We start from the raw sequence: 72,089 nt of genomic DNA on the forward strand, positions 1-72,089 counted from the left end.
TGTATTACACGTATAGAAACTGTATCATTATTGTATAGAATATGTGTCCCTAAAGTATATGTATAGAAAATAGATCATTGTTGTCTAATTGTGTATAACAAATGTATAATCAACGTATAATTTCTGTTTAATAAATGTATACTTACTAATTATACACATATTATACATGTTTTGGGATATTTCTTGAAGGCTCAATTAACGTATACTTTCTAATTATACACATAGTATACATGTTTTGGGATATTTTTTGAAGGCTCAAAATGATTTTTTTTTTCATTGATCTTTAGCGACTAGAGTCGCCACAAATAGTCATGTTCTTTTTGTAGCGAATGACGACTTTTCGATCTTAAGTGGCGACTAAAGTCAACCACAAATAGTCCAGTTCTTTTTGTTGCGAATCTTTTAGTGACGACTTTTCGATTTTTTGTAGCGACAAGAGTCGGCACAAAACGTCTAATTTTTTTTTATTTTTTTTTTTTTTGTAGTGAATAGGCCGGGGCGGCTAACGTTTCCGCATTACTTTAACGGCCAACAAGTGGGGTATTAAGCCCAAAATGAAGCTTTTTTAGCCCTTTTTTTTTTTTTTTTTTCTGGTGGCCACTCATTGTCCTTTTCACTTCTTTAGATGCTCCTAATACGTATACTTTTGTAAGTCTAGAAGTTGCTGAACTATTGCAACACACTGTTGTTATTCTCTTAATTAAATTGCTTCTATGGAAGTGATTATTTTTTTTTTTTTTTTTTTTTTGTATTTGTATATATTGTTTAAGTTATCAGGTATTATATTGTAATATTTAGGAATTTTACTAACTTTCTTTTCTACTTCATAGTTTGTCTTTTATTTTTGTTCAAATTCAAGTGTTTATTGCATCCATCCACTGAAATCTTCCTTGCTCCCTTTCTTTATTCTTATAGTAGATGACTTTTTAGATGATGAATTACATAATTAAAGATATTTTTATTGATTGTTACTAGGCTCACAAAAGAACACCTTAAGATTTGTGTACATCGTAATTGGACAATATGATATTATGAGAACTTGTGTTGACATATTGCAGATTATTGTAGAAGTCACAGTTTGCGATTTTTGCAACTCTATGAAGTCAGTGTAAGATGATTTATCCATATCAACTGCTCTAATCAGGTAAGTGCATAGCTAAAAATCAATAATCGACAATGATTTCTCTTTTTTTTTTATTTTTATAATTACTTGTATTTTTCTTTCAGCCGAAATTTTTTGATCGAAAAGCTGGAAAGAAACAAGTGATGTTGCCAACGAATTAAGTAGACGAAATCAGAGGTAGATTTAGTGTAAAAATTGATTTATGGGTTCAACCTCTGAGGGTCTTACCATTAAATTCATTGTATTTTTAATGTCAGTACTTCGGGGTTCATATCTACTATTTTTTGCAGTTTTTGTAAATTTCTATATATGTTCCACATCAAATGTACTTGATTAAGATGAAGCTGGTCATGTGTCTCCGCCTATGGACCAGATAATAGTCAACTGCTATGTGCCGGAAAAGTCAACAATAAACTAGGTATGCTTATAGATCTCTTTATTCATTAAATCTTAATTAATTCTTCGATGTTTATGTAGAGATCATAAATTTAAAATTGTCCTGAAATTTTTATTTTTTATTTGAAATTTAAAAATCCATGTTAAATAACTAAATTTTTGTACTTTTTCGATTTTCTTTATTCTTAATTATAGATTTATATTCGGTCAAAGAAAAAATCAATTAGTTATACATAATTTAATTTTTTTTGGGAGAAATAAAAAAGAGAAATAGAGATATGTTTGATATTTCCTGACTATACAATAGTATGTAAGCCTTAACCAAACACTCATCCTATAAAATTTCACATTTTAATATATAAATTATCTCAATATCCACAACTTTTATAATCTTTAACTCTACATAAAATTCTTGAAATACATTTTGAAATGACACTTAAATTTGAGCAGTCACATATACATAGTTTAATAATAATTATATGTTCTTTTAAACTTTTATTGATACGGTGTACACGTACAAAGTGTACACTCTAAATTTAGTATATTAGTATAGTACAATATTAAAAGCACAAAACCCCTTAGTAAAATGTCATTCCCCTTTTTTACCCTTTGAAATCTGATTCCACACTAAACCAAATAGTCACTTAATTATTGATCAAATCTGACCAAACATCGGTTAGCCTGGAACATTGACTAGGTTCATACATCGCATGTATTTGCGATACAGGTAGTTTTTTTTTTTTTTTTGCATCAGTTTGGTTCTTTAGAAAGAAAAAAAGACCTCATTTTGGAAACCAGAGGGGCAATTCGCAGGAATGCCCTTATTTTGGGGTGGTCTTTAATTTTTGCCCTTCGCCTAATACCATGAGGTTTGGGGTTATGCTAATATAAAAATCGAGAACAGAAGAAAGTTAAGCCTAAAGAATTGAATGCAAACTCAAATTTTTTAGGCCTTTTTCAAACCAAAGTTAGAAATTTAAAAGTTAGCATGTTAGAAGACAACTAATATTTTTGTACACAAATGGCCACCGGGCCCAAAATAAACCCCCGCTCGAAGTTTTTTTTTCAAACCCAAAAAGTAGCCCCTTTATTCTTAATTATAGATTTATTTGAAACTTTTGGTCGCCACAAAATCAAAAGTTAGTTATACAACGTAAGCGCTTTTTTTTTTTTTTAAAAGTCAGACTTTTTTTGGGGAGACTAAAACCGTAAAAAAGAGTGACAACTAAAAAAGTCACCACTAAAGGTTAAATATCCCAAAACATATATAATATGTGTATATTTTGTAAAAAAATATTCTAAAAACTCTGAGGTGATTTTTGTATATAATATGTATCATTTGTGTATAAAAATATGTATCAGTACCAATCTGTAATGTATAGAAACTGTATAAAATATGAATCACTAAGGTATGTATCATTTTTGTATATAATATGTATTATTTTATATATATATTATAGAATAGAAAATTGTATCATTTTTGTATATATATGTATCATTTTTGTATAGAAAGTGTGTATATAATTCCAAATTGTATATAAACTCCTATAAAAAGTGTATCATACGTATAAAAAATGTATCATGAAAATCGTATCATTGTGGTATATAATATGTATCACTATTGTATATATATAAAAAATATCATATCATTATTGTATAATATGTGTATAATAAATGTATACAACAACAACAACAACATACCCATATGTTCAACGTGGGGTCTAGGAGGCATAAACTTTACCCCACCTTGAGTAGAGGGAGATCGTTTTCGAAAACAGTACCAAGAGAAAAAAAGATAAAAAAGTCGATAAGGACAAGATATCTAAATGAGAAAATAAGAAATAACAAGAAAGAAAATTATATATGTTATACCCTATTTTAACCTAGGTCAAAATAGTTTATAATATCCCGGTAATTCAATTAAAGTTAGAGTCGCCACCTAATTATTATGGTGAATTAGGACACCAAGTTAATTAAAGTTATTCTAAAGTTAATTTTTAAAAGTTCCTTTTTAAATGGTTCAACTAATCTGATATTAGGCATCCTCTAAGATCCATTAACAATGGTTAACACTTATATTAATTAATCTAAGTGTAAATGTAATATTCTAAAATGTCTCGAAATAACTTCAAATTGCTAAAGTTTTAAAGGAAAATGTAATAATGTTTTTAAAAATAAGACTTATAAAAGTAATAATTTGTATAAAAGAGTTTAGTTGTAAATAAACCTAAGAAAGCATGCAACGTTTTATAAACATGTGAAAAAAATAAGTTATACCGACCTATAAATTGAATGAGTTATTGGAAGATTAATATTGATAAAATTTAAAAGGTTTTATAGAAAGACTATTAGTTCAATATAAACTCACAAAGATGTTTTAACAAATACGTATTCCAAAATGTTGGAAAGGAGCTAAAGTGAAAGTTTATCTATGAAGACTAATTGCTTTTCTTTATTCCTCAAACAAGTTAACGCTTGTGTAAAATTTATGGTGTTTTGGAAAAAAACATATCTCTCCTTTCAACTAAAAATGCCTAACTTAGGAGGAACAACTAAGCTCACTTGATTTAAGACCCAAATTTGCTAATTAAGACATCCTAATATATAAAATAGGCTCATACGGGTAGTTAAGTATTTATCCTAATCACTCGCTTAGGCAAAAATGTTAGTCACACCAACATATAAACAAACACCTAATATAGAATTAAAATGACTAAAGCCATATTTGGCTTCCATAAAAGAGGAAGTTTTGTTGTTCGCTTGGCTAGCCACTCTTTGCTTCCCTTGTTTGATGAATATCGAGAGAATGAGAACCGAATAGGAATGCGCGTTCAAGGTCCAAATTTCCGCATAGTCTTAAACGAGATCGTTAGGATGTGAGTTTTATGACGACTCCATTTCGCCCAAAGTGTACATGTAAAGAAAAAGATAAAGATTAGCGATATCATCTAACAAATGTATTGAATACACAACTAGCTAAAGCAAAACAAGAATGCAGTTTGACAATGACAATGAGGTATGCATCGTGTTTGGATTCCGCTATCTCCCATCTCCACCGTAGAGAACCGAATGGAATGTAATTTTATATGGAATAGGCCAACTCAAGAAATGGAAACAAAGATTTAATTTTTAAAAGATCTAATGCACTACTCTAATCTTAGCTATTTATTTAGGGGTCACAACAAAATATGACATAAGGGCAAAGATAAAGCCAAATATCCTTAAACTTTCTACCAAGTATGAATTTGTTATAAGACAAGAGAACAATTTCATTTTTTTTTTAAAAACCAAATGATGGACGACGAAACACATAAGACGTTCTAATGCATTTCAAGATAAGAAAAGAACAAAGGGGGTTGAGATCAAGAGAAACTCATTCCTTTAGAGACCATTTTTTAAACCAAACCCAAAAGTAATGCCCAAGGAAAGCAATTGTTCATAATTCAATAGTTAGTAGCAGTAAAGATTCTCAAAGAATATTAGAATTAGAGAAGAAAACTTACACCGGTAAATTCGTATTTAAACAAAAAACTCGTTGTAAATGTCCCATAACTAGAATCATAAAAAAAACTTAACGAAAGCTTCGCACGCATTCTAAGTTAGAAGATAAGTACCTCATTCTCTCGTTTAAGTAAGGATACTAAATTCAGTTTTCTAAGCGACAAATAAAGTAAAGAATGAACTTTAGAATTTTAAATAAAAGGATTATATTCAACGTCATACACTACTCGAATACGAGATCAAAGTCAATCACATATAATCCAAAATCATGGCTTCTAATATAACTTACTATCTATATTCAGATTTGAATAACCTACTGTATTGATGTTTAAATATATCTGAACCCTTTTAGCCTTAATATATAGACAGATGATTTTTAACTCGACTAAAGAAAGTTAAATATACTCAACCACGAAAACAACAACATTCTACGTCGTTCGTAAAACACAAACTAAAAATTTTGTAAAAGAAAGATTCATATAACTTGAGATCATGATTTTTAACACTTAAACACAAAATAATACATTCATGCACCAATTGCATAAGAAATCGTCGATTTGTATGATTCCGTATACTTTGGACAGATACTTAGCCTGTAAGCCGAGACTACCAAAGAGTTAAAACACACACATATATATCCAATAGGCATCAAGACTATTTAATAAGGACATTTAACGACTACGTAAGCATAATGCAATATCTAGTCATGTTGACCCACTAACATAGTTTAACCCAAGCTAACATTCTTCTTATAACAAACTAAATCAATCGATGTATGTATTAACAATCACCAACAAGATTCATATTGACCTAACTAGTCATATTTAGAAAAAAACCGAAAAATATCAATACTAGGAAATTGTATTAAAGCACACTTAACTACCTAACAAACACGTCCATTTAATTATACTAAATATAAACACACTTCACAGTAATACAACCGAAACTTAACACTCACAAATGATAAATCACACTGAAAGAAGGCAATCTAACACATACCGACTAGAAAAACTAAAAAATGCGATAAGAAAGGAAAGTGGAATCCAATGACCTTCTTCTAGTATAGTGAAATCGTCGATATTCGAATCTACTCGAATACGTAAAAAAGTGATTCAACCCAAAATTTCGATGGTACGAGGAATATATTCGTAAATATGTACTCTTTTCGAGACCGAAAAGAACCTCTGATTGACAAATTCAAGACTTTGAGTAGTAGTCGAAAAATAAAGTAATGTAAAGTATCACCAATAAAAAACCTCCTTGTATATATTTTATAAAAAAGATTTTGGCTCCAAACAAAAGCTCAAAGAGCCATCAAGAATCGAATCTCTGTAATCGATCTTTCTTTGAAACCTATTTTGATTTTTTGTGTTGACTCCATTAAAGAGGAGAGATGAGGGGACATTTTACCCGAAATGGAAAAGCCTACTTCCGATTTTCGAGATTATCGCATTAGCAAAAAGGAAACCCTTTCTCCGTCAACGACAGAGGCTTAGTAAAGTGATACATGACGTTTGTATGGAAATGGCAAGGCAAGCCGGCAGTTAAAAAAGTGGCCCCTTTTTATGCTAGAAATGGAGACGGAGGGAGAAGTTACGCACGAGTAGAGAGAGAGAGAAGAGAGGCCGCGGTCTAGGGTTGTTTCGAAAAAGACCCGAAAATGGCCGGATCGGTCAAGTGGTGTGGGACGGACCGGGTATCAATGGGCGGGTCGACCGAAAAAAAGCGGGTCGGCCATTAATTTGGCTAAAAACGTGATCCCTCCTCCTCTATTTAATTATTCATTTGGGCTTCTAATTTAACAACTAATACAATATATATTATGCGAAGATAAATAGTAATTAGTATATATAGAAAGTAAAGGATTTAATAAAGTAAAATTAATTTAACGAGTGCACAAAAAATTAATGACGACGAACCATTTTGAAAGTTGTGATAAAGCAATACTAGTAACGTTGACGTAAATAGTGAAAGTTAATAATAGTGAAAATAAAGTGTTTAGCTTGTCAATAAATTTAGAAGCCCGAGGAAATAAGTTGAAATAAAGGAGGGATAAAATTGGTGTCAACAATATAAGCAGAAATCAAAGGGCAATAAATAATAGAGCAAAACTACGACCACTAGTGCGGGAGAATAAGTGAGACTACCTACTAGCCTTACTAGCCTTTTATCCTAATCCGAGTCCCTCCACAACCTCCTATCTAAGGTCATTTCCTTGTAGTAGCCGAAACCAAGCGTCATATCCCGTCTAATCCGCCTCTCCCCAATACTTCTTTGGCCTACCTCACCTCTCCCGAGACCGTCCATAGCCAACCTCTCACACCTCCGCACCTGGGCATCCTCGTGTCTCTCCTCTTCACATGCCCAAACCATCTCGGTCCTCGCTTCCCGCATCTTGTCCTCCACCAATGCCACTCCCACCTTATCCCGGATGTCTTCATTCCTAATCCTATCTCTCCTAGTGTGCCCACACATCCACCGCAACATTCTCATTTCCGCGACTTTCATCTTCCTTCGATACGAGCTTCTTGGCGGCCAACATTCTGCCTCGTACAACAAAGTCGGTCTAACCACCACTTTGTAGAACTTGCCCTTAAGTTTTGGTGGCATTTTCTTGTCACACAAAGACTCCAGGAGCGAGCCTCCATTTCATCCACCCTGCACCAATACGATGAATGATATCATTGTCGATATCCCCATTTCCTTGTATAATAGACCCAAGGTACTTGAAGTTTTCTTTCTTTTGGACGACCTGGGTACCAAGCCTCACTTCCACGTCAGCCTCATTTGGTATGCCACTGAGCCTGCACTCTATGTACTCCATCTTGATCCTACTTAGCTTGAATCCTTTAGACTCCAACGTCTGCCTTCAAACCTCTAGCTTAACTTTAACTCCGCTACGAGTCTCGTCAATTAAGACTATGTCATCCGCGAACAACATACACCATGACACGTCACCTTGAATTTGTCGCATCAATCAATCGATTACCAAGGCAAATAGAAACGGGCTAAGAGTTGATCCCTGATGCAAACCCATCAGAACTGGGAAGTGCTCTGAGTCTCTTCCTACTGTCCTTACCCTGGTCTTGGCTCCCTCATACATGTCCTTGATCGCTCTAATGTACGCCACAGGTACACCTTTAGCCTCCAAGCATCTCCATAAAACCTCTCTTGGCACTCTGTCGTAAGCCTTCTCTAAGTCGATAAATACTATGTGCAAGTCCCTCTTCCGCTCCCTATACTGCTCCACCAATCTCCTAACAATATGAATGGCTTCCGTGGTTGCATGAATCCAAACTGGTTCTCTGAAATAGACACGCCTCGCCTCACCCTCATCTCTACCACCCTTTCCCACACTTTCATAGTGTGGCTTAGCACTGATACCTCTATAGTTGTCAGCCTTTGAATGTCGCCTTTGTTCTTGTACAAAGGAATCATTGTACTCCACCTCCATTCTTCGGGCATCTTCGCCGTCTTGAAAATAACATTAAACAATCCAGTCAGCCACTCCAAACCTACCTTGCCTGCCCACTTTCAAAATTCCCCAGGAATCTCGTCAGGTCCGGTCGCTCTTCCTCTGCGCATCCTACGAACAACACCCTTAACCTCATCAATCCTTATACTCCTACAATACCCAAAATCACGATGCTTCTCAGAGTACTCCAACTCTCCCAACACAATGTCACTGTCCCCTTCTTCGTTCAAGAGTTTATGGACGTACGATTGTCATCTCCGTCTAATGAGAGCTTCCTCCACCAAAGACTTTGTCATCCTCGTCCTTGATGCACTTCACTTAATTAACATATAATTTATGTATAATTATTTCCAGCATATGTATATAAACTGTATCATTCTTGTATATAAAGTGTATCATTCTTGTATATAAAGTGTATATATAATTCCGGCATACGTATATAAACTGTATCATTCTTGTATATACTACTAAATATACACATATTATACATATTTTGGGATATTTCTTACTAAATATACACATATTATACATGTTTTGGGATATTTAAGCTTTAGTGGAGACTTTTTTAATTACCACTAAAAAACCTGATTTTTCTATAGCAGGCCTTTAATGGCGACTTTTTTTTTAAAAAAATCGCTTGGGCCGACCAGCGCTTGGCATTATTTTGGGCCGGACGACCATTTTATGGCATTATTTTGGACTGAGCGGACTCCTGGGGGTATTAGGCCCAAATATTGGCCAAATGTGGCATTACTATGGGCCATTGGACACACAGTGTCCTTTTCCCTTTTGCAAGCCATCAGGCATAGTTTGCTTGTAAACTCTACCTGTAGGCAAAGTTTTGAATGCAAAACTCTCTCTACAAGCCAAAGTTAGGCCTCAGGCATAGTTGCAAGTCAAAGTTAGGCCTCAGGCATAGTTGCAAGCCAAAGTTAGGCCTCAGGCATAGTTTTGCAAGCCATTGGGCATAGTTTGCAGGCAAACTCTGCCTTGCGGATTTTTTTTTTCTTTTGGTCTGAGCGGGGGTTCAACCCGGAACCCATGGATTTTTAGGCAAAGGGCAGAAACTAAAGATTTCAAATTTGAGGGGCAAAAATTAAAGACCAGATCTTTTGAAGGGCAATCCGCACAAAAAAATGAAACGAGAGCCCTCCTCATATCCCTTGCTAAGCACGGGTCCAACACATAGATATTCATTAAAAATCATATACAAATTTGAAGGCAACATAAGTAAAGTGAAGGCAAAGACTTTTGTTTAAACAATCATATTCAAATTTGAACACAGATAGGTGAAGTAACTTTTTTTACTGTAACAATACGACTTAAACACTTTAACTACTTTTAGCCAGGTGTCATTGCACTAACATCGGTAAAACATGACATTTTCATGTCCAAAGAGATAAGTTCATACACCTTTGACTAATTTTGATACGTTCTTCCGGTCTTACATGGATCAAGATTAGATAAACCATGCATTGTTTCGTACTCAAGTTTAAACAGATAAAAACAACCACATAGCCTATGTACAATTATGCGCATAATTGGATATTTTTATTACAATAAGAGCAAAGACCGCCCAAGAATCAAACATTACACACATATGAAATACATACCATAGAATCTGCCATTAGATTTTCTCTCCACTCTTAACTGAGATATTGAGTCCAAACAGTGCTGAGGCAACGTAAACCACGAGGTGCCATAACACATCCAACAACACCAACTGCCATCATTGGGGGTGTTTCAGTTATATTGACCACTTCACATGTTTCTTTCTTGTGGAGCTCTACAATTCACCAGATAAAATGTGAAGATTAATATTTAACATCAACATGGTAGTTTCACCCCTTGGGATAAAGAAGAGTAGGGAAATTAGAGAAACTCAATTCAGTGTTCCTTATCAAAGTCAAAATGATAGTTACATATGCCGAAAATGTGAATACATAGCTAAAATGCTACAAAAATAAAAAGGTGATTTTACTTGATCCAGGTTTTTCGAATTCTCACAGTCTGGGTCATCTGGCCTTATAACACAAGAAGGCAGTTAGCTTGCACGGTTTTGCTTGGATCATCCTTAGGAATGCCTTCACTGAAGAAATAAAAGCAAATGAAAACAGATGAAAATGACAAAAAATAATAACTCCTCCTTTTCACTGAGCTATCCTGGGATTGGGGTGCATTAATTTATTTTGTTTGTCGCTCTACCTATGTCTTTTTAATGGCAGCTACACATTCAACTATGGAAGTTAGGTAGTTCTTTCAAAATCGACTTCCATCTAGATCTGCTTGACTTGTTACACGTGTTGTTAAATGATAATTAAAAACACAGGAAAAACAGGTGCACAGGTATATTAAGAATAGAAGCATTTTTTACTTTTAACATGTAAATGGTGTGTGTTGTGAGAGACACACACCATTAAGGGTGAAGTGATGTAATTCATCCAATCACAATCTTTAATGGTAATTTTTCATTAACCTGGAGAACAATGAATTTTTTATCACTAATTAGTAAAGCCAAATGACCTATTATGTTATTTGGATTACAATCACTTAGTTAGATTAGGCCAATCAATAAGCTCTGATGTTTAATTTATTATATCTTTTATTTTTCGTGAATATTAAAATATCTTTCGTTATTACTGTTAGTCCTCTTTTTAGTTTAGCAGAGATTTGGTTAAATTAAACATTAGTAGTTAAAGCTCTATTTGGATTAAGAAATTTGAGCATAATTTAAATTTCATTAGGAAATAGTCAATATAAACAAAAAATGAAAACTAACCGCCTCAAATTCATGTATTTGAGATAATTGCAGGGAATAGTAATTAATATGGGCAAACGATTACAAAATCTTTGGCATCAAATCAAAACCACTTTATAAAGTGGAAGCGGTCCACTGAAAATATACACGATTTGCATGGACAATAGTGTCTTTGCAGTAAAAAGCTGATAATGCATGCGCAATTATTTACTTATTTGGACCAATCAAAATAAGCATTTTTTCCTAATTTACCAAATAGCCCTTGATTGTCATGCCAAGCATACAGCTAACGTACACATGTTAAGAGGAGCTTAACTCGCCCTTATGGAATTAAGAGAAGAAAATACGCAACTATTGTCACAAAGAAACAGTAAGAGCAGCGATATTCCACCGTCCATTAAATTAAACTATATTAATTCTACATTTGACTTGGGAGAGGCATGACAATTTCCCAAAAAAAAAAATCAAGTATTATAGAACGGAAAAGAAAAAATAGCACAAATGTACATCTTTTTTACTCCTAATTACAGTATTACACCTGCTTAGCCAAGAAACTTTTGACCTAACAAACATAGCAACCAATAGCCAAAGTTGTACTAGTTCAAACTTTAGGATAAGGGTCTTAATATCAGTTTAGTACTTCGAATTCTCAGCCTTGCGGGTATGAGGTTTATTATTTGGGGAATGATAGTTCAGACCAGAGGTACCAAGTTATTTATCTTGTATCAAACACATTTAATATTCGTTAATAAACACATAAATGTGTTACTCCTTCCGGTACAAAATAAGTGTACACTTAGCCTTTTTCACACCCCTTAAGAAAACTCAAACTCTTAGAAAAAAGGTATTTTGACTAAACTACCCTTAATTAATAAGATTCTTGCTTATTTATTGTCTTGAGTAACTAGGGATAAATTTAAAAAACAAAGTTAATTCCTTCTTGATTATATTAGTGGATACTTATTTTGAACTAAAATAAAAAAGATAAGTAGACACTTATTTTGAACCGGATAGAGTATTAATATATTTGACATGTTATTGAATAAGGGCACATTGAGCCATAAGAATTTTAAACTACTATAGGTAGGCGTGTACAAAGAAGACCGACAAATAGCACCAAATCGATAATCCGAATTAAACCAAGAAAAAAATCCGACTAATGGTTTGGTTTGACTTGATTTGGTATTGAGAAAAAAAAACCGATCATAATTGGTTTGGTTTGATTTTAAGTAAAAAAAGTCAAACCGAACCAAACCAACCCAACATTACATATTTACGATTTTAAATTTATATTTTATACATAAAAATATTTGTTTGTAATGTAATTTATAAATATTCTTAAATTTTTTCATTATTAAATTTGTTTTTTAACATATTATTTCAAGCATGATCCAATAAGTTTTACACGCTTGATGTTAGTAATTGAAATAAAGTCCAAATCAAAACCAAATCAATGCTAATGTTAACAAAAGAAATTCAATTCTAACACTAGGAATGACAATAATGTTCGATATCTATTATTTAATTTTGCATTTGTTTAGACATTGAAAAGACATAACTGAATTTTATTTTTTCCTTTGTCATGCTATTAGCCTTACTTATTTAGGATGACTTTGTAGTTTTAGATTATGATTATTTTCATTATGGGTTATTAATTAGCGATATTTATTTTATGCGATTTCATTATCTTTTTGTTGAATATTTTATTATAAGATCATCTTTCATCTCACGTTTGTGTTATTCTCTTAAGAAACATTTAATTATATTGTTGTTTCCTACTAGGACTAAACAAAATATTTGAAGTAAAAGTCATATGTTTTGTATGAAGAGTTTTCGGGAAAAAAACTCGAAAAAACCAGACTTTTGTTGGTTAAGTTTGAATTATAAATTTAAAAACCCGACATAATTGGTTTTATTTGGTATTTGAAAAACCCGAATCAATCCGGTCTATGTACACCCCAAAGTAGAGGATCATAATATTAATGAAGAAATATCTAAAGCATAATATGCAGTTCTTGTCTTTTTAAGTATCAAAATTTTAATAATTTTTCATGAAGTAATTATAAGTAAGTGAAGTTGTTCTTAATCTCCAGTAGAAAGAAAAAGGCTCAACTGGTTTAATTAAACTTTTCTAAATGTCTGATGTGGTTTTTATCTTCTGTATTCAACAGTATACAAATATACAGGTGGTATACACATTTATACACCTTCTTTGTTACTCTCTCAAACTGCTATAAGATGTAACTGACACCCAACTTGTATTACTCGTTGAGTGAATTATGTGCCGTGAGAGTACGGCACATTCTATGTCAATTTCATAGTATGTGTTTTTTTATGTTATTTTTCTTTTTGTAGGAATTTTGTATTGGGACATCAAAAATGGGCAAAAAGTGGAAAAAAACTGAAGCAATACAGAAAAGTACAAAATTTGCGGACGGAAAAATCAGACCGTGGGTAGTGTCACTCAACCGCAAAAGTAGACAAAAGAAGAAGACCTGGGGAACCCAAAATCCGACGACCATCTGCGGTCCCTATTTCGATTTGCGGACTGCATTCCTGTCGCGACCAACTTCTCAATTCAGACATTTTTCCATTTGTGGAGCACTGAAGTCATTGTTTTGAGTTTTAATTTTAAAAAATAGACAAATGATTGATTTGATTTTTATTTTAAGCAAAAGAATAACCAAATAAAACATTAATATTTTGTACTCTTGGTTCGTAATCTAGATGTTTGCGTTTATAGTAATCCAATTCGTTCCTTTACTTTCTAGTTTGATTTGTAGTCTTTATTTTGGCAATTATAAGAATCTATTTCATGTTAAAATAACTTGTCTTTGAGTTCTTTAATTATTGATCATTGTTTAATTCACTTATCGACAAAATGTCTTGGTAATCACAATTTTCTATTTTTTTGCACAAAAAAAAAAAATCATTGTAAGAAAATTTGTTAAGTTTGTTGGAAATTGCTGAATTCTTGGACCATACGATTTCTTGATGAGGCTGCATATATGACTCGTTACATATAAAGTTTTTTCTCGTAAAGATTAATTGATTTGGTAGTGTTATGCTAGAATATGATCAATCTAATATGTGCTTGATAGTACATTGTCATATATTTTTACATAAATCGGTAAAAAATCGATAAAAACCAAAACGATGAAAAACCGACTTAACTGGTTTGATTCTAGCTTTTGAAAAACCAACTTAGTTGGTTTAATCTCCATTTAAAAGAATATTGACTTAAATCGAACCATGAACACCAGTACCTGCCTTGTGATCCTTCTACCGGTGGAACTATTGGGCACCCTTGATCTTGTTCAAGACAGCTTTGGCCAGGGGCGGTCTTATGTGGTTTCAAGTGGGTTCATATGAACCCACTTCGTCAAAAAATAACACTGTATATACATGTATATTTAATCTGTTTTTAAAAAATATATATGTATATACAGTGTTATTTATATATTTCTTATATATTGAACCCACTTGGTAAAAATTCTAGGTCCGCCACCGGCTTTGGCATCCAGTTAATGTGAGCCAATTTGCTTTAGACGGTGCTGGCATCTCTTTTTTTATTTTTAATTATTCAATGGTAAAATCATGTTTATATCATGAACTTTTGTACTCAGTTTCATTATTGATTTTTCTTGACAGTGTATTGAATAATTGAGTTGATTTCAGACGTGTACCCTTATTGTTGACTTCCATTCATTGTTATATTGGGAGATTATTACTATAATAATTATTTGTTGCATTTTGATTTCTCCGTGGTTTGAGAATGCTTGAGCTGATAATAAAAGGGTTGCTTATTGGATAATCCCCTTTTAGCTGCCCATCACAACTCATAAATTTGGATTGTGACACCATTAAATCAAATCAATGTATATTTGGCCAATATAAAGAAAATAATTTACAGCTAGTTGGAGATATAATTGAAGAACTACAAAAGCGATGTTTCAAAGGTTCAATTTAAGGACACGAAATATTATATTAGCATTATCTGTTAATTGACTACTTCACACATGAACTAGTTAAGTTAGGATAAAAAGTCAAATGAGCAAATAATTCAAATTTAGTTGCTAAATAACTAACACACGGAATGTCTTGTTTTGGTTAGTGGTTAAGAAACTATCTTTGATTAATGATTCTGATAATTAATTTAGATCCAGCTTGATCTGGAGTATTAAAGCAATTTATAATTATTAAAGTTAGTAATTACATGAAGATTAATTAAGATGACATTTGAAGCAGTTATTAGCATTAATAATTTATTTTGTGTGTATATTTAATTATTGACCAAACAATCATTATGCTTGTGAAATTAATAAATAGAAAAAAATTGATTAAATTAAGTCAGAGAGGCATGTAAATGGACATTAGACAATCAATTATTTTACAAGTAATTATGAGCTTTTTAACCCCAAAAAGTTACTACATATTTACCTTGGGTACAATAACCAAATCAACTAATTGAAAAATTTGAAAAATTAACTTAATAACAAATAATTACTAATTTCGAATAAAATAGGTTTAGTAGTGTAAATTTGAGGGATTGATCCTTTCAGTTTACTCGTTCATAAATAGTTAACATATGACCTTGATATTTCAATTTATAAGAAATAAATTAAGTAATATTTTACTAACGTAAAGTTTTAAAAGACGTAAATAAATTCCCCATGTTTCAACATCACGCTAAAAGCCAAAAGGTTAAGGAATCAAAAAGATGCCTTTCTACAACTTTCCGATATACCCAAGATTACATCGTGAAATAATATCTTTCCTTGCTCTAATAATTTTAACTTTTAAATAGTCCATTTCAGAAAATTGTGAAATTATATGAGAATATGACAAAATTGGTCCCTTATGTTTGAGAAAAGGTTCAAATAATCTCTTCAGTATGCACTGAACAGTTCTGATATTTTAATTTTACCAAAAGTATCATTTTAGTCTTCGTTAAATATTTATGAAACGAGAACTATAGAAAAAATGAAAATTAGCAGGAACCTGCATTTAGAGGTACAATTTTATTTATTTATTTCTAGAGTATGGTGTATTGGTGTTAACTTTTTGAGGTGTAATTCTGCAATTTTTTCTAAAATATTTTAGCATCTAGTACAACATTTTGTGTTGGATATTTTAAGATTTGACGTGACATTCTTAGTGTTTATGTTTAAATCTTTATTTCACTATTTTCATCAATTTTAACAAACATAAATTATTAAATATTTAACAGAGACTAAAAGTGTTAACTTCTTGTAAATTTAAAAGATCAAAATTATTCAGTATGTACATTTAAGACGCTATCTTAAACCTACCATCAGACATAAGAGACCATTTTTATAATTTTCTCGAAATAATCCTTTTTTTCTAAAAAACTAGGGGTAGGAGAATTTTCATGGCTCACTATATTGATTACCTGAACTTTTACCTTGTTCGGTTGTCCGTGAGGGTTGGATTTTCTCGAAATAATATCAAAGAGTCTCCTAACACACACACACAAAAAAAAAAAAAAAAAAAAAAAAAGGGAAAAGAAAAAAGCAACTGAATATATAATTACTGATAAATTACATAAAAATATAATTCTGAGATCGTGCAAAAGCCACCATTTCCTTGGTTCGAAATTGAGAGAGAGAGGGAGATAGAACAGAGAGAAGACTAATGAGAAGCAAAGCCTTCAAACAACCGATCGATTAAGACTTTATCCTTTTCAGGTTTTACCTTATTTTCTTCTTACTGTTTTTTCTCAAGTTATATGAGTTTGAAACTTTTCATAAAACTGCTAAGGCTTTATTCTTTGATTGTTTAATTTTGTATTTGTTTTTCAAGATTCTTGGTGAATCAAAGACCCTTTTGGAATCTGGTACTTGGGTCAATTTTAGTTTTTTTGATTTGGAAGATTGGATTGGTTAATATGGTGTATTGCAAATCTTGTAGCTGACTAAATTTGATTCATTTTTGAAGAGTTTGAAACAAATTTGCTGCATTAGAATTTCAACAACAGTGGGAATTTGATGTGGGGTTGGGCTAATTAGTTGAGAACTTGCAACAGTGGTAGTTTAGGATGGAGGATTGCAAATTTTGGAGCTAACTTATTACTATTATTTTTTTGATAACCGTGGTGTCCGGGCTAGCTTGTGACCACCTCGGCCAATTCCATGGGATACATGCTTCTTTTTTGATAACCGTGGCGCGCACCTCGACTAGTTCCACGGGGTATCTGCTGCCTCCCACCACCTGGTACCATACTATGCCCATCAAGGCTAGGACAAATGGAAGAAATAACCTAGTGTTTTTATCTCTGCTGGGATTTGAACCTCAGACCTCATGGTTGTCAAACCCACTTCTCACTGACAACTAGGCCACACCCTTGGGCGCCTGAATTTATTTGTTTGACTGGAGTCTTGTTTGGTCAGAGATTGTATGACAGAGTAGGGCTAGTTGTGAGATTTAGTGAAACCCTTGTTTTATAAAACCTCTTTGGACAAAGTATTGATTAGTGGGATTGAGCTTGTGAACTGTAGCAGAATGGATATAGAGGATAAATATAGCGGACCCAAACTAGTTTGTGATTAAGAGGCATTGAAGAATCTGATACCGAGTTGCTTCTTTTGAATTCAAGAGTAGGTAAGTTGACCTGTGGGTTGGGATCGATGAGATTATGACTTGAAGCTTGTTGAATGCAGAATTAATTCTATAAGCTTTAAGGGTCGTTTGGTTCGAAGACAAGTTATGCCGGGATTAGTAATGCTTGGATTAGTGATGATGGGATTAGTTATGCTGGCATTATTCCTTATCGACTATTTGATTTGTCGTGTATACACGCATTGCATAATTTCTAAATAGTACTGAATAGGGTGTATTATTATAAGTATAGTACTGGTATTGTTAATGGCAATGCTATGGCTTACTCTGTATAAGAATAATACTGTATAGGGTGTACAAGTAATACTGGTATTAGTTGTACTAGACGTAAAATTTGCAACCAAACATTGTACTAAAATTTAGTACCAGAATTATTCTACCTAATACGCCCTACTAAACGACCCCTTAGTGTTAGTATTAACACATTGAGGTTTGTGTGAGCTCAAATTGAAATCGATTTCTTTGATTCATATAATTAATTCACAGTAAACATACTGCTAAAAGTTTTCCAATGGCTTAGATCGTATGTGTTAAAAAGCATATCTAAGCTTCAAAGTGGCTTTAGCATGTTACCCTAGATTCAATTATAAAGCCACTAAGACTACATTATCCTCTGAGATTGACAATCAGTCATCTCATGTCGTATAGTGCCTAAATTCCTCTTTAACAGGTACCAAAACCCGATTGGAAATAATGTAAAAATCTAAAATAATAGGAAAGAAATTAATCAGCGTCCAATAAATTTACAGAAAGGAAGGATACAACAACACATACCCAGTCAAATCCCACAAAGTGGGTGTCTGGGGAGGGTAGAGTGTACGCAGACCTTACCCCTACCTTTGGAGGTAGAGATGTTTTCGGTAGACCCTCGGCACAAGAACAAGCAATTCAAAGCAGCATAAAAATAATCCATGGCAAACTCCTACTAAAAACATGATAAAGCTGATCTGATCGAAGAACAAGAAAGAACAAATAATAGCAGAAATCGAAAGACAAGGAACTACAAGAATAATACTACCACTACTAGTATGAAAGGATAACACTTAACTACTAACCTTTTGCCCTAATTCATCTCCTTCATAACCTCCTAGGTCCTAGCGAAGGTCATGTCCTCGGTAAGCTGGACCTGCGCCATGTCCTGTCTAATCACCTCTCCCCAATACTTCTCCAGCCTAACCCTGCCTCTTCTGAAACCGTCCATAGCCAACCTCTCACACCTCCGCACTGGGGCATCTGTGCAGCAACAATTCCCTTCGCAACTTTTAATTGTCTGTACCACTTCCTCTCAAATGAAGGGCTTTTGCAACCACATTTTTTCCTCTTTTGATTTTCTGGAGACATTTACCTTGATAGAACAGCAAACTGGTTCACTGTAAAGTTATTTGTAAGACTTGAGAATTTCAACTCTAATTTAGTTTTGATTATCCTTGATTTCCCTTGCAACCTTTAACTTGTCAATCTGACTGTATCTCGTGTGAGATTGGAAAACCTCCGAAGTGCTTTAGTCATAGACATCTCAACTTTTGTCACTACGATATCTCTATTTTGGCCATCCCTTTGTTTTCCTTGTTCTCCTCTCTTTTCCTCTCTTGAGCCGAGGGTCTTTCGGAAACAGCCGCCCTACCTTTCAAGGTGGGGGTTAGGTCTGCGTACACTCTACCCTCCCCAGAACCCACACGGTGGGATTATACTGGGCTTCTTGTTGTTGTTGTTCGCAGCCTTCTCTGTCATTTTTAGTTCAGTTAAATGTTTCTGCACTCTATTAGATTTCCAACATCCTTAGCCTTTCCTGTAAATCACTCTTCTTTTCTTTTTTCTATGTTACAAAATAGTTCACATTCCATTCTGGCGTTTTTGCTTCCACATTTTAAGCTTTTTTGGCAAAAGCATAATCAGGCCTCCCACTGACTTTCTGCCATCCTTTAACTATATCCGTGATACCTTGTACCTCCAATCACATATTTCCTTATTTGAAGTAAGATACCCTTTTTGTTTCGCTGCCTACATACCAATTCAGTAGGATGATCAGAGAGTATTTGAGGCAGGACTGATGGTTTGATAATGCTGTATCCACCATTGCATTCATTCGAATCAAGAGACCTATCAGTTCTTGATGCAGCTCCTAAATCATCACTTTTTACCTGTGATCATGTACGAAAACAAGTCCGCCTCAAGGTTATGAAAAAGTAGTGCTTTGGAGTAGGCTTGAAGTTGTTTTCAATTAAATTATTGCCATGTTGCTGTGTCCCAGAAGGCTAGATGAGAACGTAGGGGGATGATGTTCATTGTGCGGTCATCTAGACTCTGTTCTCCTTAATCGCGATACATGTATTTTGTGTTGGGTAGTGGTGAAAGTTGCTCCATGTTTCTTATAAGTATATTCTTTGATCTCATTCCACATATTCATATCATAAAATAAGTCAGCATTACAATTAGGAAAAGATGGGGCTTCTTTGGGTTAAGCTTATTTTCAATTATAGCCATTTTGTTGTCCATAAAGGATGGAGGAAAAAGTAGGGAGGGTGGGTGTCCAAGTCTTTTTTACTTTGCGGTCCTTAGATGGAGCAATTTGGACGTGCACTCCTTAATAGTGATATTAGGTGTGCCATTTCTCTTATTACCTATTACCTTCCCAATTGAATTCTATTTATGACCTTGTCTGCAACTGGAAAAGCATCTGCTATCATCTAATTGGTTCTAACTTTTCATGGGCATTTTTTTGATAGATAATGTTATTGTATTATTGATGTATGTCAGCAAAAAGAAAACACAGAGGGTAGTACATCCAAGATGGAACCATTACAGATTCTGAAAATTACTAAGAAAGTTAATCACGTCTTTGGTCTCTAACAAATTTCATGGGCGTTTTTGAACATATTATCATCTCTCTCATGAATTTGTTGCCTCCAACTCCCAATACGTCAATGGCTATCATTTCTTTTTGGCCTTTGCTTATTTTTTCCCTTTGCATAGGACTGGCATGGATTTTGCCTATGGTGTTGAAGATCCTGCAATACTGCAGCTGCAGAAATGGGGGTCCTCGCAAGTCCAAGTCAACCTGTCAGACTTTTGTGAAGGTTTTATCTCTCCAAGACGGGAGTTATTGGTGCTACTTTCATATCATTGTGAAGCTTTGCTGCTTCCATTGGGTAAATGTTAATATATTTAACTCACCTGTCGCTTCAGCAATGGAGATTTTGTATTTACCTCTAATAGATTCCTGTTCTTTGCAGGTAAAAATATTAAGGATCCACAAAGCTTTAAGAATTTCCACAATCAGGATGCTTCGGTTTCCTGCTCACCGGAGCGCATGGTACCTGGTAAAACAGAGTTAGGGGATGGTTTTGAGAGCACTTCTCAGTCAATTGAGACGGAGACGTGTAACCAAAAAACGCAGTCAGCTGATTTTACAGGATCTAACTCTTTCCCTTCTATTTCTGATGTAAGCACTGTGGCTTGGGGTATGTGTGAAGATTTATGTAGTCAGCATGACAGTGTTCCTTTCAAAGAACTGCTTTTCGTGTTAGGCGGTGAGGGGGTAACTGTCCATGCCTTTTGTCAACCTTATATGATGAGTGAGTTAATAACACCCATGGAACAAGATGATGTAGGTCAAGGATCATGGGTGGAGTGGGGGCCGTCAACAGCCTCAGCTCAACCATCGGGAGCTGTGTGTGACTCCACCATGCAGTCCAATGACTCCCTGGATGTCAGTGACATGAGCTGGTCTAGTGCAACTGGGGGAAGAGCGAATAGCTGTTCTATGGAGGGTCAAAAGGAGGTGTCATCTGAGAGTTTTGGAGTGAAAAGATGGTTGCGTACTTATTTGACTAAAGTTGAAACCATGAAGTCTGATGGAACAGTGTATACAAAGTTCCCAGATAAATCGTCAGTTCCTTCATCTGCTTCAGTTGTCTCATTTAGTAATTTTCTCAGTTGTCCACAGCTATTGGAGTTTCTATCTGATGGTTGTCCTATATCACATGACAAACAGAATGGTAATATCTCAGCTGAAGATCATGCAGACAGTATATCTACAGATTCCACACAGATGTCCCCTGATGCTCTAGTTGATCAGATGAGCAGTTCTTACAATTGTTTCAGAGTGTTCTCTAATGATGCACAATGCTTGATTGGGTTTGCCTTAAATACAAAGAAAAACGTTCAAATTAGCAGCACAAATATAGATGATGGAACAGGCTGTAAAGTTTTAGTTGCAGTGGCCAGGTTGATTAATTGGGGAATGCAGTGGGTTTGCTCGGTGACAATGGGCAAATGCCTTGAGGGCAGGCCAGCAATTGAGTGGCCAGAGTTTAGATTTTCTCATGCTTTTCTTATTTGTCTTAATGTTTCTGGCTTAGTCTCCATTTACATTGCATTAACCGGTGAACATATAGCATGTTTAGATCTGTTAAATGTTTGTGGAGTGTCTCCTTCCTTAGTATCTCAAGAACAAAAGAATTCATCTTTGAAGATTAGAGAAAGTTGTATTGAAGAGAAGAAATGTTGTCAGCTCATCAATCAAGCGGGAGATTTTGTTGGTAGAAGAAGGTTCAAAAGGCTTCTTGTCATTTCCCATTCCTTGACATTTTGTGTGATCGACGAATATGGTGTAACATATGTAATACACTTAGACGATCATATCCCAAAGAAGTATTGTTCACTTGAGAAATTACACCCTCGGTATCAACAATTGAGTGATGGAATGTTGGCTGCTTGGGAGGTAGGTGCCGCTGAAATTGGCTATCAAAGGGTCTTCTCCGATTTTTTCGGTGAGAAGGAACAAAGCAAATCATCCATTATTAGAGAGTCTTCTTTCGCTGATAATACACATGGGGAAAGGAAGTATGGCTCATATGGACGTAGCCTATCTGATGCTCTTGATGTAAATAAGAATAGGATTTTTGATAATAGATTACGGTCATGCCATAGCAGAAAAGTTTTCCTTGCTATAGATGGATCTAAAGAAGATGGCGTTGTTTGTTTTTCTCCTTTTGGAATCACTCGGCTAGTGAAGGGAAAATATTCTGAGGGAAATGGAAAGTGTCGACTTATTCATTCCAGTTTAAATGTAAACATGGCAATAAATGATGACAGCAGCTATAACATCCAAGGTTGGGATGCCATAGTGGACGAAGCTATAGGTTGTAGTTTCCACGGTTGTTTGTATTTGGTCACAAAGGACGGTATTGCTGTAGTTCTGCCTCGTCTTTCTCTTCCTTCAAATTTCTATCCGGTCGAAGCAATTGGTTACCAGCAGTATTCTTGTTATAGTGCTGGCTCAAAGTATGGAGTGCATAAGCTTCATGAGTTTGAAAGCACAAAAAGGCCTTTTTCTCCATGGAAAGTGGAGGTGTTGGATAAAGCTCTCTTGTATGAAGGGCCTGAAATAGCAGATCAATTATGCTTGGAAAATGGTAATTCTTTGAAGCTGAAATGAACCCTTTTACTAGCCTTCACATTTTTGCTCCCTAATGCTTCCAGATTAGTAGATAAATATGTCCCTTTAGAGTTTATTTAACCAATTGTCCATGTCCTACTTTTTACCTTGTGCTACTTGAATTTTACAGTTTGTGCACATGCTTTAGTTGTTAAATTGGTGAATCAGGAATACTTTTGTTGTTGTCTTTGGTAAAATCGAAAATTTGAAGTATCATAGCTATAGTAAAATTTGATGGGTTGCCTGGGCTGGGCTGCTACTTCGTGAAAAGAAAAAAGGACATGGAAAGGTGAAGTTACACCCAAGGATGTGGCCGTGGTCAATGAAATGGGTTTAGAGCCACGGGTCTCAGGTTCAAATCCCAGCAGAGACAAAAAAACACTAGGTGATTTTGATCTCATCTGTCCTAGCCTTGGTGGACAGAGTTACCTGGTACCTGTTGCTGGTGGGAGGTGGTAGGTATCTCGTGGAATTAGTCAAGGTGTGTGCAAGCTGGACCGGACACCACGGTTATCAAAAAAAAAAAAAAAAAAAAAAAGGTGAAGCTGTTCGAGGTTATAGAATCCACACACAAACAATAATAAGAACCACACCTTAAATACAAAAGACACACTGCCTTATGTTTGGACTTTTGTTATGTGGTGTTTAGGTGTAATTACTGGCAACTTGGCAGATTTATCCTCATTTAGCTAAGTATATTAAATAGTTACTGAATCATACTTTTTAGGCCTAATAAATGGTTCTACCAATTAATCTGTCAAACTAGGAGGGAATATCCCTTCCAAAGACTTATTGTCCCCACTGGGTTTAATCTAAAACTTCTGGCAATAGGGGATCCCAGAGGTAATTATATGAATTGTGGATGGGGCACATGGCAGTTGGTTCCCATACTTCTGGTCGGATCCATCTAATCTGAAACCACCTAATGAGCATCCCCCCCGGGGAAGTTGGACTTCTTCTCAATGTTTACTGCTTCTTCAGCAGTTCACTTGCATTTCAAATTTTACATAGATTCTTATTTAAACCTTATTAATTATTTGCACGGATTATGCTGGTGGGCACCATCCTTGTGCTTACTGATGGTAGTGAGACTTGCGTACTACGTGTTGTACTTTGGGAATATGCTGATTTCCATGTTCTCATCCTCTATGCTGTATGTTTTTGTGTCTAGATGAAGCTGCAATTCTTTTAGTATGGCTGATTTGCTTTGCATGTTTTACCTATTATAGGAAAATCCTTATTGGGAACACTATTGTCCTACATATATTCTTCCTCTTAACATGAATCTGCATGTTCTGTAGAAACTATAACAATGAGACTTATCAATTTATTGACAAACAACATACAGTTTATGCTTGAGATTTCCTTCAAAGATTGGTCATCACTGTGCAAAATCAGGTCTAGAGCAATTGACATCAGACAAACTGTGGTTCCCCAATATTTGTCCACAATCTCATGGATATAATCTGAAAACTTTATGCTATTCCTATATTTTGGAACTCAACATGACTAACTCATGCCCTTGTTATCAAATGAAGTTCTTTAATTATCAGAGAAAATATTTCTGCATAAGTATTCTAGGGTTATATGTTTTTGTACGGCGCTGGACAACGTCATGCCCCAACAGAAACAGCTGATTTTGGCTTAGAACCTTTTTCCTTCACTGGAGAAGAAGAATATCATGATATGTAGGAACTGTGATGGCCTTCCGCAAATTTTGCAGGATGGGACTTGAGTATTACGTGGATTCGGAACTTGCAGCTAGCACTGGAATACCTTAAATTCGAGGAGATTGAAAAGTAAGTTTGTGTAGCTTATTTTGAGCCTTATTAGTAGAGTGGCTATATAAATGAGTAGCATGTGGAAGTAAAGTGTCGGAGCATTTTAACTTAGCTGGCACTTCTCAAAAAAAATTTAGTGGGAAGATCCTTATCCCTCTGCCTTGTTTGCTCTTATTTGTTGTACCTGACACTTTTTTCGAAATGGAATTGTTGTACCAGAGTCTAAAAGGAACCTGAAAATCTTTCCAGGGTTTCGTAATTTTCGTTAGGCAAAATATGCTAAGAAATCAGAGAGCTTTAGCTAGTCTGTGCGTTATTTTTACTTAGACATACTTTTGAGGTCTAGATATTGTCTACAAATTTCTTTACCACCTTTACATTTTTTTTTTTTTTTTGAAAACAGTTGTAATGTTCTACTTTTGGGTATTGTCTCCAATTGAATAGATTGAGAAACTCTTTGGGTTAAAATGGGAGATTCACATCACCTCCTCATTTGTAAAATGGTTTTTGACTAGTTCCCAAGTTTGTTAGTGTTGAAGAGATAATTAAATAAAATAAAAATGTGCTCTCTTGCTTAAGCTTTTGGATGAGATGGTAATACATTATAACATGGTATCAGAGCGTATGGTTCAGCAGGATGAGTACGGAGATGTCAAGAGTTGATGGCATAAGACTTGGTTTATTGCCTTTCCGGTGCTTGGAGATGCCCCGCAAAAAGAAGCTAGCATATGGGCTTCCGTGGCCACAAGTACTCGGTCAATGTGGGTGGTACACATTGAATCTCCATATAAGCCCACGAGGTGAAGGGCCATTTAGAACTTAGTTCGAGGGGCTTGTTGATGGGGCATGTATAACTTAGTTCGAGGGAGAGATTGTTGGGTGTGCGAACAAAAAGCCCTACATTAGTCCCATATTGGTAGCTGAAAAAGAAAGGGAAGGTACATGTAAGGTGTAAGACTACACTTAATGGTGTGAGGCCTTTCGAAAAAAACTGTGTGGGCTTAGCTTAGAGAAGGTGCTGGCTTCGAGTCTCACAGCCATCCATTGTCAAAAGAATTTCCACGTACTTGCTCATGAAAACGAATCAGGTGCGCACGTGAGAGAACATGTTGAAGAGATAATTAAGTAAAAAGATCTTTAGGAGTTTAATAGTGCTCTTTGGTAGGAAAGTGGCTTTGGAGATTTGGAATAGAGTTGTATGCACTATTAAGAGAGGTGATAGCGAAAAAATATTGAGTTATAGAAAGGGGGTGGAGAACTAGAAACATTATGGAGAGGTGATAGTGAAAAAATATGGAGTTATATGGGGGAGTGGGGTGGGGGTGGGGTGGGGTGTTTGGGGGGGGGGACGGAGAACTAGAAACATTACTACTCCTTTTGGGCAAGGGTGGGCATGGTATGGTAGTTACCGAATTACCATACCGAAATCGAAATTTTCGTTCTGTGGTTTTGGTATTATGGTATTGGTACGGTTTTGGTATGCATGTTAAGATTTTTTGGTATTCGGTACGGTATTCAGTATTTATAAAATATCGAAATACCGAATACCGTCCCGAAGTATATAGTTATATTAGACTTTATCCCTACCTTTGTGGGGTAGAGAGGCTCTTTCCAATGGCTCAAACTAAAAGAAGAAATCGGAGCTGAGTTGCAAGAAAATAAGATGGAAAAATAACAGAATACAAAGCACATGGAGCAACAAATAGTAATAAACACTAAAGAAAGGAAGCTACGCGATCACTAAATAGTAGTACTAATAAGGAGAGGCAAAGGGGAGGCTATATTATTATAATACTAACAAATATATAAAATAGTATTAATACAAAGCTAAATGTTTAGATGTTGGAACTTTGACTACTCCATCTTGATTGTTGATTAACGAATGAAATTCTAGTACTTTCTTTTGAATATTTTTATATGTAAGGTGTTAGTATGATATAATTTGAGACTTTTTTTTGATTAGCCGAAATCATAATTTTCTATTATACGAGTATATGTAAGTCGAAGTCAAACAAACTATGGTTACTGATTTACCTATGGCAAAATACCGAAACTGAACTTAAAAATACCGAATCATACCAAATTAAGTAGGTACGGTAATGGTATAGTATTTTTAAAAACCGAAAATCGAAATTACTGAATCAAAGTTTTCAATACTGTATCATGCCCACTCCTACTTTTGGGTGCAGTCTTTGGAGAAATATCTTGAAGGGGTGGAGAAAATTAGTAACTTTCAAGGTAGGGATGGGAGTAGGGTTAGTTTTGGGGGGCACAAATGGTTTGGGATAACACCTTGAGAGCCACATATCCAACAGTCATAGTATTTCATGCCAAAGGAGATGACAGCCCAACAAATGTGGAAGATGCAAGAAGCAAATGCTCTTTCGAATCTTCAATTTAGAAGAAAGCTTCAGGATTTGGAGATAAGAGAAATTGCAAAACTTGCTTGAGACGCTCTACATACAAACTCTATCCTTAGAAATTCAGGATTCTTGGAGATGGGAATTACGGAATGGAGGTCGTTTCTAAGTAAAGTCCCGTTCAAAGATGCTCACAGGAAATGAGACGGTTTTCCCGCACGATTCTGTTTGGATCTCCAGGGTGCCGAGAAAGATATGTTTCTTTGTATGGCTGGCTACTAGAGGAGCAATTTTGATAGCAGAAATCTTAGGAAAATGAGGATCACCTATATTAATTTGTGCTTTATGTGAAAAAACTGGGGCGAGGATGTGGATCACCTTTTACTACATTGTCAGGTTGCCTCAAGGTTATGGTGAGTGATTCTGAGATGGTTTGAACTATTGTGGACCATGCCGGGATGATAAAGGACGCTTTGTTCAGTTAGGCTTTTAGAAAACGGAAGAGAGGCGCAACGCATAGGACATTGCTTCGTTAGCTTTTATGTGGGTAGTGTGGAGAGAAATAGATGAGGTTTTGAAGAAATGGAACATGATTTTGTATACTTGAAGAATAGCCTTTTATCCCGCATTCTTTTTAGTGCACCAATAAGATTCCTAGTTGTACAGATGAATGGGTGTCCACTGTAAAGAACCAGTTATTTTTGTAGGTTTTTTTTTTTTTTTTTTTTTGGGTATACTACATGTATAGGGGAGTTTTTTGAGTTTTTCCCTTTTATTAATGAAATTATTCCGTACTTGATCAAAAAAAATAATTAAGTGAAAAACAAAAATATGTTCTGTCTAACAACTTAAGCTTTTAGATGAGCTCATAACACACTATTGTTGTTAGTGTTAGTTAATTAGCATGATTTTAGGATACTTTATTTTTCCTTTTCCTAGCGTAATAACTAATTATAGGAATAAAATAATTTCTTGTGTTGTAATTGATTGTATTTCCTTAATCAGTTAGAATTCACTTGTATAAATCCCTTTTGTGGGTTGTTCAGACATAGTGAAATACAAAGAAGAGACGACTTTCTTCTTTCTCAAATTCTACAAGGTATGAGACCCTGGTGCTACAGCCGGACGAGTGGTCAAGTGGACACCCTTCGCGGAAAATTACATTGTAATACTGTATATGTAGGTCAAATTCTGTCGTTTTTGAATATATATATTTAATGTTGAACACCCCTAGACATGAGCAAATCCTTTGGTGCGATGGTGAGGGTGTTCAAAGTCCGCCAGTAGGTTTCGAGTTAAAAACTAGGTATTTGGCCCCGCATCTTAATTATTTTCCTTCATTTTAACAAGTTCGAAACTCAAGCTACAGACTACAACTCTAAAAAATTTAAATATTTGCAAGTTCCTTAATATTATGAATGGGAAAAGGGTCATATTTGCCCCTTTATCATTGAAAAAGGTTTAATATTGTCCTCCGTTATACTATTGGTCCATATATGTCCTTAATGTTATACTATTAGTTCATATATGCCCTTAGGGTTAGTTTGGTATGCTGGACAAGCATAAATAGTCATAGGATAAAAATTAGTACTATCTATCCCTTGTTTGTGGGATTTAACTGGGTATGTTGTTGTTGTTGTTGTTGTTATCCCTCGTTGGTTACTAATCCCTGGATAAGTTATACCAGGATTAGAAATCGTAACGGGAAAAGTTATGCATGCCAGATGGTGGAGTAATCATACCAGGATTAGTTGCCCTTGGATAAAACGATGAAAATGACAAAAATACCCTGAGGTCCCTCAAATCCTTTTTCTACTAAAAAGGTGGAGGGTATTTTTGTATACACAACTTCTTCGTAGAAATTATGCAATGTTGCAACAACAACAACATACCTAGTGTAATCCCATAAGTGGGGTCTGGGGAGGGTAGAGTCTACGCAGACCTTACCCCTACCTTGCGAGGTAGAGAGGCTGTTTTCGAAAGACCGTCAGCTCAAGAGAAAGCATGACAAAAAAGGTCTGACAAGGATTGATGAAAGTATAGAAGCCATGATAAAATACTATAGATAAGCATTATGAAGAAAAGTAACAGTAACTGCAACAGCCTAATGCAAGTTTCAACTTTTGATAAAATGCTTTAGATACGCGTGGCAAAATACCTTAGATAAGCATTATGAAGAATAGTAAACAGTAACTGTAGCAGCCTAATGCAAGTTTCAACTTTTGGTAAATTTGAAAAAATTTGTAACAAGTAGTAATAAAAGAACAAGGAATACTAGAATACTAAAATAATAAATATGAGGAAACTAATACTAATCCTACTGGTAAGGAAAAGCAAAATGCGAATCTACTCATTACTAGCCTTCTACCCTAATTCTCGACCTCTACACCCTCCTATCTAGGGTCATGTTGGTAAGCGGAAGACTTGCCATGTCTTGCCTGATCACTTGTCCCCAATACTTCCTTGGCCTACCTCTACCTCTCCCCTAGCCCTGCATCGCCAGCCTCTCACACCTCACCGGCACCTCTGTGTCTCTTCTCTGGACATCGCCGAACCATCTCAGCCTCGCCTTCCGCATCTTATCCTCCACAGAGGCCACTCCCACTTTATCCCAAATATGTTCATTTCTGTCCATATCTCTCCTAGTAAGCCCACACATCCATCTCAAGATTCTCATTTCCGCAACTTTCACCTTCTGGACATGAGATTTCTTGACTGGCCAACACTCCGCCCCATGCAACAGCTCCCGTCTAACCACTACTCTATAGAACTTACTTTTAAGTTTGGTGGCACCTTCTTATTACACAGGACACCAGATGCGAGCCTCCATCTCAACCACCCCGCTCCAATACGATGTGTGACATCCCTGTCAATCTCCCCATCTCCTTTTCTTAGTAGTATTATTTAGCTATCACGTAGATCCATACTCGTATGTGTGTATTATTATGTGTTGCTTCATTTGTTTATCTTGATAATTTTTGTTGTCTTGCATTGACTATGTTTCTTTTGAGCCGAAGGTCTACGAAACCACCTCTCTATCCCTCAAAGGTAGAGGTAAGGTCTGCGTACATCCTACCTTCTTTAGACCTCACTTGTGAGATTACATTGGGTATGTTGTTGTTATACTAGTACCAAGATAACGAACCCTAGCATACTTAATTCCACTTTTTTTTTTTTTTTAAATCCCAGCATAACTTGTCTTCAAACCAAACGCCCCTTTAAAGTTATAGAAGTGGCTCAAATTTACCCTTCCTCCGTTAACCCCATCCATTTTAGCCAAAATGGCATGCCAACTTGCCACATCAACCTTATTAGCCGATCTAACTTGTTTGTGACTGAGGTGGAGTTGGTTTTATTGGGGTTAACTACGATGAGTTGTGCCACTCGAAGCAAAGCAGTTACTAGTTGATTGAGCGACAAAGGGGCAGCAGAAAAGTAATTTTACTAATCGATAGATAGCTATCCTGATTTCTTAGAGCTGTCAATATGGGCCGGCCTAACCCAGACAGGCTAGCCCACATGGGCTTTGGAATTTGAAGGGCAGGCGGGGCTGGCCCATCAAATGATGGGCCTTAAAAACAGCAAGCCTGACCAGCCCTACACAGGCTGTGGGCCGGGCCAGCCCACATTTTTTATAGAAGTATTTTTTTTGTAATTTTTTTAATTAAAATTCTAATCTATAAATGCTAACATAATATTTACAAGACAATATTACATGGTGTTGCCACTTGCTACTCGAGTCTCAAATCCACAAATAAAATAATTCTAATAATACTTATTTAGTACTAATTTTTCAATGCTTTCGATTGCTAATAATGCGCATTACATAAGAAATTTTCGTATTGGTTTGTTAATTTCACTACAATTTAAGCTGCATATGGTGTTTTCTTATTGGTTTGCTTGTCTTAGAACAAGTTTGCTGGTTTTTTAAATCAAGTTTGGCTTCAAGTAAAAATTTGGTTGTATGACTTCAATCTGAAAATCTCTACCATTCTTTGCAAATATCTTGGATACAACCGTACAAGAAAACGATCTTGTTGGACAAAAAGCTTTTGCGAAACTGAATAACTTTTACATTGTTAACATATTATAACTGATATTACTCGAACCAAATAGCTAATGAGTAACAATGCAACTAGCTATTTTTAGTACTCTACTTTCTTTTTATTGTTTTATTTTTTGATAAATATTTTTTCATTTGCCCACGGGCCGGCCCAGCCCAGCCTTGCTCAAGCCTCACGGGCCAGTGTACTTACTTGGGCCGGACTAAAAAGCCTTGTTCTTAAATGGGCTCCAAAAATCTCGACCCAACCCTATGGGTTGGGATGGGCCCAACGGGTCAAGCCCATATTGACGACTCTACATTCAACGTATTACTTTACCTAACGTTTCTTTATGATATGTAAGCCACAAGAAAGGTAATAGTGAGAAGGACATGTTACTGGCTAAGGCACCAAGACCAAAGGTGCCGACCCATATTGAGGACTCTACTGATTTATATTCAACGTGTTGCTTTACCTAACTTTTCTTTATGATATGTAAGCCGCAAGAAAGGTAATAGTGAGAAGGACATTTTACTGGCTAAGGCACCAAGACCAATAGGTGCCGAAAATATTAACTTTAGCACACTTCCTTGGACCAGCTGTACAGGAGGGACGGAGACTGAATAAAACTAATAAATTAAAAGAAAAAACTTAGCTATATTACCTCAAAACTCCACAAAGTATTAAGAAACAATAATTATACTGCTTGGTGGCTCAGATTCGTCCCACAAGATTATTGGATAAACGAAACTGGATGTAAATTGGTTTTCGGTTTACAGTCATTTCATCTCTAAAACATGAGTTCTGGATTTGTCACCGAAGGACTTTTAGAGACATGGCATAGAATAACATCGTATGTTTGTCTATTTATGGACAGGTCTTTAGAAATGCTTGCTCATGTCAATTTGGCTGAAGAAGGCGTCTTGAGGATGCTCCTTGTTGTTGTTTATCTGATGTCCTCCAAAGTTGGTAATGATAATGAGGTCTCTGCTGCATCAAGGTATGCAGTCTTCTAGGTGTGTTATTTTATAATTTTATGTGCTAAAATTCTTCTCCTTGTTTTGTTGCTGTTTTTTTATGGTTACTTAATTCTGTCATCTTTTCACTCCTACGTGTTGCTTCATTTGGTCTGTTTATCTTGTTATTTTGCTGTCGTTAGTTTCCTTTCTATGCAGTATTTGGCCATGTCTTTTATACTGCTTTGAACTTCTTGTCCTTGTGCCGAGGGTCTACTGGAAACAACCTCTCTACCTCCTAAGGTAGGGGTAAGGTTGCATACACTCTACCCTCCCCAGACCCTTTTGTGGGATTTCACTGGGTATGTTGTTGTATTTTCCTTTCTATCTTGCTTTGTCTACACTCCTTTTGAGCCAAGGGTCTATCGGAAACAGCCTCTTTACCCCAAAAAGGTAGGGGTAAGGTTTGTACATCCTACCCTCCCCAAACCCCACTTATGGGATTACACCGGGTATGTTGTTGCTGTTGTACTTAATTCTGTCCATTATGAATTCGACAATTATCCTTTCTTTTCAGCTTTGCTAGATTGGTTCTCTGCCCGTGTTGTCAATGTAGAAAAGCGTCAAAGTTCGCTTGGCCTTTACGCGAATGTGAAATTAAGTCATGCGCTTTATGAGAAATGGTCAAATGAAAAAATTTTAAACGTAAAAATAACAACACAACAACAATTTAACAATTAGAAAATCCTACGATAAAAGAAAAGCATGAGGTTTTGTCTATCAAAATTAAGAACAGACCTTTTATACATTCTCAAAAAATAGCGGACATTTTAAATTTCTAACTCAGCCCAACTTGCATGGGTTGAGAAATACTAATAGTAGTAGTAGTAGTTTTATTTCTCATTCATATGTAAAGATGCGAATATTAAGTTTCTAACTCGTTTTCTTTTGCTAATTTCTGATGTCCTACTCCGAGTCATTACTCAGTAATGCATTCATCTAAACATATTCTTAAAAATTAATATGTTTCTTTGCTTCAAGAAAAAGCCCATGCGCCTCTGGTGCCAACACTAAGAGGCCACATTCATCCTTGAGATTGTACCTATTGAAGGTATCCTTTCAATGGGTAGCAAAACATCTTTTCCTTTGTTAGTACCATCTCCAATCATGATGGAGATGCTCAATGGGAGGTGGGATTTATTATGGGCACGGTGAAAAACTTAGCTACAGTTTTGGAATTGCAGTATTTCTTGCTGCTTGCTGGAGCTGCTTTTCTGTTGCTTGTCTTCTCTTTGTTGTTGATGAATCCAACATTACGATTTACGTAATCAAGCTTCTTATTTTCCTTGTAAATTCTTGTTCTTTCATCGTCCTCCTTTACATTTGGAAACTTTTATCAATGCTACGTTTTTTATAGATGTGGTGTCCGGGCTAGCTTGCTCGCACCTCGACTAATTCCACGGGGTACCGTGCAGTGTTATCAAAAGTGAAAAGCGCAAAAAAGCTCTATGGTCAGCTGGGGCTTTAAGCGCAAAGCGCAAATAAAGCAGGGGCTTTATTGAAAAAAGGCGCAATGGCGCAAAAATACAAATATACATATGTTTAGTCCAAGACTAATAATAATACGCATGAATAACAAATATATGGACAAAGAAATAACATTACGATAAAGTGAAATATCAATTATCTAGTGTCATCTCTTCAAAAGAGGCTCATTGGCAAGGAAAAGTATGTCTTAGAGCCTTGATGATGACACTGAAGCGCACATAAAGCGAGGCGAAGCACTCAACATGTTTTGAGCCTCGCTTCAGGGCTTAAGCGCGACTGGTACCGTGTACCTCCCATCAGCACAGGTACCGGGTGACTCTATCCACCAAGGCTTGGACAGATGGGAAGAAATTACCTTGTGTTTTGGCCTCTGCTAGGAATTGCCTACTTCATTGACCACTAGACCACACCCTTAGGTGCTATCCATTTGCTATGTTTCTTTGCATGATCAACCAAAAATTCTTTTAAATGTTAAACAACTTCAAATCCTTCTAATCTTACATTCCCTAAAGCTAGCTTACATATTTCAGACTTGAATACATTAATACTTTGGATTGTGTTGGAAATGCATATTTGGATCTTGTTATAAATTCCCTGGCTATTTTGCTAGTTTATTCGGGTGCTATTAAAGGCCATCACAGTGATGCTAAGCGAGGGATTACCGCTTCATGGGTGAAACCATGGACTTCAAACAATTACGCACAAAGTGATCCAACAAAGAAACAATTCTTTGAATTTTAACTGTGAGAGTTGGATGAATATTGGCATTTTTATGTTTGCCGCATTTTAATTTTTCACAAATTGTGTGTTTCAATTCGAAGAAGCATGCACTTCACTTCTCGCTTTTCGCTTCAAGTCCCGCGGACCTAGCCGTTACACTTTTCGCTTTTAAAACACCGGGTACTTATATATGTACTTTTTGATTTTTGAAATTTATTGATTAATTGACGTTTACATCCATTAGGAATCCCACAGTTAGCAAGTGACATACTATTGAATTGTAGCATATCATTCTAGGATTCCTTATAAGAAAAAACATATCATTCTAGGATTGCAGGAACCATTTCATCTATATATTTAATTTGTTCTATTAATAAGGGGGGAAAAAACTAAAGGTCTACAACATGCCCCCCTCACGTGCATCCTTGATTTCCTTGGGCCAAGTATGCGGAAATAATTTTGTTGATTGTTGCCTTGTGACTTGAAGCCAATACGTCTGCCTGCTCTGGTATCAAGTTAAATTGTGTGAATGGATCATGCTGAACTAGCTTAAGATATTACAGAGGGAATACTGTTCAACAGTCGCTTCATAATTTCTGAAGATGGTTTTCTCATTAATTTTTATAAAGCTATAAAGCTTGGTTGAACAATACTGTGGTCTTACCAAGATGATATTCTTAGCTATGTGTTTAGTTTATAATGTTTGAGTAAGATAAGTCATTGCTATTGTTATGACGTCTTCTTTATTGTCTGAATTCACTTAGGTTCTCTTTCTTATGCTTAGATCTTGATACAGGCTTCTTGCTTTAGGAACTAGCTTTGCCACCAAGATGATACGAGAATATGGTTTACTGCAGCATAAGAAAGATGGAATGGAGTCCTGGAAAGCTGGAGGTGTGCAAAATTCTTTTCTTTCTTCAGAGTTGATAGATAGTAGACCTGACGGGACGGAAGATCTGGAAAGGCTTCAGAAGATGGCTCACTTTCTGGAGATCATAAGGAATCTGCAGTGGCGACTCACATACAAATGCAAAAGGCTAGGCCAAGAATTGGTATTTTAGTCTGGTCCTCCAAAGTTCATTATTATCAGTTGCTTGATGTTGATACATATTACATCTCCTTTATCTCATGTTCTAGGTGGATCATGGTGAAGCTTTAGGTGAGACAGATTTGTCACAGGACGAGTCCAGGATTCTCGATCTTCCTGCTGATATCTTATCTTTGGAGGCTTCAAACCAAAAACGACTGGCTCCTGCTTCTGAGATGGAGAGAAATAATGGCGAAGACCTTGCTTTGATGTCTGTGGATGGATTTGATTGCAAGGACATATCTTCTTTGGACACTTTTAAAGAACCATCTTTAATATCTGAAGAAAAAAGAGTCTTTTCTATAGAAAATCCAAAGGATATGATTGCACGGTGGGAGATGGATAACCTGGATGTCAAAACAGTTGTCAAAGACGCTATACTTGCTGGTCGTCTTCCTTTGGCCGTTCTTAAGCTGCATCTTCATCGTTCAAGAGATTTGATGTCGGATCAGGAAAATCAAGATACATTCAATGAAGTTCGTGAAGTTGGAAGAGCTATTGCTTATGACTTGTTCCTGAAGGTAGGTCTTTTCCGATTATTCATGTAGACAAATATTGTATGTGTAATGAGTCAGCTATTGTTCATGATCAGGGTGAGACTGGACTTGCTGTAGCAACACTTCAAAGGCTGGGGGAAGATATTGAAACCAGCCTTAAACAGTTAGTTTTCGGTACTGTCCGGAGATCTCTACGTATGCAAATTGTTGAAGTCATGAAAGGACTTGCGTATCTTGGACCACATGAGTGGCAAATTTTGGAGAGGATCTCACTTATTGAGGTAGGTGGAATTATTGTTACTAAAGTTCCTCTAACTGGCTCTATGAGTCTAGATCGGAGTTGAATTTCGAGCTGACGGTTTGTTTTTGCACAAAGAGAATTTATCCTTGCAGCAGTTTCTGGAGTACCTTCTCTAGCCGACACAAAGAGTTCAAGGGAGAATCAAATGGAAATGCAGCAGAAGAAATAAAACTGCACTTATTGGCTCCATTGGGTAGAGACCTAGTTATTGCCTGCGGTGAACTTGATGGAGTTGTGCTGGGTTCATGGATGAATGTGAACGAACAACCAGTTGCTCCCGAAGCTGACGATGATGGTAATCATTCTAGTTACTGGAGTGCTGCTGCAGTGTGGTTTGATGTCTGGGATCAGAGAGTTGTTGATTGTGTAAGTAACTTTTCTCTAATGCTTGCCAGAAATTTCCTCCTTATCAGAAGGGGTGTCAGTTGGGTGGCAACCAGTAAAAATGGGTTGAGTCATCCGTCCCGCCAAAGTTTGCTTAGGTAAAGATGAGTTCGGTCAACTTGGGCAAAAAGTTGGTCATAAGTAGGGATGGCGGGGGGGGGTGGGGGGTGCGGGTGCATGGTGCGGTGGGTTTAAGAGTTTAAGACTATGCGGGATGGGTTAAAAAATTTACCCACTTTCGTGCATTCTCATCTCTGATTTAAGAAGACTGAAGTTCTCAACTATCACTCTCTACTCTGATTTTCATGAAAAATTTACCTTTCAATGATTTTTTAAGATTTTCAAAAAAGTATATGTATATGATATTTTATACTCGGAATCCGTTTTCCGATGAAACAATTTGATTTTCAGTTCCAAGAATATTTTTGGAATTTTTGTAAACCAAACAGATTTCTTTCTGATATATTGCCACATAAAGGTCTAGAAACTGCAATCATTACAGTTAATGCTTCAATACATTAACAAGCACTGTAATTTGAAATTATTTGACTTTTCCTATTAAAAAATAGTAATTAGTTATGCTAAATGCCTCTTGACAGTCACTCAAGAATTTTACATCATCATGTGCCACTCCTCTTTCTCAGCTCCCTCCATAATGGCTTGGAAAATGAAGCTTGAATTATTATGCAATCAAATTGGAAAAGCATTTATTTTGATAATTTCTTTGATATTGTTGATTGTTTCATATCCTTTTTTATTTCATTATTCCATCTTAGTTTTGGTGATTTTTTTGTTCTGTAAAATCTGTGTTGCTGGCAATAACCGTAATCTTATTTGCCGACAGATAGTGCTGGATCAACCTTTCCTTATGGGGGTCAATGTTTTGTGGGAGTCACAACTTGATTACCACATTCGCCATAGTGACTGGTTGGATGTATCAAGACTTTTAGAGGTAATCCCGTCATATGCGTTAACCAGTGGAAGCCTCAGTGTCAGTTTGGATGGTATACGCTCTTCATCAGTTGACGAAGATCTTCAGAAACCTCAAGAGTCTGGCAGTTGCATATATTCTCTTGAAGAGGTGGATGCTGTTTGCATGAATGTGCCGAGTGTCCAAATATTCAGGTTTTCTGCGGACAGCATGTGCTCCATGTGGTTGCTAATGCTTATGGAGCGGGAACTTGCTAAGAAATTTATTTTTCTGAAGGATTACTGGGGAGCTACTGCAGATATTGTGTCTCTTCTTTCCCAGTCAGGTTTTATCCGTGATGTGCATAAATCTTTACCGACGGATGAGCCGGCTGAGAGCTGGTCAGACTCTGTACTAGCTATTAGTGATGCCAGAGCTCATCCAGATTCCATCCAAGCATTTCATAAGGTTATCGTTCACCACTGTTCACAGCACAACTTGCTGAATTTCCTGGATCTTTACCTTGACCACCACAAATTGGCTTTAGATCATGAATCAATTTCCTGGATGCAGGATGCAGCAGTGAGTAAACTCGACTTATCATTATGTGAATATTTTGTTTTGGCTTACGTATCCTGTATGGTTTTTCTTTATGTGAGAACCTTAGAATTCCAATCTTATTATTGATTGTTACTTGCCACAATGGAGACCCATGTTCATATGGTTTCCACTTTTGAAAAGCTGATGTGTCAAACTCTGACTGTTGGAACCGTGCAATAGGTGATAGACGCTTCTATATTTGTATAATTTTATGATAATTGTTGTTTGTAGTAGTTAGGTCTAGTGCAAGTTTAGTTGGAATAAGGTGGCTTGAGCACATTATCTATAGGTAATATTAATCAAGGCTTTCCTTTATTCATGATTGTCAAAAGACTTTATTTTCATCAAGTTACAGCAATTAACTTCCTCTCTCATTAATCTGATTAATTTGGGACGTAGTAAGATGTCTGCTTGCCCTTTATATAAATTCTCACACTTTACTTTCAAAATGTCCATCAAAAAACCTTTCAAAATGTCCATCAAAAAACCTGTAAATAAAAATGCTTCATGCATGCTCTGTGAACATATTTGCCTGAGCAATGCTATAGATGCTACTGGGATAATTGTCTTCTTTGTGCAAGCAAAGCCAAGATGGTTCAGCATTTTTTTATTAATCTTGTTTTGAATTTTCATGATTATTTGGTCTGAAAATTGTTTTCTTGAAACTCGTTCTTTCAGGTACTTATCGTTGATATACTCCCTCCTCCTCATAATAAGTGGTGTTTTTAGCTTGGGCACACCCCTTAAGAAAATTACTTACTCGTAGCAAATAAGAAGTGTTTTTACTAATTTATACTTAATCAAATGCCTTTGTAAAATTTCCCACATCGGTTGTTTAAGGGATGGGTGGACTCCTTAGATGGCTTGGACAATCCTCCTCCCTTTAAGCTAGCTTTTGGGGTTGAGTTAGGCACAAGATCCATTTTCTTACCAATTATTGTTTCCCGATAGTGGGCCCCATATTAAAATTGCCCACGCATTAGATGTCCAGCCCTGGGCGTGAGGTGGGGTATTAAAATATCCCACATCAGTTGTTTAAGGGATGGGTGGACTCCTTATATGGCTTGGACAATCCTCCTCCCTTTAAGCTAGCTTTTGGGGTTGAGTTAGGCACAAGATCCATTTTCTTACCAATTATTGTTTCCCGATAGTGGGCCCTATATTAAAATTGCCCACGCATCAGATGTCCAGCCCTGGGCGTGAGGTGGGGTGTTAAAATATCCCACATCGGTTGTTTAAGGGATGGGTGGACTCCTTATATGGATTGGACAATCGTCCTCCCTTTAAGCTAGCTTTTGGGGTTGAGTTAGGCCCATGATCCATTTCTTTACAACCTTGAAAAAGAAGCAGCTCTTTAATGGTTTCTTGGTGAGGAAAACTCCAATTTATTTAAAAAAGGGTAAAATTGGAACAAAAAAATCAATGCCTTCTTGATTTTGTGAAACACCACTTATTTTGAAACAAAATGAAAAGATAAAAACACCACTTATTATGAAATGGAGGGAGTACTACCTTGTTAATAGCAAGTGAACTTGCTTCTTTCAATTTAAGATCATAGTCCGTATGCACATTTTACATGTGGTTTTTTCAGTATGATATTTCACTTTAGTTTGTTTTTTTCTGCAAAACTGAATCTATCAGTGCCATTTACAACTAGACATTTAGCCTCAAAAATAGCGCACATCACTTTGCGATACGTTTTTATCCAATTTGAGCCACTCAAGAAATAGACGGTCTGCAACTTATCCAGTCCATAACATGGTCGACTTATTCGTGCTGCTTTATGTATTCTATAAAGTAACCAAAGAAAATGGAAATTTGTTAGCTTGGCTGGAAAATGTCTTGTAGAGTGATGAACTTTAAGTTGTCATTTTTGTAATCAAGCTTGTAAAGCCTGTCCATGTGGTGTAAGAGTAAGGGGTAACATTTCTGTCGCTCCTTTTTCTAGTGGTGAATTTTTTCACAATCTTTTTGTAGATCCATTTGTTTTCATGCTTCTGACATAGTTGGTAAAGGCACTGGGGCCATCTCCGTGCGGCTCACTTCTCTGAGCCAAAACACCATTACATGTTGGAGATTGACAATGAAGGGAATTGTTCTATCCCAATCAATAGGCTCTAATGCAGCAGCCACAGTAGGGAAATTTCCAAGGGCACACCGTGAATTACTCCAGTAAGGCACTCCTGTAGGGGTTTATGCATCAGCATGTGTCAAATGACAAGACTTTCTCTTTTATTTTGGTACTTCGGGAAACTGGGAGTTTTGAAAGACATTTGGGCCTTCAACTTCCCAGCAATCCGGACGGCCTTAGATTCTTCTTTTGAAGATTTCATTTTCATTTCATTGGAGCCCTCATTTTTGTTTATTTTTCTTTTGACTTGTTTGTGGAAAAGGGAAAATCTGCACTTGGTTGGTTAGCCCTTTCTCTTTTCCTTCTGATTTTGGTTGACATATAAGTCAGATTTATCACGCACAGTATATCTTAAAAACATTTTGTACTTCTCCAGCTCTCACAATAACTCGGTTCGCTACTCCTAGGTGGTTTATTTTAGGGAAGCTATATGCTGTTATAACCTCCCTGGACCGTTGTTGCAATCTTTCAGGGTGCACCTCATCAGAGAACTTCACTATTTTCCACTACGTGGAATATAAATGAAAATACTAGTGGGACTCAAACAAAACAATAGTTCTCAAGTTCATTTGACTAGTGGACGTCTAGTTACATTTTTCAGAACTTGCCTTTGCACCTTATTCCATTGAGGTCTTTTATGCCCTTTCATTCTAAGAAGCCTTTGATTATGCTTTGTCCTTAATTGCTGATTTCCTGTAAAAAGATTCTTTGTTTTATACAGCTATATATTTCCATCTCTCTTTAACTGAAGATGTTACTTTTGAACTATCTTTTTGTCCGTTTTGACGGCCCAATTCACTAACCTTCTTGTTTTTATCTATATTATCATCAGGGAGATAACCAATGGGCCAAGTGGTTGCTCTTGCAAAGGGTCAAGGGGAAAGAGTATGAAGCGTCATTCTCTAATGCCCGTGCTGTTGTATCACATAATTTAGTTGCCGGTGACAGTTTCAGCACCATGGAGATAGACGATGTAATACATACTGTTGATGACATAGCGGAAGGAGCAGGAGAAATGGCAGCTTTGGCCACATTGATGTATGCTCCAATTCCAATTCAAGATTGCTTGAGCAGTGGTAGCGTGAACAGGCTCAATAGTTCTGTACAGTGTACATTGGAGAATCTCAGGCCATTCCTCCAACGCTTTCCTACTTTGGGTCGTACACTAACTGCAGCATGTTTTGGACAAGATCCAACTTGCAGCAGTATAAGTCCTAAACCGAAATGTGAGTTGCTACTTTTTAATTTCTCTAGGTTTGTGCCCCTAAATTTGCTTGCCACCTGGAAGGACCTCAAGAAGTTTTCTAGTGATGGCAGTTTAAGTGTTTATCACATGGGCCTAACCACAGTTGCACTTTTATCTGATTAAGACCTTTTTCTTATTAACCATGTGTCTTCTGCAGTTTTTGGTTATTCTGATTTATTAGACTATTTGAATTGGCGCGAGAGTGTGTTCTGCTCTTCAGCACATGATACTTCACTCTCACAGATGCTTCCTTGCGGGTTCCCTAAGGCAGTCCGGAGATTAATTCAGCTTTATGTGCAGGTTGCCTATGAAACTTAAGTTCGTTGTTTAACTTAATCACGTGCTCTTATAAAAAGGTTTCATGGGATGGAAAGCAAAGTAGGTTCTTCCAAGTTCCAACTACTATATACTATGGAGACAATAATCTATCTTTGGTAGTTTCTAAGTTAACTATAACCAACTCTAACTATCAAATTTATTAACTTGCCTGTTTCATGCTTGGTTGTAATATCTCTGTTATGGTAGGGCCCACTTGGTTGGCAATCAATTGCAGATTTGCCAGTGGATGATCCCTCTCTGCTGAGGGACATTGTTCCTTCTGACATCAGTCCCTTGTCCTGGGAAGTTGCCATCCAGAAACACATTGAGGAGGAGCTGTATGATTCTTCATTAAAGGTGAGTAATGCTTCTATGATCATTGACTTATGTCAACTTTTTGAGATACTGTCTTTTCCTGGCCCGTTTCCTTATCTAATATTGTACTTGTTCAAAACATAATTAAGTAAATAAAAATGTGTGCTCTTTAACAACTTAAGCTTTTAGATCAGATGTTTACACGCTTCAATGTGGTTTCAGAGCAGATAGAGGTCCTGAGTTCGAGTCTCACCGCACATTGAAATAACAAGAATATTGTGTAGACCTTATCAAAAAAAGAAAAAAAGAATATTGTGTAGAATCAATTAGGGAGATACTCCCTCGGTCCCATAATATGTGTCACCTTAGCCAAAAAAATTTGTCCCATAACAAGTGTCATCTTAGGAAATCAAGACATAAATTGGCTAGTTTTTTCCAACTCTACCCTTAGACAAAAACTGACAATTTAAAGTAACATCTAAATGATGATTGGAAAAGCCACATAATGTCAAAAGGATAACTACTTGTGCATGCTCTAATCAAGAGGAAAAAGTAATTTAGTTTTATTATATAGGGGTAATTTAGTAAACTTCACATTGTATTATTGGTATCTTACTATGCGTGTTTTTGGCTAAGGTGACACTTATTATGGGAAGGAGGGAGTATTGTTTATTTGTACTACGTAGTCTTGATTTTTTAATTAGTTTAGAATAGGTGTATGTACCATTTGAACATCCAATAGCTTAGGAGAATCATTATGAAATGCGCTTCTCGTTCTTTCTCCTGTGTGTTTTCTTTTGTCACAGTTAGTATGCTTAGTATGCATATTTATTTTTCGTAAATTACATGTATATTATTTGTTTTCCCTCATCTGGGCCTTTCTTCACTGAAGCCGCACTTTAATTCAGATTTGTGCTTAAAGCTCCAACAAAAACTTGGCGCTTTTTGAGTCTTTTCATCTTTGGTGACACTTTATAATGTTTAGTTTGGTAGTTTATTTAATGATGACGAGTTCAATGTTAAAATGCTGACCAACTTTAGCACATTCATAGGACAAATGTCACATGCAACACAAAAAATAGTCGTCATACTATCTTTTCCGAATCTGGTAGAGGAGAAGGGTAGAGGGGCGGGCCCATTATCCACTGTGTTTAGAATCGTGCACCATTGGCCCTCGGTGTTTTCTCGGTTCTATAAAACAATAGCTGTCATACTATTCCTAATAGACATGGCAATGATATGTATGACCCAGATTCTTGCTAATGTATGTTTGGATTGTTAATTCATTCACCAGACACAACACAGGTCCAATTAAGAAGATAAACATAACAATTATGCTGTACACGTTTATTAGGCATTATTATTGTTGATCAATTAAGTCATGCAAAGAGGAACAGAACAAAAAGTTTGAACTTCTCCTTGACTGACGTTTTTATAGTCTTTGGAAATGCATGTCAATATACTCTGTCATCTTTGAACAATTTTAGTCGTCCAGATGTCCAGCATTATAATTGTTTTGACGAGATCTTGTGCCTGGCTTTGAACTTATTTGTTCCTCCACGTATCCAGAAGTGGCATATGTGCCCCATATCATGGATCATAGACCCCTTTTTCCGGAAAAGCAAAGTGAGATTTCCAAAGGGAAAACATGGATTCTTCATCTAATTATTATATGTGGATGCTCTTTGCTAGAAGCAAAAGTAGAGCGTGCATAAGAAAATGAAGAAGAAAGATATATTTAGAGAAAAGTTCAATCTTTCATCTACTAAATCATGCATAGTAATTCTCATTGCATAGGAGACATAATATTTTGTGGTAAGGGCAAACTGAAAAGATTCAGTATCTTCTGTTTTCTCTTTTCATGTGATGTCAAACTCAAAAATAGGTTTATCATGAACCCTCAGGGGTTGGCCTGGTGGCAATTGACTTGAGCCTTGGGGTGCTCCCTTTCAAGGTCTCAAGTTCGAAACTCGCTGGGTGCAAACAATTTCTGAGGGCCATCGGACTGGGGAAACCCTGAATTACCCGTGGTGCACTTGCGGGAAACTCCTTGCCGAGGGCCTGTGCACCCCCGGGATTAGTCGGGGCTCAAAGAGACTCGGACACCCGGTGCTTAATCAAAAAAAAAAAAAAGGTTTATCATGCGATGTGTTTTTGATTCTGTATTTTATTCTCCATGGGGCAAGCGGGCAAACATTTGAAGAATCTGCAAAGAACTAAACATTTGAAGAATCTGCAAAGAACTAACGTTTATTGCTCTTGTATTTTGATTTCATTGGTTGGAAATATCTTTGATGGAATTTGAAAGTTCGTTAAGGTGCTCACAATTTGCTTTTCATGTAGTCCGGTTCCTTTTCTAATTTTAAACTGTGTTCATGTTATCATCCCTTATCCAAGTCGCTTTCTCGCTTTAGGAATCTAGAGTTGGAATTGAGCACCATTTACATCGTGGACGTGCATTGGCAGCTTTTAATCAGCTGCTGTCAAATAGAGTTCAAAAGTTGAAGTCAGAAAGTTCTCGTAGGCAGCATGGGACTCCAGTGCAAGGACAAACTAACATCCAGTCAGACGTGCAGATGCTTCTTTCACCTATTACACAGAGTGAACAGTTGTTTCTTTCATCTGTAAGGATCACTTTCTTTTAATCAATTACCAAACTGGCATTCATCTTTTTCTATTTTTCAGCCGTGTCAACCCTATATACTTCTTTTGTCCTTTCATAGTCATATGTTAGTATGTGAGCAAAATCTCTCTTTTAACTACAGTTCTTGAAGTGTCGTTTTGCTCTTTCAGCATTATCTTATGGAGCCCATTGTGTAATCTAAAGAATTTTGTAGAAATCTCGTGTGAATGACTTCAAGATACTTTACCTACTGCACCTCTGTGACAGTATATTAGTGAAAGTACCTGATATTAATAGTTCGTAGTTGTTTCATTTGAATCAAATTACTCTCAAATAGTTCTGCTTTCATATCTTCTGTCGTAGGTCTTACTTTTCTTCGAGCTTCTTGTAAAGTATTTTATTTATGCTTCAAGGTAGTTAAAAAGGACCAAGAACTTACTTTATAAGAGCTATCCTAAGATGAATGTACTTTCAAAGAATAGAAATATATAGAAGAGGTACCTTCTCTAGATGATGCTCTTTGGTTGGAGTGCACGTGAAGACCACTCTTTATTTGCTGGACTATGACTTGCTGAAATAAAAGAGTCCTATGATCAAATAGTCCTTTATGTGTGATAGACTTCTATAAAACAAGCTGAAGTGCACATGCAAGAACCCTCAGAGCTTCACATTCTGATGATAGCATATTTTGATATATATATTCCTCTTAAGCATTTGTTGGTTTCATATTTAGGTCGTGCCCCTTGCTATTGTGCATTTCGCTGATTCAGTGTTGGTGGCGTCTTGTGCTTTTCTATTGGAGTTGTGTGGTTTATCTCCTGTTACACTCCAAATTGATGTTGCTGCTTTGAGAAGAATAGATTCCTTTAATAAATCTGGCCATTGTTCCAATCACCTTCAACAACTTTCTCCCAGGGGTTCTTCATTTCGTTCAAATACTTGTGACAAGAATATTACCGAATCTCTAGCACGAGGATTGGCAGATGATTATTGCCAGAATGATTGGTTCAATCAAGCTAATCAAAAAAGTGATCAGTTAACAACCTCTGACAGACAGCCATCTCGAGCTCTCATGCTTGTCCTGCAACATTTGGAAGCATCAAGTCTTCCGTCATCAGCTGATGGAGTGACGTGTGGCTCTTGGTTGTTAACTGGTAATGGTGATGGGGTTGAACTGAGGTCTCAGCAAAAAGCTGCAAGCGAGCACTGGAATTTGGTGATGACATTTTGTCAGGCGCATCAACTTTCTGTGAGCACTAGATATCTTGCTTTATTAGCAAGAGACAATGACTGGGTATGAGCTTATAAAACATCATTGTTGAACTTGTTTGTTTTCTCGCTATGGACTATTTATGTGTGTTTCTTTTTTTGCCAGGTTGGTTTTCTCTCAGAAGCTCAAATTGGAGGCTACACCTTGGAGACAGTGATGGAAGTAGTAAGCTTCATATCTATTCTCACTGTTACTTTTCCCACGTCGGTGGAGGAAATTGGGCTATTGTCTCCTTATATGTTTGTGGGCAATCTTCACCTCTTAAGCTAGCACAAGGTGAGGATTGCTCAAGACCATATAAGAATACCACTACCCAATCACGCTCACCGCACCATCCTCACCTCTTGAACTGGCTTTTGGGGTTGAGTTAGAGCTAAAGTCCATTTTTTATCATCGTATCAAGGACAGACCCATTTCAATTATGGTAATTGAAATGGGTTTATCCGATGTTGGACCCCTATGTTATACTGTGCACGCTTCAGATGTCTGGTCTTGGGCATGTTAGCGTCTCATATTGATTCTGGAAATGGGTAATTGGTCTTCTTATACGGTCTTGGGTGATCCTCACCTCAAGAGCTAGCTTTTGGGTTGAGTGAGGCCCAAGGTCCATTTCTTAGCTGTGACTACATGTATTGTTCCCTTGATAAATCGTTACTGCTACAAATATCTCATTTTAGTTTTATTTTAGAAAGAGGAGAAGACCTTTTGTTGCTAACTCATAATTTTGTCTCACTTGATTTATCTGCTACATGTCAGGCATTAAAGGAGTTTGGTGATGCGCGTCTGAAAACCCACATACTAACAGTTCTGAAGAGTATACAATCAAGGAAGAAATTTAGCTCTTCTTCAAGTTCAGATACAGGAGAAAAGAAGAATGGGACATCATTTCCGAATGAAAATGTGTATGCACCGGCCGAACTATTTGGAATTATCGCTGAATGTGAGAGCCAAGCAAGGCCTGGAGAAGCTCTTCTCCTGCAAGCAAAGAATTTATGCTGGTCACTTTTGGCTGCAATCGCTTCCTGTTTTCCAGATGTCTCTTCGTTGTCCTGCCTGACAGTTTGGCTAGAAATAACTGCAGCAAGGTTGCCATCGTAACTTCTGTTTCTTTTCCATTAATTAATAAAATTCTACCTTCTTCCATATACGCTCAACACTTTCCTAAATTTTATTTCCCATTGACATCCTTTACAGGGAAACATCAGCCATCAAAGTTAATAATGCTGCTTCCCAGATTGCAAACAATGTCGCGGCTGCTGTGGAAGCCACAAATTCCCTACCTGCATCTGCCAAAGCACCTACAGTTCATTATAATCGCAAAAACCCAAAGCGTAGGCGGCTCATGGAGCCTGAGTCAGTGCATTCCTTAGTTTTCACAATGCCTGATGTACGGAAGGCAGATGGAAATGTGAGAATCCAAGACATGACTGCTGGAGAGGAATGTGAAAAGCAAGTTGATCAAGACGACAAAGTTTCAAATGACTCCGATGAAGTGGCTGGTTCTTTGTCTAGAATGGTTGCTGTGCTTTGTGAACAACATTTATTCCTTCCTTTGCTCAGGGCTTTTGAAATGTTTCTTCCTTCATGTTCGCTCTTACCTTTCATCCGAGCTCTTCAGGTATGTTGAACCATTGATGTTTACCTTTTTGAAATTAAGGGGCATTAGTCTAGAAACTTCTCACTGCTGAAAAATCTCTTAGCCTCAGACTGAATGGTGTTAAACGTTTCATCGTTTCTTGCGGTCTTTCATTGTTGTTTGCCATATTGAAAGCACAATATTGGCAGTTGTAGTGGTGCCATTTGAGAATATAATAATTAAGTAAATAAAAGTGTGCTCTCTCTAGCAACTTAAAACTTTTAGATGAGATTGTCACACACTTTAACATGGTACAGAGAAGGTAGAGGTCCTGGGTTCGAGTTTCACCGCCACCCTTTATCAAAAAGAATTTCCATGTGCTTGGCCAAGAAAAAGAATCAGGCCCGCACGTGAGAGGGCGTGTTAAGAATATAGTATTAAGTGTTCTCTCTCTAATAACTTAATTTTTTAGATGAGATGATCACACACTTTAACAGTGCCAAATAGAACGTTGAGATTCACAGCTTTCCAAATTGGCGCCTAGCTGATCGTCTCATGACATAATTGATTCTCTACATTAATGATATTTTAGTAGTCCCCTCGTGGTTTTTCACTTTCCAAGGTGCAACTTTTACTTGCCCCGTTATGACAAAGTTCTTGGGAAAGAGTCTCAAGTTAGTTCTTAGAATTGCTACTTTCCAGCTACTACTCGCGAATAATAATGTTTCCAATGTATATGCAGGATCCTTTTAACTGTTTAGACAAAATATGTAACTATTACTTATAAGCTAATGACTTATATATTCAGTAGCAATTTTCTTTGGGGTTGGCGGTTGGGGTGACTTGTTATGTAGTAATTATCAAGTCACGTTATACTTTTTCCTTGCTTGTACGCCTGTAACAGAGGTTGTCGTGTTAGTCAAATTATCCCTGGTTTCTGTAGATATGGTTACTCAACTCTCTGTCTTCTCTTAGTTCCCCATTGTTCGTGCAATTTTGAGATATAAAACTGTGAAGTGAGATTCTCTCCCAGTCTTCATTTCTTTTTTCTTCACGACTTATATTGCTTACTTGAAAGTGGATACTGGTATCCTTATTTTCTTTCCATGCTGATCTGCTAATTGCAATGGACTTGGAAAGGAGAGATAAATTTAGGGGGACTTGGCATGAGTAGTTCATTGGATAGCGACTCATGTGTTTTATATGTAGCCTTAACTACCGAAAAAAGACTAACTACCAGAAATAGGACATACTAAACCCAAAGAACCTCTTCGTCTCCTTGGCCAGTAACTCGCAATGAGTATTACCCTTTTGTTTCCTTAAAATGCAACAAGACAAATCTGCTCTGACTGACCTGACTAGCTGTTAAGTCTTCTTTTTTTTTTTTTTTTTTTTTTTTTCAATTTCTACCTTTTTATTGTACGAGAAAGCTGCACGCTATGGTTGTCAAGTAGAGTATCAAGGGTTTACTTTCTTAGTTTTATATAAAAGATTTCCTTTATTGTTTAAAGTTATTATCTCTTGTAACTCCAGACTTTAGAAAGAAGAACAAAACTAAATGTTGGGACACAATATCATTGGCGTCTGGCAGACACTGAAATAATTAATACTAAATCAGAACGGAAGGGTTGTTGCTTCCTTGCGTGTGACACAATCTCGCTGGTCTCTGGCAGAATACTACATCAGAACAAAATGATGTTGTTCCTAGTGTGTGTAACGTCTAACTAAGTCGTTTCGTTTTATAAGACATATGTCCTGAATATAACAACAGTTGTCTCATTCCATATACCCCAAATTTTGCTGTTCATGTCCAGGCATTTTCTCAAATGCGCCTCTCTGAAGCATCAGCTCATCTGGGATCCTTTTCTGCTAGAATTAAGGAAGAACCTCATGTATACACACAAGCTGGAAAAGAAGGGAAAATTGGAAGTTTATGGATAAGTTATACTGCTGTGAAAGCTGCTGATGCGATGCTTTCAAGATGTCCTTCACCTTATGAAAGAAGGTGCTTATTACACCTCCTCGCTGCCACTAATTTTAGTGATGGAGGTTCTGCTGCAACATGTTATCAACGGCTCTACTGGAAAGTAAATTTGGCAGAACCTTCTCTTCGCAAAAATGATGGCCTACATCTTGGAAACGAGCCACTAGATGATGCTTCGCTTTTAACAACATTAGAGGAACATGGACACTGGGAACAGGCACGCAATTGGGCTAAGCATTTAGAGGCCAGTGGTGGGTCTTGGAAATCTGCAACGCACCATGTTACTGAAACACAGGTATTCCTCTTACTATTTAGGACTCTCCTTTTGTCAGTTTTTAATTCAAACATTGTTCTTCTAGAGCTGTTGCTTTCTGTGAGTTAGGATTTTCGTTGTGGCTGTGCTTCCTCTTTTAAGATGCATTCAATTTACATTCGCAGTACAAAAATAGCTAGGCATTTTTTCGAAAATTTTTATTCTGTTTCTTTCCAGATCAACAATCCCTTGTAGTATTGTTCACCGTATAACAATCCTGTTTACCTAATAAAAATTTCTGTATTGTAATCCCTGCATAATTAGTCCACGTTCGAAACTACCCCTTTGTGTCCTGTAGCATAGGAAGTTCGTCTTCCCTTCTCTTTCCTTTTCCCTGTCTTCTTCTGAAGGGGATATTTGGGGTGTGTGTGGTTGGTTTGGCTACATAAGAGATAAGTCACCTCACAGTTTGTGCCGTCCATTAATGGACAGAGGAATTCATTTCAAGTGTTTTCGCTATTGAGTCAGTGAAGATGTAAAAGTTCTGATGCGCAATAGTCTTATATTGTGTCATTTATAAAATAAAATGTCTTAAATAGTATCAGAAGCAGATTTTTCCATGGTACTAAAGTGATTCAAGATGAAAGGAGCTATTTCATGCAAAGAAAGGGTATAGCCAATCCCTATGCTTGCTTCTCTTGACTGGGGGCAGGAATATAGTTGCCTACTGATTTGATTTCTCGACTGACTGATGAAAGAAGAAACGTATGCATTCCCATGGGTGGAATTTTAGAAAAAATTAACCTAGTAAAATGTGTTGTAACAAGTATTCGGTGCTTTTAATAGTGGGGAAAATAAAGGAAGAGCGAGACAAATAGTCACGGGAATCAGTCTAAGACTGCATGGCATTTACAGAAGTGGGGCATCTCCGCATTAGCCATTTCTTTGTTAATTTAAGCAACACAATTATCGTTTGTAGATATCAAAAATTTCCTGTACCTATTGGGGTAAAACATCAAACTCTATGTTCCAAAGCCTTAGTTGGATTAGAAAGTCAAATGAGACTTTCGTTAAAGATATTCATAATGACATTAACATACGGAAGAACTGCCAAAAGAAAAGGATGACTTCATGAAAACTTAAAACAACTTGTATCAAATATCTGTTTGATCATAGGTCAGTATGCTTTCCAAAATCAAATTAAGTCAATGTCTTTGGTGTCGAGGATGAAAAGGACTATCTTGACTGTGAAGATCACTTATTTCTTTTAATAATGAACGATGATTAAGCGCCTAATGTTAAATGCAACATTTTCTGTACCACATTCAGAAATTGGAAGTTACAAACTTAAAATTGCTACTGAACAACCACGTGGATACAGTTGTAATACTAAATGCTGGATCGACCATTTAAAACAGGAAAAAAAAGTTGTAGAGCAATAATCAGTCAAATTCTTAGAGAAGTATACTGGACCTGTGTATCAGATCATACATGTTCCAGAATGCTTGTGCCCATGGTTCTTAATCTCCCTGGCTTTCAGTGTTTTTCTTAAGATCTTTTAACTATAATCTATCTTGAGATACCATTGATCTCGATCTGGACAGTGTCATGTATATGTCCTATCTTGTTGGTGTAATTGTTTGTCCCTTTGGCTTTACCGCAAAAAATTGTTTGTCCCTTTGGTGTTTCTTCTTTTGTGTGATTTCTGTTATATAATGCATTTATCATATCTTGCAATCTGCTGTGTTGTTATCTAAAGATCTGTCCATCCTTTACTTTTTGCATAGCTTTTTCATTGTAGTTGACTCATGACTGCAAATTATTTATCAATCTGATCCTCTTGCTCTCTCCTCCTCTCCCTGTGTTTTTGTTCATGCATGAAGGCTGAGTCCATGGTTACAGAGTGGAAGGAGTTTCTTTGGGATGTTCCGGAAGAAAGGGCTGCTTTATGGGGTCACTGCCAGACTCTCTTTCTTAGATATTCTTTTCCACCGTTGCAGGTACTTTAGTTACATTGTTAGACACATGTGACATCAGCCTACTCTGCTTTTTATTTTACTAGTATAGTATCCCGCGCGATGCGTGGAAAGTGTTAGAGTAAATAGTCATATTAAATTATTAGTCTGACTTTGAGCATATTAGATCATATTATTTTAAATAAAATTTGAACAATCATCTTATTTTTCAATGTCATATACTCAATAGCAAAAATCTTTATTAAATCAAAGAAAACAAATCATATAATCGTCAGGATAACTTTTTTCTTGTTTTTCTTTATTACATTATCGATGTATTTTGTAATTACATTACTAAATATGACTTTTATTAGCTTGTCAGTTGGCTTAATATCCTTATCCACTACTCTCATTTCAATATAACATAGGTATATAATTTGCTTACTCTTGACTTTTTTTTTATACTTTTATTATATTAATGTTCAATTATATGAGTTATTTAATTTAACTACTCTATCTTTCAATTTAAATTCAAATCAAAATTCAATCAGTTTTAACCTTTTAAATCAAATCCATTTTGAATTAAAGTGGATGAATTGCATTATGAATAAATTTATTCTTTATTTGGTAATTATGAAATCCAATTATTCCTCTTAAACTAAGTCATTGAAGTAGTAATGAAACTCCAAAAAATTAATTAAGACTATATCTTTTTCTTTCAATTTAAATTCAAATTAAAGTTCAGATATTTTATCTTCAATTAATATGTTTCAGAAAATTCAAATATATTGTTTTTGTTTTTATTTTTATGAGAGAGCCAAAATTCCAGCGCTACATCTTCTATAACTCCAAGCCAATCCACCACAACTATTAAAGTTATAATACTCTATCTTTTAATTCATATTCTAACTAATAAATCAAGTATTTGTCATGTCAAAACGAAATTCTACACTCATAATCACATAAAAGAGTGTTTTCTCTTATCTACATTGTAGAATCAATTAAGTTTACAAAAAAATAAAATAAGAATAAAAAAAAGATTAAAGTATTACACAAAATAATATTACCTGCTTGAGTTGGAGATTTCTATAATCCTGCAGATAAATTCTTCATTTTGGCTGCCATTAGAACTTTAGAAGTGATTTGAGACTCCTGGAGAAGTCCATCGAGCAAGTTGTTTCCTATGAGATCTTATGGTCAGTGTATTAAAATATGTAAACATTGCTGCACAAATCTATATCTATATATCTACAAAAGCAAGAACTTTTGCTTTGTCATTTAGTCAAGTGAAAATTAACTAAGAAGCCAAGAGAGATTTGACCTTTGTAAGCAAGAAAGCTCCTTCATTTGTAAATAGAAAATGCCAAGCCAAGCCAAGGATCGGACAACAACAATGGTCATTCCTGGGCAAACAGAATAATAAAACCATATATTGTTATTGCGATCTTTGTTTCATTTTAATTTTTGTGTATTGGACAAAATGATGTTGCACTTGACAATGAAGCTCTCTTTGCGTTTTGGCCGTGGACAACTGAACGTTACCTGCAATTGTCGCAGAATTTCATTTGTTCATTGGCAACTTTTGAAGCCATGGCATTATTTTTTGCGTGTGTGTTTCTTTCTTCTCAAAAAATTTAAATAAACAGAAGCAGTTTATTAGGAAGAAGTTAAGCATTTTTGTGTGTTAGTGTTAGTGTGTGCAGAAAAATCGGGTAGTTAATGTGGATATTAGGGATTGTGGGGTTTGGGGCGTGGGGAGTTAGTGAGCATATTAGGGATTTTTTCACTTTTTTCATTTTTTTCCCTCTATTTTGTATTTTATCTTTGTCTTTTTTTTTACAAAAAATATAAATAAATACAATGATAAAATATCCTTATCCACATTCCACGTCATTCTTTCTTGGAGCATTTCTTTAGTGAACCACCTTCTATTCCATTTACCCCCTCTCTTCATTCTTTCCTTTCCTAAGTAGAATTACAATAAAATGAATTACAAATTTTTAGAACTTCCACTTGATCGGGCAGTTTTTGTTTTTTAAATTCTATTTTGAATTAAACTGCTAACTTCTCAATTCAATTTTTTTAAATTCAAATTCAAAACAATAACTAATAAGTAACTAATTATTAACTAATTAATTAATTGTTGTCCTAAAACTATCCTCTTTTTAATAATATATAGATTTTCAAATATGTAAATTTAGTCTGTCTGGATGCTTTTTCAACTGATGATTGCTGTTGTGAGTTATTTCCTTATCCGGGTGCGGTGAACCTTTATCTGTAGGCGGGATTATTTTTCCTCAAGCATGCAGAGGCACCAGAAAAAGATCTCCCGGCCAGAGAAATTCATGAACTATTGTTGCTTTCTCTACAGTGGTTGAGTGGAATGTTTACTCAATGCAGTCCGTAAGTGTTTTACTGAGCTTCCCTATTTGAATGTTATTCACTTGTAATACCTCTTGATATGACTCTTGGATAAATGTAACAGAGTTTGTCCCTTGCATCTTTTGAGAGAAATTGAAACTAGAGCATGGCTACTGGCTGTTGAATCAGAGACTCAAGTAAAAAGCGAGGGAGAGTTTACCCTTTCTAGTCGTGAACCTGCAAGTGGCAAGGGGCCTAACATAATTGACCGAACTGCAAGCATTATTACTAAAATGGATAGCCACATTAATTCAGTGAGAATCAAGTCTGGAGACAGGAATGAAACAGGGGAAAGTAACATGTCAGATTCTAGCTCTTCAGGTACCATTTTGGGCAGTGCAAAAGTTAAAAGGAGAGCCAAAGGCTTTGTACCCTCAAGAAAGTCTTTAGCTGATCCAGTGGACAGAAGTAATGAGCCTGAAACTGGCTCCACTAATTTTAATATGAAGGAGGATTCACAGCTACCTGATGAAAACCTTAAAATAGAAGCAACATTCTCAAAGTGGGAGGAAAGAGTTGGACCTGCAGAGCTAGAACGGGCTGTCCTTTCACTTCTGGAATTTGGACAAATTGCGGCTTCCCGACAGCTTCAACATAAGTTGTCTCCAGGTTGCATACCGTCTGAATTCACACTTGTGGATGCTGCCCTAAAGCTTGCAGCAATTGCCACCCCAAATGACAAAGTATCGATATTGGTGCTCGATGGTGAACTTCGTTCTGTTATGCAGTCATACCAGCTTTTCCCCAATCAACACGTGATTGATCCTCTCCAGGTAGTCATTTGATGTTATCTCCTTTTTTTTTCTTTTGGTCCAGGTCTTTTAGGTTGACACAAAAATATATTTGACCGTCCTTGATGTCCCTCTTTCCCGAATCGTTTCTGCATTGACCATTCAGACTACTGTACATCACTTCAGCATTTAGTTTCTTGCTTTGGTTTTCTGACAAATTGCTCTGAGGCTCCAGAGTTGGAAGTGCATTTATTTCAACACGAAAACTGGAAGACTCAGGGATGGGAGTGTAAGGAGGTGGGTGGAAGGAGAAAAGGGGAAAAAGGGATATAGGAAGATCATTTGCTTATCTCAGCTTTACCTCTTTTTAATAAAGGGTGTTTGGCTAAGCTTATAAACTGGTCAAAGTGGCTTGTAAGCACCTTTTGGCTTATCTATGCGTTTGGTATACATTCAAAGTGCTTATAAATCAAAATCAGTCAAAAGCCATAATTTGATCAACCCTTATGGATTTTCAGCTTATAAGCACTTTTAGTTTGACCGAGATTTTTAATATTTTATCCTTAAAAAAACTATGATTTTCAGCTTATAAGCACTTTTAGTTTGATCGAGATTTTTAATATTTTATCCTTAAAAAAAAAATGTAATTATCAAAATACCTTTTCCAAAACAAAACCTGTAACCTCCTCTCTGTTCTATATCCATCATCATCCTTTTCCTTACAAAGATACTTTTAAATTTATAATATTTCTTAAAAAATATTAAGGATAGTTTAGTCATTTTACCAACAGAAGAGCTTACAACACTTGTTTACCAAACACGTCAAGTGCTTATGATCAATTTCAGCATTGTAATCCAAACAGGTAATTGCTTATTCTTAAAATTAATTTCAGCAACACGTAATTCTTATCAGCTAACCCAAACGGGCTCTTAGTAATGTTTAATTTGACATTCTTTCACTGGTGCTCCACCAACATAAAAATGGGCTAGACTTGGCTTATGTTGCTATTTATGATCAGATTTCTACTGACACTTTAATTTAGCTTTCATTTGAAATTTCACTTGTCCTTGATTCTTTGCAAGACAAGAATGAAAAGAAGATTAATATCTTGTTTCACTTCAGGTACTGGAAAGTTTTGAATTACTCCTAACTGAAGGTAGGGGACGCAGCCTTTGCAGGAGAATAATATCAGTTGTGAAGGCAGCAAATGTGTTGGGTCTTCCATTTTCAGAAGCATTTGAAAAGCATCCTATTGAACTCTTACAATTGCTTTCTCTAAAAGCGCAAGACTCTTTTGAAGAAGCAAAGCTCTTAGTTCAATCGCATTATATGCCTGCAGCTAGTATTGCTCAAATTCTTGCTGAATCATTTTTGAAGGTACATTTTCTTTTGTACTTGATTCCTCCGGGAGCATGTGGACAGACTCAAAATTGAAATGCCTGAATATTGTGGCGGCATCAAATTTGAGCGGTTGTAGAAATTGCTAAGTTACATTAGGCCTTGTCCAGTACCAAAGCAGGAAGTAACAGAGCTGTCGTCTATATGGAAAGTATGAAGTTCAGTTTGTCTATGTTGTTCTCTTATTTACAAATGTTATCTCATTACAGGGTTTGCTAGCAGCACACCGTGGAGGTTACATGGAATCTCAAAAAGAGGAGGGACCTGCTCCTTTATTGTGGAGATTTTCTGATTTCTTGAAGTGGGCTGAGCTTTGCCCCTCTGAACCAGAAGTTGGCCATGCTTTACTGCGTTTAGTTGCCACTTATCAAGGAATACCACATGCCTGTGAAGTAAGTGTATCCCCGTTTAGATGATTTCCCATTTGTCAGCATCTTAAAAGCCCTGTTCTGTAAACCATGGCCTAAGTTAGTGTTTGCATGTTCAACATAAAGTTTGTAATGTGGAAGCTATTTGCTTTCGGTTTTTTAGTACTACAGCCTAATTGAAGTCACGTTCTCTCTTGCAAAAATTATTCTTCAGGTTGAGCTTCTCATTTTGTCCCACCATTTCTACAAGTCCTCGGCATGCCTCGATGGAGTTGATGTTCTTGTAGATCTTGCATTCAAAAAGGTGGAGGCTTATGTATCTGAGGGTGATTTTCCATGTTTAGCTCGCTTGGTAACCGGAGTGGGGAACTACCATGCACTTAGTTTCATTCTTGGTATCCTTATTGAAAATGGTCAGCTCGATCTTCTTCTTCAGAAGTTTTCAGCTGCTGTCGATGACAATGATGGCACTGCCGAGGAAGTAAGAGGATTCAGAATGGCTCTTCTCACATTACTCAAGCAATTTAATCCCAATGATCACGATGCATTTGCCATGGTTGGTACTTGTGCAATTTCATGTCAAATAGAAGCTTTATCCTCCCCCTTAACACATTGTGGTTTCTTTCCCAAAAATTGTTTTCATTTCCTCAAAGCAGAAAAAAATGCAGCTTTTAGAGAGTAAATAACGTGCACCTCTTTATTTTCCCTTAGGTTTATAAGCATTTTGATATGAAACATGAGACTGCTTTGCTTCTGGAAGCACGAGCACAGCAATCATGTAAGGAGTGGTCCCTCCGTTCTGACAAGGACCAGACTGATGAGCTCCTGGCTTCCATGCGGTACTTCGTTGAAGCTGCTGAAGTTTACTCTTCAATTGATGCTGGAAACAAAACACGCCAAGGTTGTGCACAGGCATCACTTCTCTATCTTCAGATTCGGATGCCAGACTTACAATTTATCTATCTGTCTGAAACTAATGCACGGAGGGCACTGGTCGAACAATCCCGTTTCCAAGAAGCACTAATTGTTGCTGAAGCTTATGGCCTTAACCAGCCAGGTGAATGGGCTCTTGTACTTTGGAATCAAATGCTCAGACCAGATCTCGTTGAACAGTTTGTGGCTGAATTTGTTGCTGTGTTCCCCCTTCAACCCTCAATGCTTCTTGAACTTGCTAGATTTTATAGGGCTGAAGTGGCTGCAAGAGGGGATCAATCACAATTTTCTGTGTGGTTGACAGGGGGAGGGCTCCCTGCTGAATGGGCGAAATATCTTGGGAGATCATTCAGATGTTTGTTGAGAAGGACTAGGGACTTGAGGTTGCGTAACCAACTGGCTACCATAGCAACAGGGTTTACCGATGTGGTTGATGCGTGCAATAAAGCATTCGATAAAATCCCTGAAAGTGCCGGGCCTCTTGTCCTGAGGAAAGGTCATGGAGGAGGTTACCTTCCACTGATGTAATAAGAGAGACCTCTTACAGTCGGTGGCGCCAGAGACAGTTGTATATTATATTCAGTTTCGAATTTTTGCCCTCCAAATTTAGCTTTAGTAGAAAGCAGCCTGATTTCTTGAAGACACAACAGGTGATTAGGTCTGATGAGTTGATGATCTGCAAATTTTGGCATCATTTTATTTGTTCATTTGTGCAAATTCTTTCCAACTGAACTGAGGCCGGGTGAACTGACTGTAGTTTTGTTGTCTAAAAGAAATATACATTAGAGGACATGTAAAATGTTGTAAAAAATTCTTTTGTTGATAAGCAATTTAAGTGGTTGAAGTTCTTTATATATTGCTCTATTTTTGTGAGTTGTACTATATTTATGGTATGTGTGGTCATCCAATTCTGTCCTCAGCTTGCAAAGAGATCTTGCCAAAATCTTAGCATCTTGTTGTCTCTTTTTCATAATGAGACCCCTTAGTTTATTGTTTGTTTGATATGCAACGAAGTCTGTTTACCAAGTTCCTTGGAAGCCAAAAGTGCTTTTTTTATTTTTTTATTTATTAAAAAATGCTTATTTAGAAAGTTGAGGTATATTGTCAAGCTTTTAGAGAAAATAAGTGCTTCAAGTAGCAGTAAAAATTGTTTTTTCAGAAGTTAAAAAAAGATAATTTTTTCACAGAAATACTTTTTTCCAAAGGGTACTGCCGTAATATTAGCAAAAGTGATTTTCAAATGACTAGCCAAACACGAACTGGTATTCTCCAAAAATACTTTTTCAAAACAAAAGCATTTTTTAAAATAGGCAAATTTTAGAAGTTTGACAAAATTAAGCTATAAGGTTACAATTAATTTAAATAGTGTTAGATATGCTGAATTCATATAGCTCTTGTTTTTTATTTTTATTTCTCATTCATTATTGTCTGCAACTTTTTTGGTGGTGAGGACCTATAGAGGGATTGACATTCCATTTTTTTGCGCGGAGTGCCCTTCGTTTGGGGTGGTCTTTAAATTTTGCCCCTCATATTTGAAATCTTTAAAATTTGCCCTAATTTAACACCCATAGGTTCCGGAATTGAACCCACGCAATCAAAATTTTAAAAAAAAAATTCGCAAGGCAAGTTTAAATTTCGCTATGCTGGGACCGGCATACTTTTGTTAAGGAATTACCAAAGTTATGCGGACCCGATACTTATGCCTTGTGGGCAGACTTGGCATAAGTATGCCGGGTCCGGCATAACTTTGATAATTCCTTCACAAAGTTATGCCGGGTCCGGCATAAAAGTTTGCCCATTAAAAGTATGCCCCACCGGCATAACTTTGTGAAGGAATTATCAAAGTTATGGGACCGTATACTTATGCCTTATGGGCGAGACTTGGCATAAGTATGGTCCGGCATAATCCTTTGATAATTCCTTCACAAAGTTATCGGTCCGGATAAAAGTTGCCCATTAAAAGTATGCCCCCGCGGCATAACTTTGTGAAGGAATTATCAAAGTTATGCGGACCGGCATACTTATGCCAAATACGCAATAAGGCATGGGTGTAGGTCCGGCATAAAATGTGTAATTCCTTAACAAGTGTATCTTTGTTGGCGGCATAGCGAAATTTAAAAGTCGCCTTGCGAATTTTTTTTAAAATTTTGACTGCGCGTGGGTTCGAACATGGAACCTATGGGTGTTAGCCGAAGGGCAAAATTTAAACATTTCAAATATGAAGGGCAAAATTTAAAGACCACCCCAAAAGAAGGGCAATTCTGCGAATTGCCCTTGAGATTCCACAAGATAAGTGATGCAAGGTATTAAATGGTTGAAACTCTAAACCTAATTCATGTTGTGATTTAAGGTTGATATTTGATTAGTCCAAACTATTCTTCTTTCTTAGATTTATTTGCCGTAGCATAAGCAAGATGTGGTTCAACAAGAGCTAAATTAGTAGCTACTCACTTTTGCGATGTAAGTAACTATTATATCTGGACTAAATCAAAAAGTACTAAGCCAACATTGAGCATTTAGGAAATTATAACAAATTACGTACGAAAAATATTGGGATTTTAGTGTAACCCAAACAACTTAAATGTTCCCCAAAAGACTTGACCATTTAGCTACTTTAACGGTAAAGTATCATTCCCACAGCTCTGAGTACAACTTCCTTAAGCACTTTAATATGTGATCCCCGTCAAAAGCTTCATTATTGTCAAGGAGATCCAAAAGCACTTCATGCAGGGGGTTCGATCTTAGTCTGTTTGCCTCAATTTGCGCCTTATTAAAGACTAGAGAAGCTAAAGAAATTATTCCTCCGGTCCAAAATAAGAGAATTTCTAATACGTTTTCTTTGCTCCAAAATAAATGAATTTTTCAAAGTCCGAAGAGGTTATTAATTCATTTATTAATAGTCACCCTTCTCTTTAATGGGGTTTTCAACTATTTTTCAAATTCCATCGTCTATTGTTACTTCAAAAAAATTGTGAGGAAAGAAAAAGGGTAAGATTACCAAATAACTCTTTAATTAGAGTAATTAATTAATTAACTGAAACTTCTTCCATTTCACCTTTCTTGTCAATCATTTTCACATTGTTTTCTTTCACTTCATCACACTTGCCTAATTTTAGTGAGAACAAGTGCCTTTATGATACACATATTAGTGGCTAAACAGTAGTACACATAGGTGTGGGATATTTGCACATCATTTGGTTCTTTCATTTTGGCGGGAAAGGTAGATAGAGTAGTTACAATTCAAATTCCTTTTATTGCATTTCATTTGTGTTTTCATTTCTTTTGCTGCACTTTTAGTCATGCATAGCATGTGATCTAGGGAAGTATAAATAGGATCCATGTAAAGGTGAAAGGCAAGATATATGATATATTCAAATTTCCTCTCATTTCTTCACTCTTTCTTCTCTATTCTCTCTTCTTCCATCCAATTCTTCTAATTTCTCGAACTGGTACCATAAATTGGTACCAATTGGTATCAGAGCCTGGATGATTTCTCGATGGCACCACCTCGAAAAACCACTGATGCAACACCTGGATCTTGGCCAGTTGGTGTACAAGAGCAATTTGAAGATTTGGCAGCTTAACAAGTGGATCTGCGAGCTGTAATGGAGCAGAAACACTTGGAATTAAAGCAAGATATGGATCGGACACAAGCTGAGCTGCTTCGCTTAGTGCATACACTCAAGGACACACTCGATGGAATTCAATTGAATCAAAGCTCCAAAGCTAAGAAAACTGCAGTAAATTCTTCTACGAAGGAGTTGCAATCGAATGGGCCAGGAATTTTAGGCCCCAATCCTTAGTACTCTAGTAATTCACACAATTACAACTTGCTTTTCCCTAGATTTAATGGAGAGAATTTGAAAACATGGCTCTATAGGATTGAACAGTATTTTTCAATAGATGATACACCTCTAAGCCATAGAGTGAGGTTAGTTGCTATGCATTTGGATGATGAAGCATTGGCATGGCATCAATCATATGTGAAATATAGGGATTCACCAAGGCTACCTGGCTGGGAAGAGTACTTGGAAGCATTGACTGAAACCTTTGGAAATGAATTTGGTAATCCTATGCTGAAGTTAAAACAGTTGAAACAAACTGGCACTGTTAGAGAATTTCAATTCTCATTTGATCGACTGTTAGCTCAGTGTAATTTGACTAATGAACAAGTTATTTCATACTTCTTAGGGGGATTAAAAGAGGAATTATTGGGAGCAGTAATCATGCATGATCCACAGACCCTATCTAAGACATATAGGTTGGCTAGAATAGCAGAAGCTGCCTTGTTAGCTAATGCTAGAGCTCAAAGAGTAACTGGAATGCAGTCTGGATCAGGAAGGAAACCACCAATGGAGACTTCACTCAATAGATCTCAAATTGGTGCTCATATCCAGGGAAATAGTTTGGCATTACCTGCTTCTATAAACCCTCGACCTAAGAGGATTATTTCCTAAGATGCAGGCAAAGAGGGCTCAGGGACTATGATACATCAGGTGTTATGAAGAACTTTAAATGGATGCTACAAGGTACCACTTATTGCACTGATCTTATTGTCTTTCCTGTGGGATTGTATGATATGGTATTAGGAGCATTGTGGATGAAAACTTTAGATCCTGTAACTATGGACTTCAATGCTTTAACTATGTCATTTGATTACCAAGGGAAGCATCATGTATTAAATGGAGTATCTGAGAATTGTAAAGTGGCTAGTTCCAAAGCAGTTAACAAATTAACTAATAAGGATGCTGAGTTTTTCATGTTGCAATTGGTGCAATCTCATGTTAAGAAAGCAGCAGTTGGTTAGAATTTCTCTCTATAGTTGTCTAAGGAGGAAGTAATGCCAGATGATGTGATTAAATTGTTAAGGGGGTATCAAGCTATATTTGCTGAGCCAGTTAGTTTTTCTCCACAAAAAGGACCATTTGACCACAGAATTGTCCTACAACCAAGGTCCAAACCTGTTAATAGCAGGCCATACAGATACACTGCCATGAAAAAGGATGTTATTGAGAAACTAGTGAATGACATGTTGCAGCAAGGGGCCATACAGTACAATAATAGCCCTTTCTCTTCCCCTGTGGTGGTGGTGGGTAAGAAGGATGGATCATGAAGGATATGTGTAGACTATAGAGAACTAAATCATTGCATAGTTAAGGACAAGTTCCCTATTCCTATCATTGATTTTAGATGAGTTAGAAGGTACTGTCATATTTTCTAAAGTGGATCTGAGGTCTGGTTACCATCAAATCATAATGGTGGTGGAGGACATACCAAAAACAACTTTTAAGACTCATATGGGTCACTATGAGTTCCTAGTAATGCCATTTGGTCGCACCTTCAACTTTTCAGTGCCTTATGAATCATACATTTAAGCAATTCCTCCGGAAGTTTGTACTGGTTTTTTTTTTTATGATATCCTGATCTACAGTTTGAGTTTGGATGACCATATTGGCCACGTTAAACTGGTCTTTGATATAATGGTCCAAAACCAGTTATTAGCCAAGAGGTCAAAGTGTGTCTTTGGAGTTTCTCAAATGGAATACTTTGGTCACTTCATCTCTCATGAAGGTGTTTCTACTGATGCCAGGAAGATTCAGGCTGTACAGGAATGGCCTACCCCTACTACTCTCAAACAATTGAGAGGATTCCTAGGCTTAGCAGGGTTTTACAGGAAATTTATTAGGGGGTATGGTTTTATCAGTAGACCCTTAATGATCTTCTCAAGAAGGACAATTTTGTGTGGTGTGATGCTGGAGAATAAGCTTTCAAGGAATTGAAGCTAGCTTTGGTGTCTGCACCTGTTTTGGCCTTGCTTGACTATTCCCCTTTGTGGTGGAGACAGATGCTAGTGGCACAGGAATTGGAGCAGTGCTAATGCAAGCAAATCATCCTATTGCCTTCATTAGCAAGGGTCTTGCTACTGCTCATGCTGGTTTATCTGTGTATGAGAAGGAATTAATAGCCTTGATGTTTGCTGTCACTAAGTGGTCCCACTACCTCTTGGGCCAACACTTCATTTTCAAGACTGATCAAAAGTCTTTGAAGTACTTATTGGAGCAAAAGATTCATACTGATTCTCAGATTAGATGGTTGGCTAAGTTACTTCCCTTTGACTTTGAGATACAGTACAAAAAGGGCAAGGAAAGCTTGGCTGCCGATGCCTTGTCTAGGATTCAAGGTGTTGAACTCTTAGCTATGATGGTTTCTTCTGTACAACCTGCCTTATGCGATGAAATAAAGGCTAGTTGGTCCAATGATCCTGAGATACAAGTCCTTATTCAATCCTTACTGCAAGGTCCTCAGAAACATTATACTTGGTTGAATGACCAACTGAAAGAGAAAGGGGAAGGTTGTTATTGGTAATGATGCTGCTCTGAAGGCCAAAATACTGACCTTGTGGCATTCTACCCCTTCTGGGGGTCACTCTGGCATTGATGCCACCACAGGAAAGATTTTGACCTACTTTTATTGAAAGGGAATTAAGACTGATATAGTGGATTTCATTCACAAGTGTGATATATGCCAGAGAAATAAGTATGATACATCTGCCTACCCAGGTCTTAGCCAACCCCTCCCCATTCGTGCCTTGCTTTGGACAGATATTAGTATGGATTTCATTGAAGGTTTGCCTAAATCAAAGGGCAAGACTGTCATTTGAGTCATTGGTGATAGGCTCACTAAAGCAGCTCACTTCATTGCACTTGCCCGCCCTTACAGTGCTCAGTCCTTGGTGCCTATTTTATGGACAATGTGTTCAAACTGCATGGTTTTCTGCTTCTATTACCAGTGATAGGGATCCTATTTTTGTGAGTAACTCTTGGAAGGCATTCTTAACTGCTCAAGGGGTGACATTACAGACTTCCACAACCTACCATCCTCAGACTGAGGTTCTGAACAGGTGCCTTGAGACCTATTTGAGGTATTTTTGTGCTGAAAGTCCTGGAGATTGGGTGTCATTTATGTCTTTAGTTGAATGGTGATACTTCTCCATTTGAGTTGCTTTATGGTTACCCTCCACCACTACATCTTCCTTATTTGCCTGGTGACTCTGGAGATGCTGTTATTGAGGACATGATGTTGTTGAGGGAATTCAAGTTACAGCTTGCTAAGTTCCACTTACAAAGAGCTCAACAGAGGATGATGTCTTTAGCTAATGCTCACAGGACTGATAGGCAGTTCTAGATTGGAGATTGGGTGTTTGTGAAATTACAACCCTATAGGCAATCTTCTTTGTCTGTTTTCCCTTACCACAAACTTACCTCTAGATACTTTGGCCCCTACCCTATTGTGGAGAAGGTTGGTGTTATGGCCTACAAGTTGCTTTTTCCACTTGAATTTCTTATCCATCCTACCTTCCATATTTCCCAATTGAAATTATGTCATGATCTTCCTTCCTTTGTCAATCACCCTCCCATTATTGACTTATCTAATCCTGTTTGTCCTGAACCTGAGTTAATATTGGATAGATGTTTGATCAAAAGGGGTAATAAGGCAGTTGCCCAGTGTCTAGTTCAGTGGTCTGGCCTGGATTCTTCCTATGCCACTTGGGAGTTGGCTTCTACATTGCAAACCAGATCTCCTTCCTTCACCCTTCAGGACAATGGTGTTGTTCAAGGGGGGAGTGTTGATACACATACTAGTGGCTAAACAGTAGTACACATAGGCGTGGGATATTTGCACATCATTTGGTTCTTTCATTTTGGCGGGAAAGGTAGTTAGAGTAGTTACAATTCAAATTCCTTTTATTGCATTTCATTTGTGTTTTTATTTCTTTTGCTGCACTTTTAGTCATGCATAGCATGTGATCTAGAGAAGTATAAATAGGATCTATGTAAAGGTGAAAGGCAAGATATATGATATATTCAAATTTCCTCTCATTTCTTCACTCTTTCTTCTCTATTCTCTCTTCTTCCCTCCAATTCTTCTAATTTTCCGGACTGGTACCATAAATTGGTACCACTTTAAGTCTTATAATTATGTCCTAGCTTACACTTTTTTAGCACAAAAGTCACACAATCTTTTTTGCCCTTTCATTATTTAATTATGTAGGTGTTAACTTTCTCTTCTTACCATTCATGAATATAGCGTTAGGGAATGGGAGAAAATAGAGAGAAAATCGAAGAGAGAATGAATGAAAACTCATTGCATTAATTCATTACATTGTTTCTTATATTGAAAAATAAAAGACTACCTCTCTATTTATAGAGAAATAAAGAGAATAAAATAAAATAAAAATATATTATTTTCTTATAGATACTAAACTAAAAGGAAACTAAATATTTTATAATTAATGTAATAACTAGACTTAAAAGGAAACTAAATGTTCTAGAATATTTCTAGACTAAAAGGATGTAAATCTTTCTACCATCAATTAAATCATAAAATAGAAGAAAAATGAATTTTAACATATAGGAACTTCTTGTAAATATTAGTGATGGATATCCATTTAAGATACTTGAAAATCATAAAATACTTGGTCACCAAGGAAATTACTTGACCACCAAGTTCATTACATGGCCTTCAAGCTACTATCATGTTTTTGGCCACCATTTTCCTCCTATAAATAGGAGGTCCATTTGATGAATTGGAGAGGCAATAAAAATCTCTCTCTCTCTCTCTCTCTCCCCCAACTTCTTTGGCTATATCTCTTGTGTCGTGTACTTTTAATATTATTTCATAACACGTTATCAGCACGAGACTCTTCCATCTTTGATAAATATTATGAAAAGATCAAAGGTATGTTTGCTTTAAAGCCACCCTAACTGTGGTATCATATTTATATCTCTATCTCGTGTATAGTTACAGATAAATATGTAAAGTTTACATGATATTTGTCACACCCCAATCTTCATCAGGGCGTGATGGGCACCCGACTCTCCTCAGAGTCGAGCGAACCCTTAAACGTTCGCGTTACTAAAACCTGTCATTTCAAAAAAATTTAAAACATGAAACTTTTCAAAATAGAGATCACTTGTTTTTATACGGATTGTGAAAACCTTCATCAATCACGTAATTTTTACCAACCGACAACATATCTGAAAATACACACTCTTTTAACATCTATAATCGATTCTCGCTCTCGTCACCCTATCCACGGACACCGTCGCAAAGTCTCTAGGATATACAAATATCATGACATAAGTGCTTGACTCGGCAACACTCCGAACCGAAATGGAGCTCGCCATCTCTGCTTTGGAACATCTTCTAAAATAACTTCATTCATCCGGGAGTACCGCGTGGCATGAAACGCGACCCCCAAAGAAAGGGGGTCAGTACGGAAGATGTACTGAATATGTAAAGCATCTCTGAAGCATGAATCAGAAAAGTACAACAGTAAGCAAATTTAGGATGCCCAGTATGAATTTAATGTCTAAAGAAAATAGTCCCTTCGGACGGCCTCTTCCGCCTAATAATAATAATAATAATAGTAATAACAATGATAGTAATAATCCCTTCGGGGTGTCGGTCCCGACATACGTCTATCTGGCCCCGCCGGCATGCGCGGTCCCGAAATAAAATGATGGCCCCTTCGGGCATGCCGGTCCAACATACGTCTATCCCCGGCCCTTCGGACATGCGGCCCCGACATAAAATGATGGCCCCGCCGGCACGCGGGTCCGGATACGTCTATCCCGGCCCTTCGGGCATGCCCGACATAATACTCCTAGCCCTTCGGGGCATGCCACACGTGACATACGGCTACCACGGCCCCCCGGGCATGCCACTCGTGACATAATACTAATCCTAGCCCCCCGGGCATAATAATAATAATAATAATAGTAATAGCGTTATGGAATGTAGACATAAGTCGTAAATGGAATGAAATAATAAAATTACACACCCCCGCGAGTGGTTTTGGAAAATCGAATAATAAAATATCGCACTCCCTTCGGAGTGGTTTTTGAAAGTCTAAATAATAAAATATCGCACTCCCTTCGGAGTGGTTTGAAAATAATTTTTTTTTTTTACTTCTTTGTACAAAACTAGTTCTTTTAAAAATCATTAGTGAACTACAAACGCGTCTCAAATTAATCCGAATTAGCATAAGAAAATTTACGACCATATGCACGCAAACCAATGTTAAGACTCATTAGACACGTTTACTTACCGAGACCTGAAAGCTCATAAACGGGTTTCGAGTCAATCCGACTTAGTATGAAGAAGTTACGAGCATTTGAAGTACAGAACATTTTACACGTGTTTCAGAAGCCATTTTTGGAGAACCGCCATAATCATATTAGGAACACTATTGCACAACAAGGTATATTAGAAAACTTAATGAAACAGTTAAAACACTATCGTTTAGTAGTCGGGACAATAGCCAAAAGTTTCCTTTACTTATCGCACATAAATAAGTCAAATGGAGCAATACAGAAGGGTCTCGGGAATTGTGGGCCCACTTGTGTCAAGTCGGGGTGGCATACATAAATTACGAACATTAAGCCTTGTGAAGTCATCTACGAAAGTTTCGGGGCAATCTAGTTCCGTTTGTGAAAGATACGGATGTGTAAACTATTTTTCTATCAAAACATAAAGTACCTAATTCAATTACATTGAATAAATAAGGGTCAAAATTAGGCTCGATTTCTAGGAACCGAGTTTCCCCGAGGCTTGTATCATAACCTATTATGTCTAGGACATGCCAAAAGAAGGAAAGGTAAGGCTTTACATACCTTTTCCGCTTTTTACGCTTCTCCAATTTCAAGTTCCGAATGCCCCAAAATCTACAATTGGTCACGAGATACCAAACATTGATTATAAGCCTTTAAGTATTCAATCTTAAATCAACACTTGTCTACAAAAATTGGGCAAAGATCTCCCCCGTTTATATGCCTAGCCCGAATTTACAATTCAAGAACCAACACATCAACAACAATACCAAATATATTACCATCATTTTCAACACCAACATATACCGTAAAATAGCCCGCACATTATTTTCCAAATTTTCCAACTAACCAATTCGCGATATAACTATTTAATAATTTTATTTCCATAAAGAAGTCGAAATTAACACTAACAACATTAATAACAACATCCTCCGCATTCTACAAGTTAAATACATTTGTTTTCATCCAAAATTTTCTTCAAACCCCATTCCACAATCCAACCATACCAACAAACGAATTTATCGCGCTATTTTCTTCGTTCTAATCCGTTAAAACTCTAAATAAACTTGTTAACAATGAAAAGGAACCTTATTCATACCTTAAGTGCACAGCCACAACGTCCACCCTCATCTCTTTAGTTGATTTTTAGCTCAAATCGAAGGCAACGCGACGTAGAACACTTTTCTCTTCATGGGCTTCGGGATTCGGGGCTCCGATTTTGGTCAAAAATTGGTTTTCTCTCTAGGCTCTCCTCTCCCTTTTTCTCTATAGTTTTCTAGGTTCTCTTGGTCTGAAAATGAGGGAGATAAACCGAAAATTTCAATTAAAAAGCATGGGTGATGGGCCTGACCCGAATTGGATTCGGGTTGGGCGGATCTTGTTCAACTCAACCCTCCCCGCCTTAAAATGCTCATATCTCCTTATCCCGATGTCACCTGTAGGCCCATGACCTACCGTTGGAAAGCTAATTCAATTCTCTACAACTTTTATTTCTGGAAGTTTTTCCCAAATTCCAAACTTATAATGCCGTTTTTTCCCCTCCAAGTCAGGTCATCCGAAAACGCTTTCTTAAATCGTCCTTTTGGAGGGCTTACACTCATTTTTGGCTTATGGGTCCTTCTTAGGATTTGCTCAACTTCACATGTACTACCCATATATCTCTTCATATGTCTTTTATAAGGTCCCAACGTGTGGGCCCCACCTTAACTTATCGTAACGAGGGTTTTTCGTTAAATAACTTATGAACCAATTCACACCATATTGTCTCCAAATGTCGTATGTGTATATATTCTTAGACTTAGATCACCCAATATTCATCCTTAATACTTGTTTGACTTAACTCCTTTTCGAGCTCGTACCACGCCGTCTGTGATTTTGTAGCGCGAAATTTTTTCCGGGGTGTAACAATATTATATTCTAAGATTTACGTGGCCTGAAAATAATCTAGTCAAAATCATGAATTGCAAAATTGGATTTTAATATATGAAATTCATGTATGAGTAGGATGAATCAATTAATCCATGCATAGCTTGATTCTCTTTTGTTAAGTGCTTATTTGATTTTTAAACTACTGTAAATGACTATTTCAAGCTTTTTGAGGTGAAAACCTTTTATAAAGAAAGAAGTATTGCATCTTGAGATAAAGATATGGATAGCACCAACATTATGCGCCCATCTCTATATGTTTCTAATTAATTTTCAGATGTCTTTTACGCTATGGAACTTATGTCCTTAAATATTATTTTATCACATATCATGAAGCCAGGAGCGGGTTGATAGTACTATGTGGAGGTTCCTGGGAACCCATAACCTTTGCTCGGATCTTATATTCACACTGTAAAACTCGGTGAAAATATAAAAATTTTGAGCTGGGAACCAATACAAAAACCTGATGTTGGTTCCTTGGTGAGAAAGTAAGCAGCGAAATCTTGGTTACCTCATTGACCAGGGATCGATTCCCTTTGTTTACATTTTATAATATACTTGTTTCTACTTTTTCCTTCTAAAAACCCCATAGTAAGTCAAACTAAAAAGAGTTCTCTGTAATACAATTTCTCCTTCATTCTTTTGCCTCATTTTTCTTCTTTTTGTTTTCCTCTTATATTGTAATATAGTTTCTCAAAAAAATTGGTTATTATTATTATTAGTTTGAGATTGTTGGGAACCCATAAATTTCAAATTCTGGATCCGCCTCTGCATGAGGCGTATTAGACTTGTCATGTGTTCCCCATATCACTGCAATTCATTCGAAAAATTATAAAGTGGATAATAATAGGTTCAGTTAATCTCCAGCAGGGTTTACAAGAATATATAATCACCAGAAGTGATAATATTTCCCATGCCTTGTTGAGGTTAATTTCATTTACGCCTATAATCACCAGAAGTGATAATATTAATATATTATCATAGGCATATTGTGATTACAATTGAAGATATGTTAGAGAAAAATACTCTACGTTATATGGATACCTTAATTTTCTCCTGAAGTAGCAACATCTTAAAAGAGGTGTTAAGCTATCATAATTTGATATGCTCAGAACACGTAGAGATGATTTTGTTCCATTCCTAAATAATGAGAACTTTTGATAAATGTTACAAATACAGATCCATTCTCTGAAGTGAATGTGATAGTATGCAGTAAAGCCTATAAATATGAATGTGCATTTGATTGTGAAAATATCATGATTCATCTCCAGAAGAGGTAGAATAATTGAGAAGAAACATTCTGAATATTATATGCTTTACTCCTGAAGTACTAAACTCATAAATTTGCTCCTGGAGTAGCAAACTTTGAACTCTACTCCCGAAGTAATAGAACTTTGAGCTCTACTCACCAAATAGTAAGACTCTGAATTCTACTAGAAGTAGTAAGACTATGAATTTTACTCCTGAAGTAGTAAGGCTTTGAATTCTGCTCCTGAAGTAGTACAACTCTAAAATCTACTCCTGAAGTAGTAGAATTCTGAAATTTTACTCCTGAAGTAGTAAAACTTTGAAATTTACTCTTGAAGTAGTAAGACCTTGAAATTTACTCTCGAAGTAGTAAAACTTTAAACTTTACTCCCGAAGTAGTAAAATTTTAATCTTCACTCCTGAAGCAGAAAGAACGGGTAAAACATCTAAGAAATATTCTGAGCAATGTCTCCTTGTGCTTGAGCAAAATAACGAGCTATTGATGAACGTCGTATTGCAAGCACATTTGAATAATCAGGTTTCATTTCCTGAAGTGAATGAAGAAATACCACAACCAGTCTCCTGGAGATAAAATACAAGGAATATACATGTTATTTTTGTGGTATGAAATTAAGACATAGCAACACGTACCTGTCGTACGCAGAAACATCTTGAATAATTTTATTAAAGTATAATTCTAAGGCAAAAGAAAGCAGAGTAGAATGCTTTCTCCTATAACCACATTAATACATTATGGTTGG

At 36.5% G+C, this 72,089-nt stretch overlaps 1 protein-coding gene across 1 annotated transcript; it reads left to right on the plus strand.

Annotated features, from left to right (window-relative positions):
• Positions 1 to 16,778: 16,778 nt before the first annotated feature.
• LOC132059394 (uncharacterized) lies at positions 16,779 to 58,894 on the plus strand. The gene is made up of 26 exons (XM_059452001.1): positions 16,779 to 16,961; positions 20,866 to 21,041; positions 21,126 to 23,309; positions 25,056 to 25,131; positions 32,394 to 32,516; positions 35,537 to 35,792; positions 35,878 to 36,348; positions 36,420 to 36,605; positions 36,701 to 36,991; positions 37,854 to 38,501; positions 41,483 to 41,876; positions 42,054 to 42,196; positions 42,422 to 42,571; positions 44,944 to 45,153; positions 45,886 to 46,446; positions 46,528 to 46,587; positions 47,179 to 47,507; positions 47,617 to 48,040; positions 49,813 to 50,277; positions 52,119 to 52,235; positions 54,472 to 54,593; positions 54,676 to 55,384; positions 56,466 to 56,720; positions 56,951 to 57,133; positions 57,324 to 57,665; positions 57,821 to 58,894. The coding sequence occupies exons 2-26, from the start codon at positions 20,873 to 20,875 to the stop codon at positions 58,568 to 58,570; spliced, it is 9,618 nt and encodes a 3,205-aa protein (XP_059307984.1). The 5' UTR covers positions 16,779 to 16,961; positions 20,866 to 20,872; the 3' UTR covers positions 58,571 to 58,894.
• Positions 58,895 to 72,089: the final 13,195 nt, after the last annotated feature.

This window comes from Lycium ferocissimum, chromosome 6 (assembly GCF_029784015.1).
Source record: "Lycium ferocissimum isolate CSIRO_LF1 chromosome 6, AGI_CSIRO_Lferr_CH_V1, whole genome shotgun sequence".
In the NCBI taxonomy this organism is placed as follows: Eukaryota; Viridiplantae; Streptophyta; class Magnoliopsida; order Solanales; family Solanaceae; genus Lycium; species Lycium ferocissimum.

Bases quoted from the DNA above. Each gene is read 5' to 3' on its own strand.
- LOC132059394 (XM_059452001.1), top strand. From the start codon at position 20,873: ATGGATTTTGCCTATGGTGTTGAAGATCCTGCAATACTGCAGCTGCAG. The intron at 35,793-35,877 runs GTATTTTAGTCT...CTCATGTTCTAG, and splicing joins AAAGGCTAGGCCAAGAATTG to GTGGATCATGGTGAAGCTTT. The intron at 38,502-41,482 runs GTGAGTAAACTC...TATTATCATCAG, and splicing joins CCTGGATGCAGGATGCAGCA to GGAGATAACCAATGGGCCAA.